The sequence below is a fragment of the Eriocheir sinensis genome, unplaced genomic scaffold (genome assembly GCF_024679095.1).
Source record: "Eriocheir sinensis breed Jianghai 21 unplaced genomic scaffold, ASM2467909v1 Scaffold377, whole genome shotgun sequence".
NCBI classification, from domain to species: Eukaryota; Metazoa; Arthropoda; class Malacostraca; order Decapoda; family Varunidae; genus Eriocheir; species Eriocheir sinensis.
This window is the reverse complement of record NW_026111695.1, coordinates 77,801-149,889: the sequence shown is the minus strand read 5'-3', so window position 1 is coordinate 149,889 and position 72,089 is coordinate 77,801. Positions and strand designations below refer to the sequence as shown.

Genomic DNA, 72,089 nt, shown 5'->3' with positions numbered 1-72,089 from the left:
AACAAATCCTACGAAGAAAGGCTTTCTACCCTTAACATGTTCTCTCTTGAGAAACGTCGCCTCCGAGGAAAACTGATCGAATGTTTTAAAATACTTAATGGTTTCACGAATGTAGACAGATCAACATTGTTTATGATCGACGACACTTTGCGCACGAGGAACAATGGCGTAAAACTCAGATGTAGACAAGTAAATTCAGACTGCACCAAATTTTTCTTCACCAACGTTGTAGTGCGAGAATGGAATAAGCTTCCACCGTCAGTGGTCCAGTGTAACACGATTGACTCCTTCAAAAATAAGCTCGACCGTCACTTCCTTCAACTTAATATCAACTAGAGTAGAAATGCAACGTTTTGGAGTCTTCTGATTAATGTAAAATCACTTAGGTTTAAGGACAGACCACCAAGTCTGGACCATGGGGTCTGTGTGGTCTGATTTTCTATGTAAATCTATGTAAAATCTCTCTCTCTCTCTCTCTCTCTCTCTCTCTCTCTCTCTCTCTCTCTCTCTCTCTCTCTCTCTCTCTCTCTCTCTCTCTCTCTCTCTCTCTCTCTCTCCAAGATGTGACAGACAGCTGGTGAGTGTGTTCGTTTGTTGTTGTTTTCATTTATTTGTTATTCTTTTTTTGTCTATCTATCTATTTATCTATCTATCAATATATCTATATATATATATATATATATATATATATATTCATATATATATATATATATATATATATATATATATATATGTCTATTTATGTATTTATCTATCCATATCTTTTATCTATCTCTTTATCTATCTATCTGTTGACGTTGTGCGCGTGAGGTGAAGCTTGGCTGGAGAGAGAGAGAGAGAGAGAGAGAGAGAGAGAGAGAGAGAGAGAGAGAGAGAGAGAGAGAGAGAGAAAGAGAGCATTCGTCTGTGTGTGTGTGTGTGTGTTGCTCTGAGTGGTATTAGCCTTATGTTCTTCATCTTCTTCTTCTTCTTCTTGTTCTTCTCTTGTTGTTTCTGTTCGTCTTCTCGGTAATGTTTGTGTTCACATTCTTGTTCTTATTCTAATGTTCCTTCTTTCTTTCTTTTATTGATAAGTTTCTTTTTCTTCTTTCTCTCTCTCCTCCATTTCTTCATCTTCTTTTTCTTGTTCTCCTTCTTTTTCCTCCAATGTTCCTCTCTCTCTCTCTCTCTCTCTCTCTCTCTCTCTCTCTCTCTCTCTCTCTCTCTCTCTCTCTCTCTCTCTCTCTCTCTCTCTCTTCCCGCGTGATTGGTGTGCACAAAGGCGGGCTTGTTGTGCGTTCAAGGATCATTAAGTCAGTCTAGGCTTGCATCACAAGGCTGCATCCATTGATGCTTCAGCCTTGAGAGGCGGCACTGCCTCCTTCATGCACTTCCTCATCATTATTAAAAACACATGAACATATCCAACGAAGGTCTCGTCTTAGCCTGTTGAGGTGACGTGGCAGTGCTTGTAGCCACCCCGCGACCCATAAAAACCATGCAAGGAGCCGGGAAGAAACACAGCGGTCTGGAGCTTGAGGGAGAGCTATTGGTGGCAAGGACCAATAGGATGCGTCTATAAGAGTAACTCAGAGACAGGATCAGGGAGTCCCCTCAAAACTGTGTGAATCTTGGAGGAATAATACATGGAGTGGCCCTCAGCGGGCGCCGCTGTGAGGTGGGGTGGGCGGAGCTTAGCAATGCCACTCACAACATTGGCTTTCTCGCTCCCAGATCGTCGGAGAGCTTGTCTGCCATATTTCTTTCACATACCTTAAGTTATTCAACTGGTGCTGTATATGCACAAGGGATGCATGTACAGATTTTCATTGAACAAAAACAGCAGCATTTCTTTGTCTTTATTCCGTAGAAGCTGAGAAGAAATGTTCCACACACCCTCACACTTCATTTTTTCATTGTATATTGAGCCTGACCTCACTTTTAATGTAGAAGCGTGTACAGCCTTCTATGTAGAGCGTCTCAGATGTGACCAAAACTCACTACGAGAAAACAGTATTGGGGCAGGAAGGAGAAAAAATACCCATGCGCAAATAGTAGTCTATATATGGCTCGCCGTCAACCTACACAATGATGATGCATGTCATTGTTAGAGGTATATTAAGCAGTAAATGGAGAAAATGTCTGAGAGGGGCTGGCTACATGTTTTTAGGGAGAGAAATGGCTGTGGCTTGATCGACAGAGATGAAAAAAAGCCTTACAAGAATGGAATAAATAATACAAGATAACTCCGGTAAGAGAGAGAGAGAGAGAGAGAGAGAGAGAGAGAGAGAGAGAGAGAGAGAGATAGTACGAGTAGTTGGAGGAGGTCTTTTTATAATGAATCTGAACCTTTGTATCGCAGGGACAGATCAAGCTGCCTGTCCTTCAATCATCTGTGTACGCGGTCCGCCGTGAGTATCGTAATTGTCATTTTGTATTATTTTCTGCTGGGATTTCTGTGTTTCTTAGTTCCGCGGTGTTTTCTTTTGTTTTTCTTTTGTAATTTGTCTGTTGGTCTGTCTTCCACTTCAGCGGCGGGGGGGTGTCTGTCCCTCCGTGTCTTGCCAGTGGCGCCGAGGCTGTCTTCCTGCTGTTTTCTGCGCGCACACACACACACACACACACACACACACACACCGAGGTCTTCCTGACTCGTGTGTAGCGGAGTCAGTCTTTGGGGCCTGTTATTTTTTTGTTTTGTTTTAGCGGGGCTAGTACGTCTGTCCTTAATTTTCCTATATAGCGGAGGTAATCTCTCTCTCTCTCTCTCTCTCTCTCTCTCTCTCTCTCTCTCTCTCTCTCTCTCTCTCTCTCTCTCTCTCTCTCCGCCACCAGCAGCCTCCCTCCCCTGTCAGTCGCTTGCTGTTGGCTGGCGGCTTCTGGTTGCTCGCCGCCGCCAGCCAATCACGGCCCAGCCAGGCCCCGCTCCGCCAACCTGTGAGACACGTGTTGTGGGAGATGACCAGGAGGAGGAGGAGGAGGAGGAGGAGGAATACATAGGAATACATAGGAAGAACAGACTTCAGAAGACCTATCGGTCTATGACGAGGGTGTCTGTTTACTATCGCTACTACTACACCTTTTCACCCTCAAATTAAAAAAAAGTTGAATTTCAAATTTTAAAAAGTTGAAATTCAAATTAGAAAAGTTGAATTACAAATTTAAAAAGTTGAATTTAAAATTAAAGAAGTTGAATTTAAAATTAAAGAAGCTGAATTTAGAATTAAAAAAGTTGAATTTCAAATTAAAAAAGTTGAAATTCAGATTAAAAAGTTGAATTTCAAATTTAATAAAAAGTTGGATTTCAAATTTAAAAAGTTGAATTTCAAATTTAATAAGTTGAAATTCAAATTTAGAAAGTTGAATTTCAAATTAAAAAAGTTGAAATTCAAATTAAAAAAGTTGAATTTCAAATTAAAAAAGTTGAATTTCAAATTAAAAGAGATGAAGCTCAAATTAATAAATGAAGTGCAAGTCATATAAAGAGATATATGTGCATACATACATTCATAAATTCATACACCCACAAACTTATCGTATATATATATATATATATATATATATATATATATATATATATATATATATATATATATATATATATATATATATATATATATATATATATATATATATATATATATATATATATATATATATATATATATATATATATATATATATATATATATATATATATGTAAAAAATCTGCGTGAGCGTGGATCGAAGTCGCGTCCCCTAAGGTGGAAACCCTAAGCTCTACCACTGAGCCATCGGGCAGTGTGTGTGTGTGTGTGTGTGTGTGTGTGTGTGTGTGTGTGTGTGTGTGTGTGCGGTATACATGTATGTATGTATGTATTTATGTGTGTGGAGTGGGTGTGTGGTATGAGTGCTCGTGGAATGAGTGCGTGTGGAATAAGAATTTGTGGAATGAGTGCTTGTGAAATGAATGTGTGTGGAATAAGTATTTGTGGGATGAGGGTTTGTGGAATGAGTGCGTGTGGAATAAGTATTTTTGGAATGAGTGCTTGTGGAAGTAGTGCATGCAGAATAAGTATTTGTGGGATGAGGGTTTGTGGAATGAGTGCGTGTGGAATAAGTATTTTTGGAATGAGTGCTTGTGGAAGGAGTGCATGCAGAATAAGTATTTGTGGAATGAATGCTTGTGGAATGAGTGCGTGTGGAATAAGTATTTGTGGAATGAAGGTTTGTGGAATGAGTGCGTGTGGAGTGAATATTTGTCGAATGAGTCTTTAAGGAATGAGTGTTTGTGGTATAAGTGAGTGTGGAATGAGCCCTTGTCGAATGAGTGCGTGCGGAGTGAATATTTGTGAAATGAGTGCGTGTGGAATGAGTCTTTGAGGTATGAGTGTTTGTGGAATGAGTGCGTATGAAACGAGTGTTTGTGGAATGAGTGCGTGTGCAATGAGTGTGTGGAATGAGTGTTTGTGGAATGGGGGTTTGTGGAATGAGTGCGTGTGGAATGAGTGTGTGGAATGAGTGTTTGTGGAATGGGGGTTTGTGGAATGAGTGCGTGTGGAATGAGTGTGTGGAATGAGTGTTTGTGGAATGGGGGTTTGTGGAATGAGTGCGTGTGGAATGAGTGTGTGTGGCATGAGTGTTTGTGGAATGAGTGTTAGTGGAATAAATGCGTGTGGAGTGAGGGGGTCTGGAATGAGTCCTTGGAATGAGCGAATGTGGAATGAATGAAACAAAGAAAACAAAATAACTACAGATTTCCCATTCAATTACTATGGTGGAGGCGCCGAGTGCGGGTCATTCTATATAGCGACCGGCGGCCGAACGCTGACGGGGGAGATAACCCCTCCATGTGTATTAGAGCTCAGTGGGAGAGAGGCGCACTATTACGCTATACGTAGCAACTTAAAAATAATGAAACATCGAATACCTTCACATACTACGTAGAATGAATATATATATATATATATATATATATATATATATATATATATATATATATATATATATATATATATATATATATATATATATATTTTGTGGATGTATGCATTTATGTATGTAGGCATGCACATATATCTTTCTATGACTTTCACTTCATCTATCAATTGAGCCTCATTTTTTTTTTTTGGTCTTCAACTTTTTAATTTGAAATTCAACTTTTTTAATTTGAAATTCAACTTTTTAATTTGAATTTCAACTTTTTAGTTTGAAATTCAATTTTTTAAATTTGAAATTCAACTTTTTAATTTGAAATTCAACTTCTTTAATATGAAATTCAACTTTTTTTAATTTGAAATTCAACTTCTTTAATTTGAAATTCAACTTTTTAAATTTCAGATTCAACTTTTGAAATTCAACTTTTTTTAATTTGAAAATTAACCTTTTTTTTTAATTTGAGGGTGAAAGGTGAAGTAATCTACGTGTGGTAGGACTGAACGGCGTATTCTAGGTGTGGTCTTACAAATGCTAAATATAATCTCTTCATAAGTTCGGGTGATTTATAATCAAAGTTTCTTGAGATTAATCCTAACATCATATTGGCTTTTTTACTCGCTGCAGAACATTGATCACTCATTTTAAGAGTGTTACTGATAATGACACCAAGATCTTTTTATTGTTTTACTTCGCTGAGCTCATTTCCTTGAGTCTGATATTTAAAGTTAGGATTTTTTTTCACCTATGTGCATTACTTTACATTTATCTACGTTGAAACACATTTACCATTTTTCGCTCCAGTCGGCAAGTCTTAGTAATCTTCCTTCATCTGTATTTCCTCCTGCTTACGACTTGAACTCCTTCAAGAGAAGGGTATCAGGACACCTCTCCTCCGGAAATTGACCTCTCTTTCGGCCACCTCTTTGGATTATTTTTTAGGAGCAGCGAGCAGCGGGCTTTTTTTATTATTGTTTCCTTTTTTTGTGCCCTTGAGCTGTCTCCTTTGTTGTAAAAAAATGATTATGAGGGGAAATATGAGGAAGGGAAGTCTTGAAAAGGGAAACGAAGGGAAGGGAAGGTAAGGGAAGGGAAGAGAAGGGAAGGGAAGTCTTGAAAAGGGAAAGGAAGGGAAACGAAGTCTTTGGAAGGGAAGGGAAGTCTTGGGAAGGGAAGGGAAGGGAAGTCTTTGGAAGGGAAAGGAAGGGAAGGGAAGACTTTGGAAGGGAAGGGAAGGGAGGGGAAGTCTTGGGAAGGGAAGGGAAGGGAAGTCTTGGGAAGGGAAGGGAAGTCTTGAAAAGGGAAAAGAAGGGAAGGGAAGGGAAGGGAAGTCTTGGGAAGGGAAGGGAAGTCTTGAAAAGGGAAAGGAAGGGAAGGGAAGGGAAGTCTTGGGAAGGGAGGGGAACGGAAGTCTTGGGAAGGGAAGGGAAGGGAAGTCTTGAAAAGGGAAGGGAAGGGCAGGGAAGGGAAAGGGAGGGAGGGAATGGGAGGGAAGGGAAGTCTTGGGAAGGAAAGGGAAGGGAAAGGAAGTCTTGGGAAGGGGAGGGAAGGGAAAGGAAGTCTTGGGAAGGGAAGGGAAAGGAAGTCTTGGGAAGGGAAGGGAAGGGAAGGAAAGGGAAAGGAAGTCTTGGGAAGGGAAGGGAAGTCTTTGGAAGGGAAGGGAAGGGAAGGGCAGGGAAGTCTTGGGAATGGAAGGGAAGGAAAAGGAAGTCTTGGGAAGGGAAGGGAAATCTTGGGAAGGGAAGTCTTTGGAAGGGAAGGGAAGGGAAGGGAAGGGAAGTCTTGGGAAGGAAGGAAGGAAGTCTGGGCAGGGAAGGAAGGAAGGAAGGAAATCTTGGGAAGGGAAGGGAAGGGAAGGGAAGTCTTGGGAAGCGAAAGGAAGGGAAAGGGAGGGAAGGGAAGTCTTGGGAAGGGAAAGGAAGGGAAAGGAAGTCATGGGAAGGGAAGGGAAGGGAAGGGAAAGGAAGTCTTGGGAAGGGAAAGGGAGGGAGGGAAAGGGAGGGGAGGGAAGGGAAGGGAAGGGAAAGGAAGTCTTGGGAAGGGGAGGGAAGGGAAAGGGAGGGAGGGAAGGGAAATCTTGGGAAGGGAAGTCTTTGGAAGGGAAGGGAAGGGAAGGGAAGTCTTTTGAAGGGAAGGGAAGGGAAGTCTGGGAAGGGAAGGGAAGGGAATTCTTGGGAAGGGAAGGGAAGGGAAGGGAAGTCTTGGGAAGCGAAAGGAAGGGAAAGGGAGGGAAGGGAAGTCTTGGAAAGGGAAAGGAAGGGAAAGGAAGTCATAGGAAGGGAAGGTGAGGGGAGGGAAAGGAAGTCTTGGGAAGGGAGAGGGAGGAAGGGAATGGGAGGGGAGGGAAGGGAAGGGAAGGGAAAGGAAGTCTTGGGAAGGGGAGGGAAGGGAAAGGGAGGGAGGGAAGGGAAGTCTTGGGAAGGGAAGGGAAGGGAAAGGAAGTCTTGGGAAAGGGAGGGAAAGGAAAGGGAGGGAGGGAATGGGAGGGAAGGGAAGTCTTGGGACGGGGAGGGAAAGGAAAGGGAGGGAGGGAATGGGAGGGAAAGGAAGGGAAGGGAAAGGGAGGGAGGGAATGGGAGGGAAGGGAAGTCTTGGGAAGGGAAGGGAAGGGAAAGGAAGTTTCGGGAAGGGAAGGGAAAGGGAGGGAAGGGAAAGGAAGGGAAGGGAAAGGGAGGGAAGGGAAAGGAAGGGAAGTCTTGGGAAGGGAATGAAAGGGAAAGGAAATCTTGGGAAGGGAAGGGAAATCTTGGGAAGGGAAATCTTTGGAAGGGAAGGGAAGGGAAGGGAAGGGAAGTCTTGGGAAGGGAAGGGAAGTCATGGGAAGGGAAGAGAAAGGAAGGGAAGGGAAACATGGAAAGATGGAAATGCAGGCAACAGAAAGCCTATTGGCTCATTACGAGGTCGCCCGCTTGGGTGATTTAATCTGCTCGACCGCCACTTGGGGCCTGGGGAGCAGATGACAGCACCTCGATATTGAGGAGCAGATGAAAGCACCTCGATGTTGAGGAGCAGATGACAGCACCTCGATATTGAGGAGCAGATGACAGCACCTCGATATTGAGGAGCAGATGAAAGCACCTCGATATTGAGGAGCAGATGACAGCACCTCGATATTGAGGAGATGAAAGCACCTCGATATTGAGGAGCAGATGACAGCACCTCGATATTGAGGAGCAGATGACAGCACCTCGATATTGAGGAGCAGATGACAGCACCTCGATATTGAGGAGCAGATGAAAGCACCTCGATATTGAGGAGCAGATGAAAGCACTTCGATATTGAGGAGCAGATGACAGCACCTCGATATTGAAGATCAGATGAAAGCACCTCGATATTGAGGAGCAGATGAAAGCACCTCGATATTGAGGAGCAGATGACAGCACCTCGATATTGAGGAGCAGATGAAAGCACCTCGATATTGAGGAGCAGATGACAGCACCTCGATATTGAGGAGCAGATGAAAGCACCTCGATATTGAGGAGCAGATGACAGCACCTCGATATTGAGGAGCAAATGAAAGCACCTCGTTATTCAGTTTACTCCCGACGCAGCGAAGTGACAGTCAATTCTGTATTTGAAGGAGTTAATGGTATTCGCATTTACTGCTTCTGAGGGAAGATTGTTCCAGTGGCGGATGACTCGGTTTGAAAAGAAACTCCTTCCAATGACTGTGCTACATCGACTCGACTGAATGGGTAAACCGTTATTTCTAGTTTTTGCGTTGGTTTGCAGTTCAAAGAATTTGGAGTAATCGACGTTATTGAATTTTTTCAGATACTTGAAGACTTGAATCATATCCTCTCGTAGGCGTTTTTTCTCCAATGTAAAGAGTCTGAGTCGCTTGAGTCGTTTCTCGTATGGTTGAGCCCTTAAGTTTGGAATCATCTTTGTTGCGCGTCGTTGAATCCTTTCCAGTAAAGCAATGTCCTTTCTGTAATTAGGAGACCAGAACTGTACTGCATACTCGAGGTGCGGTCTTACCATGGAATTATACAAGGATAGCATCACGTCTGGTGTTTTACACTCGAAGTTCCTCGCTATGAACCCGAGCATAGTGCTGGCTTTGTTGTAGGCTTTTTAACAGTGATTCACATGTTTCAAGTTACTGCTGATAGTGACTCCAAGATCCTTTTCCTCCTGCATCGCCTGCAGAGGTTTTCCATTCATGATGTATGGGTGGTTACTATTTTGGGACCCAATGTGCATGACTTTTGGGACCCAAGGTAAAGGAAGTCTTGGGAAGGGAAGTCTTGGGAAGGGAAGGTAAGGTAAGGGAAGGGAAGGAAAGTCTTGGAGAGGGAAGGGGAAGGAAAGGAAGCCTTGAGAAGGGAAGGGAGGTGAAGTCTTGAGAAGGGAAGGGAAGGGAAGTCTTGGGAAGGGAAGGGAAGGGAAGGGAAAGGAAGGGAGGGGAAGTCTTCGGAAGGGAAGGGAAGGGAAACACATTCTTTCACTATATTCTATGGCTGTTTATTGTCCTTAAGGGAGATACATGGAGACAATCACGGGGCGTATATGTGATACAACTGTGTAGATAGTCTAAGCAGTGACGTCAGCAGCGGGCAGCCTGGCTCAGCGCTGTGATTGCTCCTAATTTCTCCTTATGCTGAACCATAGGAGACTTGGGAAATATGCCGCCCAGAAGCAGCTCGTAGTACAACTGTGTATACAGGGTAAGCAGTGACGTCAGCAGCGGGCACTGCGTGGCCTGGCCTGGGGCGCTGTGATTCCACCTAATTTATCGCGGAGGCTGGGCTGTGGCGGACTGGCTGAGGACGCGGCCGAGCGTGGTGTTTGCCAGACCAGGCAGGAACCCGGGCCGCTTCTGGAGGAGGGAGAGGAGGGGGCTGTGTTACTATATAGTGTTTATTATTATTATTATTATCATTATTATTATTATTATTATTATTATTATTATTATTATTATTATTATTATTATTATTATTATTATTACTATTATTATTATTATTATTATTATTATTATTATTATTATTATTATTATTATTATTATTATTATTATTATTATTATTATTATTATTATTATTATTATTATTATTATTATTATTATTATTATTATTATTATTATTATTATTATCATTATCATTATTATTACAATAATTATTATTGTTGTTGTTGTTGTTGCTGTTATTACCTCCCCTACCAGCCTATAACCTACTTATCTGTTAACATGAGCACACACACACACACACACACACACACACACACACACACACACACACACACACACACACATACACTTACTTAGACCCTCTTCGAGACGCTGTAGGGTGTGGTATATGTCTCCAATCACCATGGTCAAAACTGTCATCATCTCTGCCACCTCCACTGGAATGGGTGGGCATGTAGTGGCTTCTGGGGTGGGTTGGGGTGTAGTGGGCGGCAGTGGAGTGGGCGGCAGTGGAGTGGGTGGGGTGTAGTGGGCAGGGATGTAGTGGGCAGTGTGGTGGGCGGGGTGTAGTGGGCGGAGGTGTAGTGGGCAGGGGTGAAGTGGGCGGGGGTGTAGTGGGCGGGGGTGTAGTGGGCGGGGGTGTAGTGGGCGGTGGTGTAGTGGGCGGGGGTGTAGTGGGCGGGGGTGTAGTGGGCAGGGGTGTAGTGGGCGGGGTTGTAGTGGGCGGGGGTGTAGTGGGCGGGGGTGTAGTGGGCAGGGGTGCAGTGGCTGGTGTGATGATTGGGAGCGCCGTGCAAGTGGGTGCTCGTGGCGTGGGCAATGAGTGTTTAATTCCTTGATAGGGACAGCCAGGTGGTGGTGTGTCGTGTCTCCATTTAGAGGCGCCGTAACCCACCACTTCCAGACTCTGTAGGTTGTCAATGGTGACCCAAGAGTAACAGCTCTTCCGACTATCACCAAGCTGTACATCGAACAACACACGGTCACTGCCGCGATACACATACACCCCCAACTCCCACCAGGCGGCTTTGGTGACGTCAGGGAACATGTCCTCGGGGAACCACGCAGCCAGGTTCAACGGTCCTGTGGTGGTGTCCACGAGAGCCTGCAAACCCACGCCCCTGAAGCCTTCCTCGGGCCACAGGTACACGGCCTTGTAAAATTTACCATCATGAACCCTTCTTCCAAAGGCCGTGATGCGGGCCTCCCCTTCCCCGAGCACTATGGCAGCCTCGGCGCAGCTCTGATTTTGCGAGGCGTCCACTGCCCAGTTCTGCGCCATCACCAGCAGCAGCAGCAGCAGCAGCAGCAGAAGGGATCGCAGAGTGTTCCCCTGTGCCAGACGTGTCTTCATGGCTGAACGTGTGTGTGTGTGTGGGCGGCGGCGGAGCGTGTGTTGACGCTACGAACGCCAGCGACTCACTGAAAATTGTTTACTAGAACGCGCTTATATATAGTGTGATTCGGATGTGCTCTCTCTCTCTCTCTCTCTCTCTCTCTCTCTCTCTCTCTCTCTCTCTCTCTCTCTCTCTCTCTCTCTCTCTCTCTCTCTCTCTCTCTCTCTCTCTCTCTCTCTCTAGAGAGAGAGAGAGAGAGAGAGAGAGAGAGAGAGAGAGAGAGAGAGAGAGAGAGAGAGAGAGAGAGAGAGAGAGAGAGAGAGAGGCTTAAACAGACTGTTTAAAATCGCCAATGAAGAAAAGTAAAGAAAATAAGTAAATAAATAAATAAATGGATGAAAAAACAGAAAAACAGAGACAAAACTATCGAAAAAACACTTGAAACAAAACACCACGACGAGACTCACCTTTTGTACGCCTGAAACACGCTGGAGACAGACATAGGGAATAAAACACCACGAATAAAACAAGAAAATAACAAAACCAAACACTCACTAAAATAAACCAGCCAAAAACGGAAAAAAAACACCAAATAAAACAGTACCGTCTGTGCCGCTGATGCGTGCAGACGCGTGTCGCCCTGCTGTGTTTGGGTTGTCCATGTCTAAACACGGCTTCAAGCAGAAGAGGAGGCACGTTCTAAGTGAGCACGCGTACTCGTGTATGCTAGGGTCTCCCAACTCTGCCCCAGCCGGCCCTGTGTCCGGAGATGGAGTGCAGCCCAGCGACGACGATCAAGCTGAAAGTGAGCACATGGACGCCATGAAAGGCAAGACACCTCGCCTGGACGGTCCTGAGAACCAAGTATTGGAGCAGTCTCCGACACCTGGCCTGGTTGGTGATTCGTGTCTTTCTGAAGGTGTAGCGTCTCCCCAACGTGATGAACATACTGTGGATATGATAGATGTTGCCTCTTCCTCACCGTCGGGACCGTCGCCATCATCAGCAACCTCGGAGCCAGCTGTTGGCCCTGTTGGAAACACGGACCAAAACACCACAAGCACCTCCGGCGACAACGACACCAGCAGCCGTGGCCGCAGCAACACGACCACCGCCAGCAGCAGCAGCAGCAGTGGGACTCCCACCAACACTACCAGCAGCAGTACTCCAGCCAACACCCACGGTATGAATACCAGTGCCCCTGCCCGCCGCCGGCTCCACTTCCCCCGGGATTCGCCTTTAGATACAGCTGGTAAATTTACCTGGTACATGACTTTTCTACGCCAGTACCCGGAGGCTGAGGTGCTGTTTATGGAAGGCAGGAAATCCCCATTTATAACTCCTACACCGGGTCCACTAGCTGAAAAGCTCATCAGTGAGGGGTTCAACGGGGTCATCTTAGAACCCATGGAGGAGACACAACGTGTGGTGTTGATCCATGACATCCCCACCTACATCAACACAGATCTCTTGGAGTGTCCTGATGGTTTTCTTTGGGTGAAGCGACGCTATGTAGGTCAGACCCCACGTCCGCAGCTCTTCGGCGTGGTGACAGGTGCAGTGGCACAGACTGTGAGGTTTACCGGGTTGTATGGCTACAAACGTGTTGCAGTCTTTCACCCAGAGCCAGATCTTTGCAAGTGGTGCAGTCGTTGGGGGCACCAAGAATGGCGATGCAGGTCTTCCCCTAGATGCCGTTACTGTGGTGAGCGACATGTCTCAGACCAATGCTACCAGAAGATTCAACAGGGAGACAAGTTCCCTCCGAAGTGTTGTAACTGTGGTGGACCACATAACGCACAGTCTGGTCGGTGCCCATACAAGCCACGTCCCCCAGGTCTTTCATCTCGTGATTCTCAACTCAGCAGTCGCACTCTGCGTACCCAGCCACTGTTTCAACCTGCCCCTCCTCCACTCTACAACGCCTGGGACACTGCCGGACCCGCCTCACAACATTTCCCACCACTGCACTCGACTTCACGCTCCCCTGTAATATCCAGTGCGCACCTCTCCACACCCACGCCAGGTATGGCTCCTGCCCACACACCTGGCCGTGACCAGTCTTCTGCGGATACTAACAACCTACTCCAGCATGTCCTAGAGATGGTGTCAACACTTGCAGCTAAGGTTGATGCTTTGGAGGCCCGTTTCACCACTCGTCTCTGCTCTTTGGATGATAAACTGGGCACCACTCCTCCTGGCCCCACCACCAGTGAATCCACCTCTACCCAGGAAACCCCCTTCTGCCAAGCAGCTCTAACTCGGGAGCCTCTGTAGAAAACTCAACCATGGATTGTAGTGTCACACATGACCCACAAGACGAACCACCTCAACGGTCACCCCAGTCTCCAACATGTCCTGCCTCCAGTGCAGCCTCACAGGAAACTCTCCAGGCACTTATGGGTCAGGTACAAGCCCTGACTCAGCGGGTGGAAGCTATGGCGTTGCCGCAGAATGCCCCCGTGGCCGGGCTTCGTCCTCATAATGGAGTGTAGGAACTATTGTCTGTTAACATGGAACATTAATGGCTTACAAGCTAGGTTTACTGATTTGCATTCCTATGTTATTACTAAAAGACCAGATGTTATTGCTCTACAGGAAGTTGACCCACATGTCCCGACCCTACGGGGCTATGAAACTTATGCTCTCGGTTGTGACGATGGCAGTAGCAGGGGCTTAGTGATGTATGTCGAGAGTGGGCTACCTGTCACTTTTAGAGAAAAGGGTTCTCGTCAAGGTGTTGAATTTATCATTGTTACTTTGCACACCCCTACTGATCAAATTTTCTTTACTAATTTATATATTCACTCTGGTGCTTTTCATGTTCAACGTCTCCCTGCCTGTATTTCGGAAGAAAAGACTGTACTCATGGGTGATCTCAATGCTAGATGTAAAGACCTTGGTAGCCATCAGACCTCAAATGTGAATGGTATTAAATGGAAGGTGTTTCTTGAGTCTACTGATGCAATTATGCTTACAGGTGATAGTGTCTCGACTCATGTGCAAGGTGGTAGACTCGATTATGTGGCTCTTATCAACATGCCTCTGCCCTCTGCTAGCACTGTCCTCCTTCATTATCTTCTCAGTGATCATTTCGCTTTGGAGACAACCCTCCCTATTGTCTCGGCTCCTTTTGATCGGAGACGAAGGGTCAGTGTGCCTCATCTTGTCACCTGGGTCAGTGCCTGGTATGCTGGCACAAAGGATGCAGACTCTTTGTATCAGAGACTTGTTAGTACAATTGAGGACTTTATTGGGCACAGCGGGATTCTTTCCAGGTCACCGGTATGTACCCGTAGTAATATCTATGCCAGGGACCCAGTCATAACTTCCTGTCAGCGGACGCTTGCCATATACCAGAGGCGCTGGCACCAAGATCCTGCCAATCTGGATGCTCGCACTGCCATGACTACTGCTGCCCGTCATTTGACTGAACTCCGTCAACAAATGAGGAAAGAGTATTGGGGTGCCTTTTTAAATGATGTACATGCCACAAAATCCATAACAGGAATTTGGCGTCATGTAAATCGGGTGAGAGGACGGGATCGGCTCCTCGCCAGTGATCTTGACCCAGCTGGGAAGGCACGTGAACTGCTAAACACCTGGGCTACAGCCTCAGCACTTGCCAGCTTACCCGCTGCACACAGAGCTGCCCTAGACTGCCACAGGCGACGCAGACTAGCCAGCGTTCAATACAACTTGTCACTTCTTGATGATACCTGTGTGCCCATAACCCGTGACGAACTGCTTTGTGCAGTCAAATCGGGCAAGTCTACAGCTCCTGGTGCAGATGGGCTCCCTTATGATGTTATCAATACCTTACTAGTCATGAAAGATAATCCTATCTTAGATTTGTTTAACATGTCTTACAACTCACAAAGCCTACCTACCATCTGCCTGGAAAACTGCTACAATCATTCCCATCCCTAAGGGTGATGGTAACTTTAGACCTATTTCCTTAACTAGCTGTCTGTCTAAGATGATGGAAAGGATACTTCTTAGGCGCTTACCGTATAAAGTGGGAGATACCATGTCACGGAATCTGTATGGCTTTATGAAGGGATTGTTGACTGCTTTATTCAGTGCTAAAGTTCTACATGTGCGGTTTGTCGTGCTTTCATTGATCTCAAAGGTGCCTTTGACAGAGCCAACAAAGAGATTCTATTGGAACAACTTATTTTAAAGGGCGCTAAAGGGAAATTATTGGGGTGGCTATTTGCATGATAGGAAGGCTAAGGTGTGGTTCCATGGAGCCTCTTCTGCTGAAGGGAGTTTTGAACTGGGCACTCCACAGGGAGGGGTTCTTAGTTATTTTCTCTTTAATATTCTCATGGACAAAATTGCACAATACCCCTTTCCTCAGGGCACAGAAGTTTTTATATATGCTGATGATATACTTCTTCAGTGTAATGCTCCACGGACGCTTACCTTAGCCCTCCACCAGCTTGAAGACTTGTGCACTTCTATGGGTTTAGTTGTTAATGAGACCAAAACTAAATTTCAGTCAATTGTCAGAGTATGTCGGGCGCCACGTATCAATAACGTCAAACTCGATCGTGTCCACTGTTACAAATACTTGGGTGTCTATCTTAGCTTTAAGCAGACCACAGAATGTATCATCTATATCAGGAATCAATGTTTACTACGGTTGGCACCGTTGCGTGTTCTCCCACACAGGGGCCTAGGTGTTGGCGTCCCCGTACATAGAATGTTTTACATTTCTGTTATTCGATCCTTGACTGATTATGCTGCCCCAGTCTTAGTCCGGTTCAGCGAGTCCCATCTAAACCCCCTGGAAATTACTCAAAATGAAGCAATGAGGATAATCCTTGATTGCCCCAAGACAACTAAAATTGAAGTCCTTCGCGCTGAGTTAGTTATCCCTAGTGTTGTGTGCCGGATTCGTGAAATTACATGTAGAACTCTCTGCCGTATGGCTCGACATGGAGAGGTACAGCCTCTACGTGCTCTTGTTGTTCTGTCTGCCAACACCAGGGCCCCTGCCAACAGATATCTACGTCAACTTCTTAAACTGCTTAACAGACTTGATATTGTAAACCAATATTTTAACATTGTCCATGCTCCCATGTCTCCCTCTTGGAGACCTCATAGTGTTGGTGTGGACATAGAACAGCTACAACCTCCAAAATCAGCATGGTTTCCTCATGAACTTAAATCACATTTCATGGAAAAAATAGCAGCCTGGTTCATGCTGTCCATATTTGTTGTGATGGGTCTATTGATGGCAGCAAATCAGGTTGTGGTGTCTTTATCCGCAGTTATGATAGCCCATATGCCTACACTGATATTGAGATCTCCAAGAGGCTTCCAGAGCACCTGTCTTCCACGCGTGCTCTGTGCCATTCTGGAAGGACTACGTGTTGTGGTTCCTTTTGCTAAAGATGTAATCTTCTTTGTTGATAGTCAAGGGACCTTATATGAACTACTGTCCACCGCTCCATGTGACGCCGATATTGTACATCAGTGTCTTCTTGCCATTGACGGATTAGAGAGGGATAATCATCGGGTTCACTTCACTTGGGTGCCATCTCATGCGGGCATCCCTTTTAATGAACGAGCGGATGCTTTGGCTCGGCGTGCCCTTAAAAGGACTCTAGAAGGCACTCCTGCAGAACATACTTATAATTATATCAAGGGCAGACTAAAACTCTACACACAAAGCTCAATCGACTCTGCCATTGCCAACTGCTATGAGAGGGGTAGTCCAAGCTCTATCCACTATGTCCGTGTTTCGCAAGACACCAATGTCACCTACGGTAGAAAGAGTGCCTTATATGATCTTGTTGTAATGCGTCTTAGACTAGGGTATAAATACCAGTGGGAGGTGAGTGGTTCCCCACCCGAGTCTTGTGTTGTGTGCCACACTCTACATCATTATGTCCTTGAGTGTCCCGCCATGGCCTGTTACCGTCCACAGGGTATAAGTGACGTGCCTTCCCTTGTCGCCTGGTTCATTAATCATAACCTTGTACCTGACATAATTAAAGAGTACCCAAAGTTTGCTGCCAGGTGGTAATTCAGGTAAATGCATGTGTACCTACTCAGGAATATTATCAGTATTTACATTTTAATTCCCTTTTCTGTTAACTAACCTCAACATGTGTTTTTATTTTTGTACAATGAAGATTTTTATTTTTTGTAACTAGCCTAGTCAGGGGTTTGTCTGCAAGACAACCCTTTGGTGTATTTTACAACAATAAATATTTCAATTCAATTCAGTTGATGTCAGAGCCTGCCCTTGCGTGATACACTACACTTTTTATTACGGCATTTCTTCCTCATTGGAGACGGTTGTGGACGTTCATTTTGACGTTATAAAAGGGGGTAACACGCTATATGTACGCTAGAAGTGTGGAAATGGCGGAATAGCACGTCCTTGCTGCATGGATCACCGAGGCGGCCATACGATATCCCGCCCTGATATATCGCTTTCACCTTCCTAGATATTGAAAATAGAAGAGAATATCACATTTCACTTATATGTTCCTTTTCATGGACTTATTTTACCCATTATTTATATAAGAAGTTAGAGGACCAGTTCTACACAACCGCGGGAAATACGACAGCATTAAATGTCCTAATACACGCCTCTCCTTATATATTTCGCCCTCTGTTTCCCATTGTATCTATGTAAAAGCGTCTATATAACAGGCCTCGCATCTACAGAGCACAGAGGTGTTCTGCTTGGGCCTGTTACATATAAATCTTCTGTTGTATATATGGGACCTGTTTTTCTGAAGTATCTATATATTTCCCTCCTTATTTCTCATTGTATCTATGTAAAAGCATCTATATAACAGGCCTCGTATTTATGTAACCACCGGAGGTGTATGACGTTACGAGGCTAGAAGAACGATGACATCACGAGTGCACCGGGAGGGGGAGAGAGAGAGAGAGAGAGAGAGAGAGAGAGAGAGAGAGAGAGAGAGAGAGAGAGAGAGAGAGAGAGAGAGAGAGAGTTTATTTTTTTGTTTATTTTTATTTATATATATATTTTTTATCTGTTATATATATATATATATATATATATATATATATATATATATATATATATATATATATATATATATATATATATATATATACTTTTTTACTTATTTTTATTTTTTTTTATTTATTTATTTATTTATTTACATTTCCTATTTTTATTTTTGTTTATTTCTTCATGGGGGAGGTCTTTGGGGGTACGGGAGGGGGGGGGCAAGGGGGAGGGGGGGGCAGGGTTGGAAGAGGTGCAGGGAGTCGCTGGGCAGGCGGAGGGCCCTTAACAACCTTCCATTACTGTTCTGCACGAGGAAGTCAAGGAAAACACAAAGAAAAGGTCCATGTAATTATATACCACTCGCTGATCCCACGCATCTAATAACGCAGTGCCCCCTCGCAGAGACAGTGATGCACCTGTATGACCCAACCCATTGACATATAGTCTATCCCTCCTGGACCTTAACAACCTTCCATTACTATTCTGCACGAGGAAGGCAAGAAAAACACAAAGGTAAAAGCCCATATTCGTTTTTTTATATATACCATTCTGGGATCCCACGCTTCTAACGCAGTGCCCCCTCGCAGAGACAGTGTTGCAGTTCCCCGCGGCGCGCCCCGCCCAAAATAGCCCACGAGTACCCGGCATGAAGGACCAAGTAAACGTTGATATACTACGGTGCACGATGTAGCATTAATGGCAGCTGTGTCCTGTACGAGCGTCCGCAGCCCATGGCTTATCCGTACGCGTCCGTCAGAGCCTCGACAGAAATAGCCCAAAGCGGCGCGGGAAAACAGCGGCGCGGCGTTGGCAACGTTTGATTACATTGCAGGATATAGGCTACGTGCGGGGAAATTAACCTTCCTCCTCGGGGGAGAACGAGGAGGGATTGGGAGGAAAAGAAAGGGGAGAAGGGGAGGGAGGGTAAAGGTGGAAGGCAGGGGAAGGGTTCTTTCATCTTTTCTTCTCTTCTTCGTATTTTTTTCTATTCTTTTCCCTGATTTTCTTTCCTCCTAATTTCGGTAGAGCTACCCACAGCCTCCAACACAAGAAAACACACCAAATAGATACAATAGGAAAAAAAATAATTATACACATGCTCCCCTGCAGAGGTGCCAAATCTTCATCCTCACCACCTTCTATCTTCCATTTTCTGACCCATAACTATTACAAAGAACCATCAACAATTAACAGATAAAATGAGAAATAAAAGTAAATTTTATAAATGGGGTTGAGGGGGTAGTTTTTAGGTGTACACTTGGCATATAAATGTGAAAATCTGTCACGTTGCTTCGGCCTCCTCCTCCTCCTCCTCCTCCTCCCTCCCGTGATCCGAGGCGGACGGCGTTCCACATATCGGCCTTTTTTCTTGGTAAATCAGAATGACACAGACGGCCATGGATGGAAGCAAGGTAGGTAGTCACGTTATCAAGGATTAGGCCGGGCGAGGAGAGTAAATCAAGGCGAGATAAGTGATAAATAGCAAAAAACACGGACAGGGTGGCAGGGAGCGTAATGGTGATAGGAATAATTATTATTTATTATTTCCTAATCTACAGTGCCAGGGAGGGCCATGGCTGGGGGGTGGCGTCTTGGTCAAGGTCTGGGAATCGTTTGGACGGCGAAGTAAGGCTTTAAATGTGGAAAAATATGAAGAAAAAAAAATTTGTGGGCGTGCGGGCGGGGACAGATGCGGCGGTGGAAATGGGTGTGCTGTGGGCGTGAGTCTTGTTTGCTCTTTTGAAGGTTAGTGGAGGCGAGGAGGAGGAGGAGGAGGAGGAGGAGGTGATACATGGGGAACATAAGGTTGTTGCCTTGCAAGTATCTGTAAGTCACCCAGAGAGGCGACCACCCTGTGCTCTGCCACAGTCTTCCTCCTCTTGCTCACCTCTGTACAGTATCCCTGTGTGACCTGTAGTTCCTGGGCGGCAGGGGCGGGGCAGGACAGGGACGAGGGCAGGGGTGTGCAGCAGGAGGTGGCAGGGTGTTATTCTGTTAAGTATTTGTTTGTGTGCTTTTTAGTGATAGTTAGGGGTCAAAAATTACAAGGTTACTGGAGTACAATAACCTGGCAATGCTGCAAGACACTTTGGCTGAAGGAACAATGTATTAACTAACCTAACGCACACTTAAGTAACCTGACCTAACATTACTGCCACAAGACACTTAAGCTGTGCGTGACATCTAGCTTAATGGTATGTTGAGATGGTAGCACATAGTAAGGTATGTTCTCTGGGGCGCCAACAGTGTGTCCGGTTACTGGTTTGGATGACACGGCCAGGACTCCTTCAAAGCTCCAGGAAACTGATAGCAAAGAGTGGAGTGATCCAAACAACTGGAAAAATAGCCACAAATGTGTGTTGGGGGGAGTCAGGAGGTAGTTATAATGTATATGGCTAGGCTTAAAAGAATATATGGCTGGGTTTGTATAAATATATGGCTGGGTTACTTAAAATATATGGCTGGGTTACTTAAATATATGGTTAGGTTACTTAAATATATGGCTGGGTTACTTAAATATATGGCTGGGTTACTTAAATATATGGCTGGGTATGTACCTATAAATATATGGCTGTGTTACTTAAAATATATGGCTGGGTTTGTATAAATATATGGCTGTGTTACTTAAAATATATGGCTGGGTTTGTATAAATATATGGCTGTGTTACTTAAAATATATGGCTGTGTTACTTAAAATATATGGCTGTGTTTCTTAAATATATGGCTGGGTTTGTACCTATAAATATATGGCTGTGTTACTTAAAATATATGGCTGGGTTACTTAAAATATATGGCTGTGTTACTTAAAATATATGGCTGGGTTACTTAAAATATATGGCTGGGTTACTTAAAATATATGGCTGGGTTACTTAAAATATATGGCTGTGTTACCTAAATATATGGCTGGGTTACTTAAAATATATGGCTGGGTTACTTAAAATATATGGCTGGGTTACTTAAAATATATGGCTGGGTTACTTAAAATATATGGCTGGGTTACTTAAAATATTTGGCTGGGTTACTTAAAATATATGGCTGTGTTACTTAAAATATATGGCTGTGTTACTTAAAATATATGGCTGTGTTACTTAAAATATATGGCTGGGTTACTTAAAATATATGGCTGGGTTACTTAAAATATATGGCTGGGTTACTTAAAATCTATGGCTGGGTTACTTAAAATATATGGCTGGGTTACTTAAAATATATGGCTGTGTTTCTTAAATATATGGCTGGGTTTGTATAAATATATGGCTGTGTTACTTAAAATATATGGCTGGGTTTGTATAAATATATGGCTGTGTTACTTAAAATATATGGCTGGGTTACTTAAAATATATGGCTGTGTTTCTTAAATATATGGCTGTGTTTCTTAAATATATGGCTGGGTTTGTACCTATAAATATATGGCTGTGTTACTTAAAATATATGGCTGGGTTACTTAAAATATATGGCTGTGTTACTTAAAATATATGGCTGGGTTACTTAAAATATATGGCTGGGTTACTTAAAATATATGGCTGGGTTACTTAAAATATATGGCTGTGTTACCTAAATATATGGCTGGGTTACTTAAAATATATGGCTGGGTTACTTAAAATATATGGCTGGGTTACTTAAAATATATGGCTGGGTTACTTAAAATATATGGCTGGGTTACTTAAAATATATGGCTGGGTTACCTAAATATATGGCTGGGTTACTTAAAATATATGGCTGTGTTACTTAAAATATATGGCTGGGTTACTTAAAATATATGGCTGTGTTACTTAAAATATATGGCTGGGTTACTTAAAATATATGGCTGTGTTACTTAAAATATATGGCTGGGTTACTTAAAATATATGGCTGTGTTACTTAAAATATATGGCTGGGTTACTTAAATATATGGCTGGGTTACTTAAAATATATGGCTTGGTTACTTAAAATATATGGCTTGGGGACTTAAAATATATGGCTGGGTTACTTAAAATATATGGCTGGGTTACTTAAAATATATGGCTGGGTTACTTAAAATATATGGCTGTGTTACTTAAAATATATGGCTGGGTTACTTAAAATATATGGCTGTGTTACTTAAAATATATGGCTGTGTTACTTAAAATATATGGCTGTGTTACTTAAATATATGGTTGTGTTAGTTTAAATATATGGCTGGGTTACTTAAAATATATGGCTGTGTTACTTAAAATATATGGCTGGGTTACTTAAAATATATGGCTGGGTTACTTAAAATATATGGCTGGGTTACTTAAAATATATGGCTGTGTTACTTAAAATATATGGTTGTGTTAGTTTAAATATATGGCTGGGTTACTTAAAATATATGGCTGGGTTACTTAAAATATATGGCTGGGTTACTTAAAATATATGGCTGGGTTACTTAAAATATATTGCTGGGTTACTTAAAATATATATGGGTTACTTAAAATATATATATATATATATATATATATATATATATATATATATATATATATATATATATATATATATATATATATATATATATATATATATATATATATATATATATATATATATATATATATATATATATATATATATATATATATATATATATATATATATATATATATATATATATATATATATATATATATATATTTCCTTTCTCTTTTGCTGTGTATATATTTCTTTTTTTTTTATGTTTTCTTCACTTCATGTTTCTTTTTTCATTTGAAGTGACTTTTTATTTGTATGTTTTTCTTTTGTTTATATTTCTCATTCATTTCAGGTCCTTGTGAGGTGGGAAGGGTTGTGTTATCAACAGAGGAAGGCTCTCCTCCTCCTCCTCCTCCTCCTCCTCCAGCTGCTCTCCTTCCATTGACCTCCACCTTGGCAGCCCCTGTGAAAGGTGTGTGTTCTGGCCCATCATCATCATCATCAGGCATTAGTAGTTGTTGGAAGCATACCACTCTGATGTTTATCATTTTGACGTCGCTATACACACCAAACCCTGGAAATAATGTACCCCTTATAACAGATTTGGGATATGACGGAGACGGTGAGAGGGACAGAAATTCACGGGGACTGACAGGGAATAGTTTTAAACCACCCGCGCCTGTTAACAGCCACCTCCTCCTCCCTGTATCTGCTGTCCCATCCCTGCCTCAGCCCACCTTGTGGAATATTTTCCTCCTTGTGCTTCACATTCAAATGAAGAATGTATTCACACCACAAGAGTGTCTTGTGCATCAATCCAGGACATAAATGTAATGGGAAACAGCCAAGTGCCTGTGAGTGTTGGTGCTGGCACGGCTTAAGGGTCGCCCGCTAGGCAGGTTAGGTTTGATCAGTTTAAATTCCTTTGTCACGCAGTGCAGGGTGGTGGAAATACACAGTGCATGACGGGTGTCGAGGGGAGAGTTTGGGCAAATATTGTTCTGCTGCAGAGAACATCCATTTGTGAAGTGTTTCATTTCCTGCATGGCGCCAGTCACTTCCATTCTCCCGTACCTGAATGATATTGTGAGCAGTTCAGTAGGCAGGCAGATGGTTGGGAATGGGAATATTGTGAGCAGGGGTGAGTTCAGCAGACAGGCAGATGGTTGGGAATGTTTGGGTTGTTGATGAAGCTGTGTGCCAGAGCCTCCTCCCTGTGTTGTGTTGTCAGTGAGTGTGCTTGCCCTGCCTTCCACATGTGGGGCAGTTAGTAATAATTTTAAGGCTTCAAATATAATGGTTGGTGTGTCCAGAACCTTGGCCTCCTCCTAGTGGCTGGCCCGGTCACTACCACAGAGGAAGGCCTTGAGAAAGAGTTGTAATGAGATGTATAACAATACATTAACCTAAGAACATTTGATTCTTTATCTTTCCAAGGCATGAGTGACCCCCAAACCCTCCTTTCCACAGGACCCGTCAAGCCAGTCAGTCATCCCAGTCTGCAAGATGTCTTGGTCAAGATGGGACACAACCTAACGCGGGAACCCTTCAAGCTGGAGAACCAAGACTGGGTAGGTCAAGAGAGAGAGAGAGAGAGAGAATGAAAATATAACAAGAGAGAGAGAGAGAGAGAGAGAGAGAGAGAGAGAGAGAGAGAGAGATTACCTTACAACTTCCTCTTCCTGCATTGAGCAGTGCCTGAGGTTCCTGTTGTCCCAGTGCCTTCAGCTCTCCTCCTCCTCCTCCTCCTCCTCCTCCTCCTTCTCCTCCTCCTCCTCCTCTCTCCCTCCAGCCGCCAACACTCACTCACTCCGCCAGCTGAGTCTTCTGTACCCCCTCTGTTGTTTACCTGGTCTGAGAATACCCAGCCATGTAATCACTGTCATGGTTTGGGTGTGCAGTGACCCAGGGCGTTGAGGGAAGGCAGACGCTCTCCTATAGGGCTTCAGGCAGATACAACTCCCTCATCACCTGCTTCACTCCAGCCCAGACTTTGCCCCCAACAGCTTCATCTTAAGGTGGGACTGGTTAGGTTACGTTATGTTTAGGGTATCTTAAAACACAGGATAGGCAGGAACTTGGGATATGAATCCATAAAGAATGACCTCACTTTGTTGTATAGAAAGTCTCATTAGTAAGGAAGCATAGATGAGTTTTCTGAGTCAAGTCCTATAGTAACTGTTTGGGGTTTTGTTAGGTTAAGTTTAGGGTATCTCCAAATACATGATAGCTAGCACCTAATGGTATAAATCAATGAAGAATGACCTCACTTTGTTGTAGAGAAAGTCTCATTAGTAAGGAAGCATAGATGAGTTTTCGGAGTCAAGAACTAAAGTAGCTGTTTTGGGTTCTGTTAGGTCAAGTTTAGGAATTCCTCATACACATGATAGCCAGCACCTTATGGAGGAATGACCTCACTTTCTCCTATCCAAACCCAATTCAGTGTTGCAAGGCACCAACTTCTACTGATATAAATTAATTCATTGACATCTTTATTCTTTAATGTGTGTGTCTCAAAACACTGAAGGTAAATCTCAACGTCAATCATAACAAAACTACTTTCTACTCAAGCTTATCCCTATACTGTCCAAATCCCTTACGCAAGAGTTAACCAGCATCTTCACTCTTTCATCCCTATGTTGTCCAAACCCCTTATGCAAGATTTAAGCAGCATCTTCACGCTTTCATCCCTGTGTTGTCCAAATCCCTTATGCAAGAGTTAACCAGCATCTTCACTCTTTCATCCCTGTGTTGTCCAAATCCCTTACGCAAGAGTTAACCAGCATCTTCACTCTTTCATCCCTGTGTTGTCCAAATCCCTTACGCAAGAGTTAACCAGCATCTTTACTCTTTCATCCCTATACTGTCCAAATCCCTTATGCAAGATTTAAGCAGCATCTTCACTCTTTCATCCCTCACGCTGTTGAACTGGAACAATCTTCCTTCGTCTGTATTTCCTCCTGCCTACGACTTGCACTCTTTCAAGAGGAGGGTATCAGGACACCTCTCCTCCCGAAATTGACCTCTCTTTTTTGTTTTTATAGGAGCAGTGCCTGGTGGGCTTTTTTCATTATTGATTCCTTGTTTTACCCTTACCCTTTGACTGAAAAAAAAGGACCCAGCGTACCTTGAAAGAGACAGAGAATTTGGCATTTGATTTTGGTGATAGGGTCATGTGGGTGTATAAACCCACTATAACTGCTACTACTACTACTATTACTACTGGGAGACTGGGAGGAGTTTCTGGTGGAGAAGGGAGGGGAGAAAGGCCAGTGGGGAGAGGAGGAAAGGAATGGGAGGGGAAGGAGAGGAAGGGACAAATGAAAGGTGAAAGCGTGTTACGGGCAACTTGTAAAGACATACAATTTGGCCACACACGCTCTCTCTCTCTCTCTCTCTCTCTCTCTCTCTCTCTCAAACTTGACTGAATAAGAAAAAAAGTAAACAAATTGAATTAAATTAAAAAAATCCTCGTGTCACTTGTGCTTCCTAACAAACCAGCAAACAAACAAACGAACACACACAAAAAAAATACATAAATAAAGTAAATCCATAAAGGAATTTCATGAATTTATTACCATCTCAAGTGTTTAAACAGGAAGAACAGCAACAAGAAGAAGAAGAAGAAGAAGAAGAGGAGGAGGACACAGAGAGAGAAGAGGAAGAAGAGGAAGGACTTGTAATATGGCAGACATCAAACCAGTGGTGAGTGTTAAATAGTTTCTCTTCTTCCTTCCTTCCTTCCTTGCTTGCTTCCTTCCTTCCTTTCTTCCTTCCTTGCTTGCTTTCTTCCTTCCTTGCTTGCTTCCTTGCTTCCTTCCTTGCTTGCTTTCTTCCTTCCTTGCTTCCTTCCTTCCTTGCTTCCTTCCTTCCTTCCTTCCTTGCTTGCTTCCTTCCTTCCTTCCTTCCTTGCTTCCTTCCTTCCTTCCTTCCTTGCTTCCTTCCTTCCTTGCTTCCTTCCTTCCTTGCTTGCTTCCTTCCTTCCTTGCTTCCTTCCTTCCTTCCTTCCTTCCTTCCTTCCTTCCTTGCTTCCTTCCTTCCTTCCTTCCTTGCTTCCTTGCTTCCTTCCTTCCTTCCTTCCTTGCTTCCTTCCTTCCTTGCTTCCTTGCTTCCTTCCTTCCTTCCTTGCTTCCTTCCTTCCTTTCTTCCTTCCTTGCTTGCTTCCTTGCTTGCTTTCTTCCTTCCTTGCTTCCTTCCTTGCTTTGCTTCCTTCCTTCCTTGCTTGCTTGCTTCCTTCCTTGCTTCCTTCCTTCCTTGCTTGCTTCCTTCCTTCCTTCCTTCCTTCCTTCCTTCCTTGCTTCCTTCCTTCCTTCCTTCCTTCCTTCCTTGCTACCTTCCTTCCTTGCTTCCTTCCTTGCTTGCTTCCTTCCTTGCTTGCTTCCTTCCTTCCTTCCTTCCTTGCTACCTTCCTTCCTTGCTTCCTTCCTTGCTTGCTTCCTTCCTTCCTTGCTTGCTTCCTTCCTTCCTTGCTTCCTTCCTTCCTTCCTTCCTTGCTTCCTTCCTTGATATCGAAATTTGCAGATGACACCAAGGTTGGTGGAGAGGCCCTCACAAAGACCGACTGCAAAATCATTCAGAAAGACCTCAATCACATTATCGAATGGTCGGAAAAATGCCAAATGTCCTTTAATGTTGACAAATGCAAAGTCATGCACATTGGGTCCCTAAATAGTAACCACACATACATCATGAATGGGAGACCTCTGCAGGCGATGCAGGAGGAAAAGGATCTTGGAGTCACTATCAGCAGTGACCTGAAACACGCGAATCACTGTAAAAAAGCCTACATCAAAGCCAACACTATGCACGGGTTCATAGCGAGGAACTTTGAGTGTAAAACACCAGACGTGACGCTATCGTTGTATAACGACTCAAGGCTGGAGGCTGCAGAACGCTTAGCCTCAGACCTTACCATTATTTCCGATTGGGGCAAGAGGAACCTGGTGTCCTTCAACGCCTCAAAAACACAGTTTCTCCACCTATCCACTCGACACAATCTTCCAAACAACTATCCCCTATTCTTTGACAACACCCAGCTATCACGTTCCTCAACACTAAACATCCTCAGTCTATCCTTAACTCAAAATCTCAACTGGAAACTTCATATCTCATCTCTTACTAAATCAGCTTTCTCGAGGCTGGGCGTTCTGTACCGTCTCCGCCAGTTCTTCTCCCCCGCACAGTTGCAGTTGGCCCCATATACAGGGGCCTTGTCCGCCCTCGTATGGAGTATGCATCTCATGTGTGGGGGGGCTCCACTCACACAGCTCTTCTGGACAGAGTGGAGGCTAAGGCTCTTCGTCTCATCAGCTCTCCTCCTCATACTGATAGTCTTCTACCTCTTAAATTCCGCCGCAATGTTGCCTCTCTTTCTATCTTCTATCGATATATCCACGCTGACTGCTCTTCTGAACTTGCTAACTGCATGCCTCCCCCCCTCCCGTGGCCCCGCTGCACTCGACTTTCTACTCATGCTCATCCCTATACTGTCCAAACCCCTTATGCAAGAGTTAACCAGCATCTTCACTCTTTCATCCCTCACTCTGGTAAACTCTGGAACAATCTTCCTTCATCTGTATTTCCTTCTGCCTACGACTTGAACTCTTTCAAGAGGAGGGTATCAGGACATCTCTCCCGTATCTGATCCTGCTTTTGGCCACCTCTTTTGTTTCTTTTTTAGGAGCAGCGAGTAGCGGGCTTTTTTTTTTTTTTCTTTTTTTGTGTGCCCTTGAGCTGCCTCCTTTGTTGTAAAAAAACAATAATAATAATAATTCCATGGTAAGACCGCACCTCGAGCATACAGTACAGTTATGGTCTCCTTATTACAGAAAGGACATTGCTTTACTGGAAAGGATTCAACGACGCGCAACAAAGATGATTCCAACCTTAAGGGCTCAATCGTACGAGGAACGACTCAAGCAACTCAATCTCTTTACATTGGAGAAAAGACGCCTACGAGGGGATATGATTCAAGTCTTCAAGTATCTAAAAAAGTTCAATAACGTCGATTACTCCAAATTCTTTGAACTGCAGACCAACTCAAGAACTAGAAATAACGGTTTACCCATTCAGTCGAGTCGATGCAACATAGACATTGGAAGGAGTTTCTTTTCAAACCGAGTCATCCGCCACTGGAACAATCTTCCCTCAGAAGTAGTAAATGCGAATACCATCAACTCCTTCAATTAAAGAATCGACCGTCATTTTGCTGCGCCGGGAGTAAACAGAATAACGAGGGGCTTTCATCTGCTTCTCAATATCGAGGTGCTTTCATCTGCTCATCAAGCCCCAAGTGGCGGTCGAGCAGACTAAATCACCCAAGCGGGCGACCTCGTAATCAGCCAATAGGCTTTTTGTTGCCTGCATTTCCATGTTTCCTTGTTCCCCTGTTCACACCTCAGAAATATTGCTTAGGGGTGTGTGTGTGTGTGTGTGTGTGTGTGTGTGTGTGTGTGTGTGTAGTATAAGAGAGCACCGTCATATAAAATCCACTAAAAGGTCTACCTCTTTTCTTCTCTCCGCACACACGTGTGTTCTGGAGCGGCCTCGTGGCTGAGTCGGTAACGTGCCGGCCGGGAAGGACGATGCCAGGCGTGTCGGGGAGTAATGACCACCAGCAGCAACACGTGACCGACTTAACCAGGAAGGGCGCCTTTTTTTCTTTCTCTTCTTCTCTCTACACAACCCACCTAGCTAGGAACCTTTGTGGCTGAGTGGATATACCGTGCCGGCCGGGAAGGATGCGAGTTGAGTCCCTGCAGTGTCCGGGAGTGGTGAGGTGCCTGGGGCTGTGCGTGTAGCGAGCTGCGTCATGGCCGGTGTTATGTTCTTGGATGTCCCCCTGTTCCTGGCTGTCCTCCCGCGAATTGCGCATGCTCAGAAGCGAATGTTGACAAACAAAGACTTGTTGATAACAGCTGTTCTCACGCATCAGCATGGCTACGCTCACTTCGTTCGTCCCCCCTCCCCCCCTTACCCACCTCATGAACCTATGCTGCCCTCTAGCCCCCAAAATATCTGCCAAAATGACGGTCCTGCATATGCACATGAAGACAGTTTTGTTGTTTTGAAAATAGCAAGATGCTATTTCCCGTAAATTTACTCATGAATCATTGCATGAAGGCTGTTTACTGACCCTTCACCTCACTTTTTTACAAAACAGAGCGTCGTACTGGATTCATGAATGTTTTTCCTCTGAAACAATAAAACAATATTCCCTCCCGTGCTTGAAAACACTGGGGGGACAGCCATGTACACGCGGCCAGCTGCGTACACAGATCGTTTTCATAATGATCGGACCGCCAGGAACAGAGGGTAGCCAGGAACACGACACCGGCACGATGTGTCCGCTGAAGGCTGCCTTTTGTTTTAAACAGTCACGTGCTGGCTATCTCAAACTACCTACCTACCACATCGACTACTACTACTACCACTACTACTACTACTACTACTACTACTATTACTACCACTACTATTACTACCACTACCACTACTACTACTACTACCACTACTACTACTGCTACTACTGCTACTACTACTACTACTACTACTACTACTACAGCAACAGCAGTTGAACACGAAGAGTTAATTGTAGGATTATTTTCTCGTGTTAGCAATATTTCGTTTTCTCAGAAGCACACACGCCTCAAAAAACGTGCCACATGACTCCTCCCGCTGTGCTAAACTGTATCGTGCTGTGTGTGTGTGTGTGTGTGTGTGTGTGTGTGTGTGTGTTGTTGAATGGTCACTGTTCAGTATAGTAACCATCGCCGCCACTTGACGGTGACTCAGATTCACCGGGCGGGGAACAAAGGCACGGCACTGAGTTCTTGCTGTTCCACGTGGTGGTGGTTGTGTTACAATCAAGGGCGGATACAGGGGGGGGGCCCAGGGGGCCTGGGTCCCTCAAAAAATCTCCGCCCCCCCCAGAAAATCTCGAGTGTATGCGAATAGTGGGTACAGAACTGACTCGCTTATAATGTGCTGCAGCTATAATACGGAACGTGTCGTCGGCTGTAGGCATATGCAGGCGCGGATACGGGGGGGGCAGATGGCCCGGGGCCCCCCAAAAAATATTAGGATAACTAAATATTTGAAATACCCATGAATTTAGAAAACATAAAATATATCTAAAAAGCTAGAGAGCTGGGGAGCGAAGCCGGCCGCCGCTAGATAGCTCTGGACGCTGTCCTCCAAACTTTAAAAAAATCCTCCTCTATAGGTTCCTTGGGCTTTACTATGCGGAGGTGGACGGGATGCTCAGGCAAGATTTCAATTCTTTCGGTGTCTGATGTAATTTTTCACTCTCCTGCAGGGCCAGGGCACAACGGGCACGTGCCCAGGGCCCCGCTCTCTTATGGGCCCCGCACTCTTCTAACAATCTATATACTCGTACAGGGCCATAGTACGCCGTACCCGGGGATGTCCACTTTCTGAGAGAGTCAAAACGAAAACTGGTACCTTTCTGTTGCATTTCTGGAGAACTCAGGATTTTCTTTATTTATTTTCAGTATTTAAGTTACGGAATCGTATATTGAATATTATAGAGCAAGATTTAAAGGCCTAGGAAAAATCTTTGTGACCTCATTCTTCACATGCAGCTTGACGCCACCGCTGGGTTCCTCATCGCCATACGTGATCCCCGCTTTCTCGTTGGACTGGTTGTAATGGAGTGTATATTGACGCATACTCTCGAGCCGAGCCGAACTCTTCAGAGAAAAGATGGCGACCTGGTGTTAGCCTATGCCACATTTCGTGGCATGGAGACCATTTTGGCCAAGCTCAGAGCAGATGCGGAGAATTATTCCCACATCGTGTTCATGAAAGCGGAAGAGGTTTTGGCCGAGGTGGGGTCATCGCATGACACCATCCCTGTGCCACGACTCTGTGGACGACAGACCCAGCGATCAAATGTTCCGAGCGAGAATGCTGAGGAGTACTACCGCCGGGCGGTGTACATTCCGTTCGTGGACCACGTCTTGGCCGAGTTGAAGAGTTGGTTCGGTGACGACACAGTGCCTGTCGCACTTCAGCTCAAGCAACTCTTCAAAGACCCCAAAACGGATGTTGCGGCTGTGCTTCAAGCGGCAAAGCTCTACGAGCTCGACATGGAATCCCTGACACTCGTGAAGGCGCTGGGCATTATCTGCTCCGGTCTTCCAAACTATCAAAGAAGCCCAGGCACACGCCAGCACCAGCATGTTCCCCAATCTCGCCATTCTCTTGAAAACTCTATTGACGCTTCCAGTCTCCAACGCGGAAGCCGAGAGGTCTTTCTCAGAATTGAAAAGGCTGAAAACCTATCTGAGGATTAGCCTACCGTCGGCCAAGAGCGCCTGAATGGACTTGCCCTCCACTATGATATCCACATTTCAGTCGAGAGTTCGGCAAATTCGGCGAAAAAAACCGCCGACTACTCTTTGCTAAGTGAGGCACTTGTTGAATACGTGGGAATTTGTAAATATATTTCTTTAAATCAGCCAATCTTTGCAAATGTGTTACCTCAATCCCATGTAAAAGAAGCCCTATAAGAATTCATTTTTATCTTCAGCTGTGTTTACATGTTAACTCTTTTGTAAAGGTTAGGTTTGTAATTTATATATGACCTGCATTATGGCTGGAGTAGGTAGGAAGACACCTACCGAACGGGCGCAAGCCACTCCCAGTGAGGTATATATGGGAGGTAAGAAGGGAGCTGAAGCCCTCCAAAGACCCTTCCCATGTCCTCACTAACCGTTTCCCTATTGTCTCACCAACACCGGAGAGTAGTTCAGCATGCTCTCTAAAGACAGATCCTCTCTTTATCCACAACCCACTACATTCACACAACATATACACCTTTTCCCAAAATTCAAATTTCAAAATGGCGCACCTACAACAAGCCTCGGAGTCCCCGCCTGGGGGGACTCCTGGGACAAACTCCCCCAGGGATGACTCTCCTTCTGGCTGCCGACCCGAGAGGTGTCTTGGTAACTCCTCGAACCTCTTTCTTCTCAATTTCTGCAACATTCGCGGTCTTCGCTCTAATTTTCATTCTGTGGAACATCATCTCTCCTCCTCTAAACCTCACCTTCTCTTCCTTACCGAAACACAGGTTTCTGAGGCTACTGACAGTAATCTCTACTCTGTTCCCTCCTACTATTTCTATCCTAAATTTCAATCCAAAGCTGGATGTTGCGCCTACGTGCGCAACGACATCACTTGCTCTCGTGCCCACAACTTTGACTCTTCTGAATTTTCTACCATCTGGCTAAGACTTCATTGTCATTCTATTACTAAATACATATTTTTTTTTTTTTTTTTTTTTTTTTTTTTTTTTACAACAAAGGAGGCAGCTCAAGGGCACACAAAAAAAGAAAACAATAATAAAAAAAAAGCCCGCTACACGCTGCTCCTAAAAAAGAAACAAAAGTGGTGGCCGAAAGGAAGATCAAATACGGGAGGAGAGGTGTCCTGATACCCTCCTCTTGAAAGAGTTCAAGTCGTAGGCAGGAGGAAATACAGATGAAGGAAGATTGTTCCAGAGTTTACCAGCGTGAGGGATGAAAGAGTGAAGATGCTGGTTAACTCTTGCATAAAGGGTTTGAACAGTATAGGGATGAGCATGAGTAGAAAGTCGAGTGCAGCGGGGCCGCGGGAGGGGGGGAGGCATGTAGTTAGCGAGTTCAGAAGAACAGTCAGCGTGGAAATATCGATAGAAGATAGAAAGAGAGGCAACATTGCGGCGGAATTTAAGAGGTAGAAGACTATCAGTATGAGGAGGAGAGCTGATGAGACGAAGAGCCTTAGCCTCCACTCTGTCCAGAAGAGCTGTGTGAGTGGAGCCCCCCCCACACATGAGATGCATACTCCATACGAGGGCGGACAAGGCCCCTGTATATGGACAGCAACTGTGCAGGAGAGAAGAACTGGCGGAGACGGTACAGAACGCCCAACCTCGAGGAAGCTGATTTAGTAAGAGATGAGATATGAAGTTTCCAGTTGAGATTTTGAGTTAAGGATAGACCGAGGATGTTTAGTGTTGAGGAAGGTGATAGCTGGGTGTTGTCAAAGAATAGGGGATAGTTGTTTGGAAGATTGTGTCGAGTGGATAGGTGGAGAAACTGTGTTTTTGAGGCGTTGAAGGACACCAGGTTCTTCTTGCCCCAATCGGAAATAATAGTAAGGGCTGAGGCTAAGCGTTCTGCAGCCTCCAGTCTTGAGTCGTTAAGTTCCTGAAGGGTGGGTCTTCTATTAAAAGAAGTTGAGTAATGCAGAGTGGAATCATCGGCGTAGGAATGGATAGGACAGTTCGTTTTGGAAAGAAGATCATCAATGAACAACAGAAAAAGAGTGGGAGATAGGACAGAACCCTGTGGGACACCACTGTTAATAGATTTAGGGGAAGATCAGTGACCCTCTACCACGGCAGAAATAGAACGGTCAGAAAGGAAACTGGAGATAAAGGTACAGAGAGAAGGATAGAAATCGTAGGAGGGTAGTTTGGAAAGCAAAGATTTGTGCCAGACCCTATCAAAAGCTTTTGATATGTCCAGCGCAATAGCAAAAGTTTCACCGAAACGGCTAAGAGAGGATGACCAAGAGTCAGTTAAGAAGGCTAGGAGATCACCAGTAGAACGCCCCTTGCGGAACCCATACTGGCGATCAGATAGAAGGTCAGAAGTGGAAAGGTGCTTTTGAATCTTCCGGTTAAGGATTGATTCAAAAGCTTTAGATAGACAAGAAAGTAAAGCTATAGGACGGTAGTTTGAGGGATTGGAGCGGTCACCCTTCTTAGGTACAGGCTGTATGAAGGCATACTTCCAGCAAGAAGGAAAGTTAGATGTTGACAGGCAGAGGCGAAAGAGTTTGACCAGGCAGGGTGACAGCACGGAGGCACAGTTTTTAAGGACAATAGGAGACCTCCATCAGGTCCATAAGCCTTCTGAGGATTGAGGCCAGAGAGGGCATAGAAAACATCATTTTGAAGAATCTTTATAACAGGCATAAAGGAGTCAGAGGGGGATAAGTAGGAGGAATATGCCCAGAATCGTCCAGAGTGGAGTTTTTAGAAAAAGTTTGAGAGAAGAGTTCAGCCTTAGAGATAGATGAGACGGCAGTGTTGCCGTCAGGACTGAGGAGTGGAGGGAAAGATGAAGAAGTGAAGTTGGAGGAGATGTTTTTGGCTAGATGCCAGAAGTCACGGGAAGAGTTAGAGAAAGCAAGGTTTTGACATTTTCTATTAATGAAAGAATTTTTGGTTAGTCGGAGAATAGATTTGGCACGATTTCGGGCAGAAATGTAAAGTTCATAATTAGCATTAGTTTGAAGGCTCTGGTACCTTTTGTGAGCTACCTCTCTATCATTGACAGCACGAGAACAAGCGTGATTAAACCAAGGCTTTTTAGCGTGAGGAGTAGAGAAAGAACAAGGAATGTATGCCTCCATTCCAGAGACAATCACCTCTGTGATGCGCTGAGCACACACAGAGGGGTCTCTATCCTGGAAGCAATAATCATTCCACGGGAAATCGGAAAAGTACATCCTCAGGTCGTCCCACCGAGCTGAAGCAAAAGGCCAGAAGCATCGCCTCTTCGGTGGGTCCAGAGGGTGTAGAGGAGCGATAGGACAGGATACAGAAATAAGATTGTGATCGGAGGAGCCCAACGGAGAGAGCAGTTTGACAGAATATGCAGAAGGGTTTGAGGTAAGGAAGAGGTCTAGAATGTTGGGCCTATCTCCAAGACGGTCGGGAATAGCTACGTGTAGGGTGCTGGACCAACTGCTCTCGGTCGTTGAGGATAGCAAAGTTGTAGGCTTGCTCACCAGGATGGTCAGTGAAAGAGGATGAAAGCCAAAGCTGGTGGTGAACATTGAAATCTCCTAGGATGGAGATTTCAGCGAAGGGAGAGTGGGTCAAGATGTGCTCCACTCTAGAATTCAAATAGTCAAAGAATTTTACATAGTTGGTAGAGTTAGGTGAGAGATAAACAGCACAGATGTATTTAGTAATAGAATGACAATGAAGTCTTAGCCAGATGGTGGAAAATTCAGAAGAGTCAAGGTCGTGGGCACGAGAGCAAGTGATGTCGTTGCGCACGTAGGCACAACATCCAGCTTTGGATTGAAATTTAGGATAGAGATAGTAGGAGGGAACAGAGTAGAGATTCCTGTCGGTAGCCTCAGAAACCTGTGTTTCGGTAAGGAAGAGAAGGTGTGCTGTTTATCTCTCACCTAGCTCTACCAACTATGTAAAATTCTTTGACTATTTGAATTCTAAAGTGGAGCACATCTTGACCCACTCTCCCTCTGCTGAAATCTCCATCCTAGAAGATTTCAATGTTCACCACCAGCATTGGCTTTCATCCTCTTTCACTGACCACCCTGGTGAACAAGCCTACAACTTTGCTATCCTCAACGACCTAGAGCAATTGGTCCAGCACCCTACATGTATTCCCGACCGTCTTGGAGACCGGCCCAACATTCTAGACCTCTTCCTTACCTCAAACCCTTCTGGTTATTCTGTCAAACTGTTCTCTCCGTTGGGCTCCTCCGATCACAATCTTATTTCTGCATCCTGTCCTATCGCTCCTGTACACCCTCTGGACCCATCGAAGAGGCGATGCTTCTGGCATTTTGCTTCAGCTCGGTGGGACGACCTGAGGATGTACTTTTCCGATTTCCCGTGGAATGATTATTGCTTCCAGGATAGAGACCCCTCTGTGTGTGCTCAGCGCATCACAGAGGTGATTGTCTCTGGAATGGAGGCTGCCATTCCTCGGTCTTTCTCTACCTCACGCCTCCTTTGTTGTAAAAAAAAAAAAAAAACTTGCTGCTTACATATCGAAATAAACGTTAGTTATCTTCGAATGCTCGTATGGTGATGATTTCTACCTGTTCAGATCTGCCTTTTCACTGGTCGGATGTACAATTTGAATTGTTTCTTGTTATTGCTTGCCAGCTGAAATATTGATTACATTTCATATATATATATATATATATATATATATATATATATATATATATATATATATATATATATATATATATATATATATATATATATATACAAGAAATAAATATTTGTCACATATACGTAATTGATCGCTCGGGAGCTGCGGATTTTAAACGAAGAACCGCCATCACTATCCATTGGTCTTCACTGTTTTGAGGCTGTCGCTAACATGAAATTTTACCATCGGGCCCCCCCTAAATTGATTTTCTGGATCACCCCTCTCTCTCTCTCTCTCTCTCTCTCTCTCTCTCTCTCTAAGTTTAGATAAATGTATTGGATGTATTTTCATTTTTTTAATTTTGGTCGTGCAAATCCTGCGAGGCTGAAGAGTAATTAAGTTATTGTGGTGCCCGACACGGACACTTATCCTAACATTTCCCTTTTGACCAACACAACAAAAATGGAAGGGAAGCAAAACACAGTGTTGGAAAATCAGAGAAGAATCACTTTATTAATAAGAGAAGATAGCTATATAGGTGCTTAATAACAATGTCAGGAGGCGCCGTTGCAAAGGGCAGTCATCATCATCAGCAGCAGCAGCAGCAGCACCCAAACGTAAACAAACCAACACGTGCTGGACGCCGCCCGCGGAACACCGCCACCCAGCGCCCTTTCTGGATTTGGATAATAATGCGCAGGGCACCAAAGAAGGTGCATAACACGCATATTTGTTGGCTGTTGGGGGGACGGGGAGCCGAGTGAACAAGGGAGGGAAGTGAATCAAGTGTAATTGTTAGTGTTGGTGTGTTGTGGTGACAAGTGAGTGTGTATTTGTTTTTTGAATGTGTCTATTGTACCGCAGTCTGTTGAGGGAGGCTGTTCCAGCGGTGTGTGGTGAGCGGAAAGTATGATTTCTGTGCAGCCAGACTCTTACTCTTCCTCCGCTTCCCAGTTCCTTGAGTGTGTGGAGGAGTAAGCCGTGATCTGCCTTAGGGGGCTTCGTGGTGCAGTGGTTAGCACACTCACCTCACGACCCAGAGAGCGCGGGTTCGATTCCCGGTCGGAGTGGAAAAATTTGGGCGGCTTTTCCGATACCCTTTCGTAGCCCCTGTCCACCCAGCAGTGAATGGGTACCAGGTATTAATCGGGGGTTGTGTCCCGTCTCCTGGGGTCTGTTCCCTTCTCCTATAATTCCTTCCCCTTCTGTCTCTCTCCGACATATGACCACAGATGTTACGCCCACTAAGCAAAACTTTCCCCCGTGTCCAGTGATTTATGGAAGAGAATGGAAAGCGGGTGTGAGAGCTCATTTTTACAATTCCTGAGTAGGGCTGCAGGAATGTTGTCAGGTTCAGAGTTGGGGGACATTTCGGTGATGGCTTCTAGTACGTCTCCTGGACTGAAAGCCTTGTCACTCAGTTGTCCATTGCACCTCATGGAAGAGGGTTTTGGGAGAGTCTTCTCTCTCAGAGGGATGCTGTAGAATGTCATACTGTTCTTTGAGGCAGGAGTTTAAACCAAACGGTATAAACCAATAAGAAAACAGTGGTTTAAACCAACTAATAAAACCATTTTTGTTCTTTTCTTTTGTGTGTATCTTGTTAGTTTCATCAGTATTGTGGTTTTAACTATATGTAAGATTTGAATTATGTACAGCAGGTTTAAACCAGGGCCAGGGGTGTCAAACTCAAAACCCTTGGAGGGCCAATTCTTACTCTGAAGTGCCGTCTTGGGGGCCAACAAGGGTAGAAAATACAGACAAGATTAAAGTTACCGTGATACCGCGGGCCATTTATGACTATCCTGCGGGCCATGAGTTTGACTCCCCTGGTTTAAGAAACATCAATAAAACCAGCTAGTGTTTTTTTGTGTATCTTTGTATCAGGTATTGTGGTTTAATTATATGTGGTTTTAAATTTTTTATTATGCATAGTCATTTTACTAATACCAGCATGAAAACATCAGTTGGTGAACTCAAATCTCTATTCAAATGCACTAACTTCAAAGTAACTCAAAACATGATTTTGGTACATTATATATATATATATATATATATATATATATATATATATATATATATATATATATATATATATATATATATATATATATATATATATATATATTTTTTTTTATTTTTTTTTCGTTGCCTATTGCGCCGGTAGGCATCTTCCAGTGGGGCCTGATGGTCGGCCCAAGGCTTTCTTCAGGTGGGGCCTGATGGTCGGCCCAAGGTTTTCTTCAGGTGGGGCCTGATGGTCGGCCCAAGGCTTTCTTCCAGGTGGGGCCTGATGGTCGGCCCAGCCCGTTCTGGCGCAGGCGAGTGTTTATAGTGGCGCCATCTTGCATTGGCTCATGCTGCCCCCCGGAACTCGTTCTTGATTCGCTTGGACGGCTTCCTCAGAGTCCGGGTTGATGGGTGGTCTTCAGGACAGCATGTGGGTAGTTTTAAGCCACTTGGTGGTGACTGAAAATCCAAGTGGTAGCGTGAGGATTCGAACCCGTCGTCCATCACGCAGTGAATGTGGGTCCAGTATGCTACCAGTTCATACCACCTACCTATCTATATATATATATATATATATATATATATATATATATATATATATATATATATATATATATATATATATATATTATATATATATTTGCCACTTCACACTGTACAGTGTGTATGCTAAGGCGGCCACTGTTGTTCTGACTCACAGGCTTGGACATTTTTTGTGCGTGTGTGTGTGTGTGTGTTATTTTTTTGTTTATTCTTTGTATTTATATGTTAAATAATTTTAAATAATGAATACAAAAGTGATGAAGGGTAAAACAAAACGTGTGAAGTATTATCTGAAGGCTAGACACTTTGTTGTTGATACAGGTTGTTGACTTGTACTGTACAGGAAAGGAACGGGTGAGGCTTGACTACAACACAGTGCTCACTTCTCATCCCCAATAGAGGGCTCATTGTCAACTACAATTTTTTTCACCATTTATCAAAAATAAAAAATCTTGTGCTTTCATGTAGTGACTTCCCTGCAATTGAAGAATGGTGGCTCAAAGGCGTTATTCTGTACACTAATGTTTTCCAGACATGGCATATGGCAAGGAAATATCTCCAGACAGGAAGCGTGCTGGCTGGTCACACTCTGATGAGAAGGGCCTGCTGCTGAGGACTCTTTGGATGAGTTCATAACAGTGACCATCCAGCGTATTGTTGAAGACTCTCAAGCTGTTGATCTTCATGCAGAGGCTCAACATACCTCGGCTGAACTTGAAAATCCTGTGAGTATTGCTGGAATTGTACATTAATTTTACTATTATAGTTGAAAGTTTTTAATTGTACACCGATATATTTACTAAAATTATAATAATCAGAGTTGAACTTACAATATGGATGAATTGTACATTAGAATGTTACTATTATATTTGGAAGCTTTTAATTGTACACTGATATATTTACTAAAAACATACGTAATATTCAAAGTTGAACTTACATTAAGGCTTGGCATCTATTTGTCTTAGGGGGCTTCGTGGTGCAGTGGTTAGCACTCTCGGCTCGCAACCGAGAGAGCCCGGGTTCGATTCCCGGGTGGAGTGGAAAAATTTGGGCGGCTTTTCCGATACCCTACGCCCCTGTCCACCCAGCAGTGAATGGGTACCAAGTATTAATCGGGGGTTGTGTCCCGTCTCCTGGGGTCTGTTCCCTTCTCCTATAATTCCTTCCCCTCCTGTCCCTCTCCGGCACATGACCACAGATGTTGCGCCCACTGAACCAAACTTTCCAACTGTTCCCTTCTCCTATAATTCCTTCCCCTCCTGTCCCTCTCTGGCACATGACCACAGATGTTGCGCCCACTGAACCAAACTTTCCAACTGTTCCCTTCTCCTATAATTCCTTCCCCTCCTGTCCCTCTCTGGCACATGACCACAGATGTTGCGCCCACTAAACCAAACTTTCCAACTTTCTGGGCCGCGACAATCCAGCGACTCGGTGTACACGAGGTCTTGGGTGCGAAATGTTGATGTGAAAGGGTCGCACAGAGAGGTCTAGAAACGATCGGCGGATGCTGATTTGGCACAGTGTGAAGGGGGCCTAAGAGTTGGTGGGTTGTCGTGGCCCAGAGTCAGCACAGTGTGAACAGGGCCTGGGAGGGTAACTAAGGAAGCTGTAAATTAATGACACAAGAGAGATATCTGTATTATTGTATTGTAACTTGTGACAGTCAGCACTTTAGTAAGCAGTTTGGGAGAAGTAACCATTTTGATGTGTTTTCCAGAGTGCTAAAAAGTCTGCTATTGGTCAGCGCATCCTTGGCGTCCTGCCCGGTATGAAGCAGGAAACCCCGGCAGTGGTTGTCTTTGTGGGTTTGTGGCCGACAGTACATGCTGGAGCACATCATGTATGACTTTGACGACCCTCAAGTGGTAAGGCACACTTGATTATAGTTTAACTTCTTGTAAGTGACTGTTCTCTTGTAAATTTCCTCTGCAGTCAGTTGGGGGCTTCGTGGTACAGTGGTTAGCACTTTCGGCTCACAGCCCAGAGAGCCCGGGTTCGATTCCCAGGCGGAGTGGAAAAATTTGGGTGGCTTCTCCGATACCCTACGTAGCCCCTGCCCAGCCAGCAGTTTAGCAGGTATTAATCGGGGGTTGTGTCCTGTCTCCTGGGGTCTGATATCTTGGCGCGCCATCTTTCTTGCAAGGAAAATGGAGAGGTCAGTCTCCCGGTGAGCCAGTCTTCTTTTTCAGCACTTTACGACATCCTGCCGGAACACTCCTTTGCGTCACCATCCTTCGGCTTGGGCCAGTTGTTTACACGTGAATGCGATGTGTCCCTGCCGCTGCCTTGTACCCTGCCCCGGAGGAGGCAACAAGTTGGCACCGTCTCATTTGGCTTCCCAGTGTTCCAAGCTTTTCGTCCTCACTGGTATTTAGTTTGTCACTGATTACCGTCTCAGAGGTTCTCAGGAAGGCTTTGTACTTGGTGGAGTGGACTTGTTGCCTCTGCTTTAGGCGTTGTGCTTTTAAGATTAAAGGCCGTCACAGTAACTTGGGATCTACTACTTCACGTGTGTGTGTGGCGAGGAATTACTACGACCTGCCTGACTGACTGGCTCCAAGTGGTGGTGACCTGGGGTGTTGTCAGCCTCAGCGGGTCATGTCTCCTGGGTAGTAATTACTGGTGCCGGACCTGGACGGAAAACATCGGCATTCACATTGAGTTCTTAACCGCCTCGGGTCAGCGTCGTTAGGCAGAGGGGATGCCGAGGTGAGCACATGTTTCTCTCCTTCCTCCTGGCACTGCCGTCATCACTGTTCTCTCCTTCCTTCCTTCCTTCGTAAAGAGCTCAATGTTACCAGCAGGTCGGACTTACAGCTGTTCTCCCCATTACAATTAGATGACAGTATGGCCGTAACAATTAAATGACACAACCAATTATTACGGGGCCAATGTTCGTCCGTGCACGACCCAGCCGCTGATGCCGCCGCCAACACAACCAGGTCGCTCCTGTCCACTCTGTCCACTTCACTATAGTCGGTTCCTGGCGGCCTGAGCCTTCAGGGTGGACTTGGCACCATTGCTTGGGTGACGGTGCTGGCGCTCACTGGACAATTCTTAACTTGTTCCAACGCGCACAAAATTGACTCTGTATTCCTACCAAAACCCTGTGTGAGCTGTAGGCAACAGATTGCACCAATGAAAACTAATGCAATAATATCTTTATTGATAAGTGTGTGCCTTTTGAACTATTGTAAATAAATACAAAACAACATCCATAACAAAATTAAGTCGGAACTGCACGCAAGCGGACAATGTCCAGCGGCTGAAGCAACTGTTGGTGCCAGACTTTTTTAATTACTTTTCACTGCTACAAATTGCCAGGGTACACAATGTCACTCGTTAAGTAACTCATTCACTGTGAGATTTCTTGGTATATTTTTGGTCCTGTGTAGTGATGCTGCCTAACGTAAACATTGGCAAGAACCTTGTCATTTCTTTCAGTGCTTCCATTACTCCTGAAATATGTTTATAATATTTGTGGGCGATAAATAGCCACAAGGAAGAGCCATTACAAGAATAACTACATTTATATAACAAATGTGTTGACTTTAAGCAGCAGAGACTGTGTCATGGCAGCGATATTGCCGCAGCTCAGACCTAGCAAACAACAGCCAGTGAGCGGCGCAGACACCGCCACTCACGCCAAGTCCGCCCCCGAAGGAAAATCTGCACGACTACAGTTAAGTTATACAAAGCTCTAAGCCCCCTCTCCGCCTCCTCCTCGCCTCCAGCGTCATGAACTTCATTTCCTTCAATCTGTTCTGGTGTGGCAGACAATTCCTTCCCCGGGTACCATTCTGGCCTCTCTAACCTTTCCTTATGTGTGTGTGTGTGTGTGTGTGTGTGTGTGTGTGTGTTACCTGCAATAATGTTTTCTTTCATGTAGTAATTCAATGTCATGTTTCTCAGTAGGTGTTATGGAGGCACTGCCATCTCTGCCTACCACTTTATTGAAAGGATACACACTTTCTGAATTCAGTGTTCCTCAAACAGGCATTAATGTGATACATTCTACAGAATATGCTATATATTGATGGCTCTCTTGTTGACAGGATGGAAGGCAAGACTCCAGAATCAGCACAGTCCGCAGCAGTCCAAGAAGGAGCAGAGGGAGTCAGTCCAGGGCCAGCCAGTCCTGTGATGGACCACACACTTTACTACCAAGGACACTTATACACTTACATACACTTACATACAGTCCAAGAAGGAGCAGAGGGAGTCAGTCCAGGGCCAGCCAGTCCTGTGATGGACCACACACTTTACTACCAAGGACACTTATACACTTACATACACTTACTTACATACAGTCCAAGAAGGAGCAGAGGGAGTCAATCCAGGGCCAGCCAGTCCTGTGATGGACCACACACTTTACTTCTAAAGACACTTATACACTTACATACACTTACATACAGTCCAAGAAGGAGCAGAGGGAGTCAGTCCAGGGCCAGCCAGTCCTGTGATGGACCACACACTTTACTACTAAGGACACTTATACACTTACTTACATACAGTCCAAGAAGGAGCAGAGGGAGTCAGTCCAGGGACAGCCAGTCCTGTGATGGACCACACACTTTACTACCAAGGACACTTATACACTTACATACACTTATAGTTTACAGTCGAGTTTCTTTAGTTAGTTTTTTTTTGTCATTTAGTTCTCAGTTAATTTTGTTACTTATTTCTCCATTTATTTATTACTCTCTCTCTCTCTCTCTCTCTCTCTCAGGTCATAAAGTGACCTGCACATCTTCATTTAAGTTGAAATAATACACACTTGGTAATTACTTTTTTAATGATGGAGCAAAAACAGGAACACTGGGGAAGGGGGGGACTCCTTCATGTGGCTGGGGGGTATGTCAACACCATAAGGGTCCTGTGAGCTGATATATATATATTAGGGTGGTCCACAAGGTAGGGGGTGAAAAAAAAAATTAGGAGTTTCTTTTTTTCCCAGGCAGTTTTAGGTGAATATTATAGAGAAACTTTCGCCTGTTAAGTTTTATCTCTATTTAATAATATTTAGTGGTGGCGCAAGACATGTGAAGTTTATACCCTGGCCGCGTCTGGGTCCCCCCCAGACAAGGTGACACCGTTTGGGTGTTAGCCGCTCCAAGACGGGGGTGTCATGTTTGCGAGGCACTCACTGTAGCAGAGTCGTCAGGGACGCCTTCGAAGCCACCGAGAACCTCTTGCTGTGGTCCGCCACAACACCGAGCAAGGACTGGAGCTGCTCGTCCTTCTTCGTGTGGCTTCGGAGGAGCGGGCCCCTTCTTCAGATGAATCCTCTTGGGGACGTCCTCATCTCCCTCATCCTCATCGTCATTTTCCTCCATCGCCACAGCCATGGCTTGCTTCGTCTCCGCGGGAACCTTGCAGCTGGTCTGAAAGCTGGGTGACCACTGACTACAGCCGCCTGACACACTGCGTCGCTGCGTGTGAGTCAGCCAATCAAGTTGACACACACAGTGACACAGTGTGCCAGGCGGCTGCAGTCAGTCGTGATTGGCTGGTGGCTCACCGATCTGCTACAACCGTATAAGAATAAGTGAAGTGCATGATGCAATCACAATATGATGTCATCATTCCTTCCTGGGACAAAACAGCCGAAAATTCAATCGCCTTGCGCCACCCCTAAATGTTGTCCAATTTTGATGAAATTTTACTGGGAGAGTTTTCTCCCGGAACGATGCCATAAAACGTCCAGGGAGCAAAAGAAATCAATAGTTGATATATATATATATATATATATATATATATATATATATATATATTATATATATATATATATATATATATATATATATATATTGTATGTGTATATCCTGAGTGAATCTGTATGTTGGTATACATCTGTTAGCAGCAGTGACAGTATTCAGCACATTGCGTTCATCATTCTCCAGCCTCAAAAACTCTCGCACCGACACAACCAACGACAAAGTTTGCGTTGAAACTGTTATTTTGTGACGTCCATTTGTGTTCTTTGACGCAGCTGTCCGCCAGAAAATACCAGAGTGCAATGCGCTGAGTACCATGGTTTGTGTGTGTGTGTGTGCAGATTACACTGTGGAACCTTGAAAGCTGTTGTGAAAATATGAACTAATAAAAATTAAAGCAAAAGAAAATATTGTGTTTTTCGTGTTCCTCTCCGTGTGTGTGTGTGTGTGTGTTGTTTCTCTATTCTTTCATTCTTCCTGTTCCTTTTGTTATCTTCTTGTTCTTCCTTCTCTTCTTCTTCTTTGTTCCTCCTCCTCCCCATCAACAGAAATCTGGAAATACAAAATTCATCAATGGGGGACTTGAGAACATAAATAAATGGAAGGAAATGAATGGAAACTATTAAGGGAAGGGAGAGAAGAGGGTGTAGAGGAGAGAGAGAGAGAGAGAGAGAGAGAGAGAGAGAGAGAGAGAGAGAGAGAGAGAGAGAGAGAGAGAGAGAGAGAGAGAGAGAGATGGAAATGAAAGAAGGATGGGAGAAAGGGACTTCAAGGTAAGGCAAGGAAATAATGGAGGCAAGTCTCAGGAGGAGAGAGATTGAGATTCTGGCGTATAATAAAAACAACTGTTAGCTGTAATTACCCCATGCTAAACCCCCCCCCAGGGCTGGGTGACACAGTCATACCTGGCCTTACCAGTGCCTTACTTTACACATGATTTGATTCATGAGCAACAAAAAATCTCAAAAAATGCCGTGGTTTACGAGCGGCCACAGACCCTTGCCGGTGACGGCTCATGGCAGGGAGGGGAGGATGCCGATAGACCGACCATCGGCTGACGACCGCCTGGCCGACCAAGTCAGTCTTTGGACAGGACTGGCGCGTCTCTGTGTACAAGTGAGCGCGGGTTCCCTGTGTTCGCCGCAGGACGAGAGTGCTGAGTGAAAGACAGTGGAAAGAGAGCCTCAGGGCAGCCACCTTGAGCTAAGAAAAGTAAGGAACACAACCTCCACTACAGAACCAATACATATTTTAAGGAACAGCTGGCAACCCTAAAATGTCTCTGGTCCGGCGTGACTGACGGTCCCTGCTGGTGAAGGCAGGAGGGAGGGGGGGACGTTACGACGCGTATTGTACATGTACTGCAGGACGACCCTTGACAAACATAATGTTTATGTACTGGTTTTGTGGTTCACTGGGAAATGCCTTGCTGTTGTGTCACTGTTGTGTCAGTGTTGCGCCCCAGACCATTTTAACGCATCACTGCAGGATAGGCAAGAACTTCCCGGCATGAAAACATCAGCGCCATCGTTAGGAACAAAAAAATTGAAACGATGCCTTTTTTTTTTCCAGCCATTCCTTAACATATTGGTTCTGTACTGAAGGTTGTGTTTTTTCTTTAGATCAAGGTGGCCGCACTGAGGCTCTCTTCCCATTGTTTTCTGCTCCGAGCACTCTGGTCCTGCACCCAACAAAGGGAACCCACGCTCACGCCTTCCAGAGACACACCAGTCCTCCTTGACAGACAGACTGATCGGTTAGGCTGATGTAAGCTGGTAGAGTCAGTCTATCGGCATCCTCCCTTCCCCATCACGGGCCAGCAAGGGTTTGTGCTCCCTCCTTGAAGGGACGTACGCGCTTGACCCTGACGGCCTCCATAGAGCCTGTGTCCCCACCCGGGTGAGGCCACAAATAAAAAAAATAAATAAATAAATAAACTAAAAATAATATATATAAAAAAAAACAGGATGCTCGTCCACCAAGTCAGCGCTAGTAAACCACGGCATTTTGGTGATAATTTTTCTATCATCGTCATGATCATGATTTTTTTCCTCTGATTTCAATTGGTTTAAATCCAAGCAAGCCTCTTGTAGGTCAGCCTTGTAGGTCAGCCTTGTGGGTCAGCCGTCCTCCAGCCACTCCCTGGTACTAGTACGCCTTCTTCATCTTCTCCAAGGCGCTTCTGGGCACCCGAGAACCTGGTAGCAGTCCTTCGGTGGAGCCGGTAGACTGGCGGTGGTGTGGAGCCCTGCCGGTAGAATGTGATTGAGACCGTGGTGGAATTAGTATGGTAGAAAGTGTGACGGTAGAAAGTGTTAGGTTAGTCAGCTACACACACACACACACACACACACACATATGAAGAGAGACTAAAGGAAATGGACTTGCCAACACTAGAACAACGAAGAGAAAGAGGAGACCTAATACAAATATATAGGCTATTGAGTAAAATGGAAGAAGTAGATAATGAGAAATTGCTACTAAGAGAGGAACCTTCCAGCAGGAATACTAGAGGACATAGTAAAAAGTTGAGGAAGGGAAGATGCTCAAGAGACATAAAGAAATATAGCTTCCCACAAAGAAATATAGAGGTTTGGAACAGATTAAGTGAAGAAATAGTATCAGCGAAGAGTGTGCAAAGTTTCAAGGAAAAGTTGGATAATTATAGATACGAAGACGGGACCACACGAGCGTAAGCCCAGGCCCTGTAAAATTACAACTAGGTAAATACAACTAGGTAAATACAACTAGGTAAATACACACACCAGCAGTAGTAACAAAAATCTTCCTGCCCCTAGTAACTCCTGCCACACTGGGTCATGGTGTGAGGGAAGGTCAAGTGCTGCCACACTGGGTCATGGTGTGAGGGAAGGTTAAGTGCTGCCACACTGGGTCATGGTGTGAGGGAAGGTCAACTACTACAACTGGCACTTAGAGTTATGACCACCTGTCCCTCAAGTGGCAGTTAGAAGGCAGCAGTTGACCTTCCCTCACACCATGACCCAGTGTGGCAGCAGTCAGGGGTGTCAGGAAGATTATGCCGGTGTAGTTTCTCATGGTCGTAACACTTCACATTTTTGCACATAACTCAGCCTGTGTAAGTTACAGGTGGTCATAACTCAAGTGGCAGTTAGAGAAGTAGTTGACCTTCCCTCACACCATGACCCAGTGTGGCAGCAGTCACAGCAGGTCAAAGTTAGGGGTGACAGGGAGGAAGTGGCTATTTTGGGTGTGATTCTGTAGCTGTATTGGTATCCGGTCATTTCACCCACATGTCAGTTCACCCACACCAAAAGGTCATTTCGGCCACAGTCAGTTCACCCACACCAAAAGGTCATTTCGGCCACAGTCAGTTCACCCACACCAAAAGGTCATTTCGGCCACAGTCAGTTCACCCACACCAAAAGGTCATTTCGGCCACAGTCAGTTCACCCACACCAAAAGGTCATTTCACCCACACCAAAAGGTCATTTCACCCACACCAAAAGGTCATTTTGGCCACAGTCAGTTCACCCACACCAAAAGGTCATTTCACCCACATGTCAGTTCACCCACACCAAAAGGTCATTTCACCTACATGTCAGTTCACCCACACCAAAAGGTCATTTCACCCACACCAAAAGGTCATTTCACTCACACCAAAAGGTCATTTCACCCACATGTCAGTTCACGCGTCATTTCACACCAAAAGATCATTTCACCCAACTAAAAGGTCATTTCTGCTCACATGTCAGTTCGACCACTCGGTGGAGTCATTTCGCCCACATAAGAACATAAGAACATAAAAACGCAGGAGTCTACAAGAGGCCGGTAGGTCTGTGAGGCCTTGACCCTAAGCTCCCATGTATCTAACCCCACCTAATATCGCTGTCCATGAATTTATCTAGTCTATTTTGAATGTGACAATTGTATTGGCACTCACCACATGACTGCTAAGCCCATTCCACTCATCCATCACCCTGTTAGTAAACCAATTTTTGCCTATGTCCCTGTTGAATCTGAATTTATCCAGTTTAAACCCATTACTTCGTGTCCTACCTGGTTCTCTTACCAGCAAAACCTTATGAATGTCTCCCTTATTAAAGCCCTTCATCCATTTATAAACCTCCACCATGTCTCCACGCACCTTCGCCTTTCTAGAGAATGCAAGTTTAACTGTTTGAGTCTTCCTCGTATGGCAAGTTTCTCAACCCCCTGAATCATCTTAGTCATCCTCCTCTGCACCGATTCTAACATTTTGATATCCATTCTATAGTAAGGTGACTAGAACTGAACCGCATAGTCAGATGAGGTCTAACTAATGCTAAATATAGTTTGAGGAAGACTACGGGCTTCTGTTGCTTACGCTCCTTGAAATAAATCCCAGTACCCTATTATTGATTTCGATTTCTAGCTTGAATGCATTGTGCCCTTGGACGGAGATCAGAGTTACTAAGACCCCTAAATCCTCTTCGCACCCAGACCTACTTATGAGAGTGTCATTTAAGCAATATAGTTATGTGAGGGTTGTTCTACCTACACTCAGAATACTGCACTTCCCTACATTGAACTCCATCTGCCATTTATCCGCCCAGTCATACAATCTGTTGAGTTCACCTTGGAGAATACTAGCGTCCTGATCCGACTCAATTACTCTACCGATCTTGGTATCATATGCAAATTTACTAACATCACTACTAATTCCTGTATCTAAGTCATTGATATAAATAATAAACAAAAGTGGACCTAATACCGAACCTTGTGGGACCCCACTCGTAACACATCCCCAGTCAGATCTTTTACCATTGATTTGCACTCTTTGCTTCCTATTGCTAAGCCACGCCTTGACCCAGTTCACATTAGATATAATTCCTTTACTGTGCAAACCCAAGTTAGATTTGGATTTGGACGGGGCAGCAGAACGGAGCGGGACAGGTAGGCACCGTTGCAGGATGGGTACACACTGTCGCAGGCAGTGGACAGCCAACGAACTTGGTTGACGTGAATGACAGATTTGATTGACGAGATTGGGCAGTCAAAGTTGTGAAAACTGAGCTTTCGTTTTGAGCGTAGCGTGAGCCGTGCCGTGCACAGAGTCACAGCTGTGAAAATCAAGCTTTCATACATGCCGTGAAAACCATGAAAAGAGTCGTGGCCGTGAGAATGAAACTTTCATACGTGTGTGTGCCGTGAGCAGTTCACGGTGGCGTTACCCGGCCTTTGGAGTGCGTGTGGACCGTGACATGTGCAATATACTTTAGTGTGCTTTGGGGGCACACAGGGTGGTGGAAAAGTAGACGGAATATAAGCACCATTTTGGTTACCAACGTGAGACTGGTGTGTGGAGGAAATAGGGCTTACCGGCTCGGGTATTGCTTGGAGAGGAGACATTGGGCGGCAGAGGGTGAATGAGACAGAGATAAGACATCAGGGAGGCTGCTGACACCAGGGCTGACACAGACTCGGGGCTGCTTGACTGTTGACAACTGGAGCCGGATCCAGTGGGCTGACCCAAGCCGGCGGTGTCTTTCGGCCAGGAGAAGGCATCACCTCCAGAAGCCCGGCGGGTAAAGGTGTCACCTCCGGGCGCAGGGAGAAGACGCTCCAGTTCACTAGTGTTTCTGCTGTGGGGAAACCTTCGAAGAAAGTTGCTGATGATGCCAAGTGTGGGGGGGGAGTGTAAAAACTCTACAGGCAACGTACCGGTGTGGCAGAATACATATGGAAGTCACATTAAATACCCTTCTGCAAACAGCCCCACATCCTCTGCCTAGCCCCACAGACAACCCTGGGAACATGCAAGCTTTTCAGCAATTAGCCATGGATGACAAGTCACAGGAGTACTGCACAACAGCACAATAAACACACATTTAGGTTTGTTTCGTCCAGAGACTGCCATGGTGTAGTCCTGCAATATGGCCAAGGACAAAATATCCAGTGGACTACCTCACTCTTGGGACTTATAACATTTTAGGGAAGGTTCACTTAGCTACATTGCAGAACCCTTGTGTCAGCTGCTCAACAAAGATGTACAATGGAGCTGGACGGAAGACTGTCAGAAGTCCTTGGAGAAAGTCAAAACAGAAATATCTTCACCAAATTTCTTGACACATTTCAGAATGCATTTGGCAGACCAACTAGTCTGTGACGCCTCACAGGGACAGGGGAAGTAGTACGTTTTAACTCATGAAATGCCCGAAGGTACAGAAAAACCAACTGCATATGCATCAAAATTGCTTAACAAGGCAGAAAGGAATTACTCCCAAATGGAGAAGGAAGGTCTTGTGTATGGTGTCAAAAAATTCAACATGTACTTCATGGCAGGAAAGAATTCAAACAAGTCACAGATCACAAGCCATTACTAGCTAGTGCTGCTCCCAAGTCAGGTCTGCCAACTTTACTGGTGCAAGACTCAACGCTGGGCTGTCACACTGGCAGCATTAGTCAGGTCTGCCAACTTTACTGGTGCAAGACTCAACGCTGGGCTGTCACACTGGCAGCATTAGTCAGGTCTGCCAACTTTACTGGTGCAAGACTCAACGCTGGGCTGTCACACTTCAGCGTACAACTATACTTTAGATTCATTACTGACAGGTGAAGAATGTAAACCCTATGTGGAAGTGTGGTCACAGCTCAGAGTGGAACAAGACTGCATATTGCGTGGATCAAGGGTAGGTGTTCCTGAACACCTCAGAGAACAGGTTCTTACGGGCCGTCCAGCCCACTCACCCACAAACGGGGTGATGGTGATGAATCCAGCGGAGCACATTTGGCTGAGTCAACCGGTGCCCACAACGGTGAATCTAGCGGCACACACCCGGCAGAAGCGACCGATACTCTCAGTCCACCGCGGAGCCTCCACCCTCGGAAGGTTACCCGGCTCCGCTGCCGCTAAACATAACGGACGACACCTCCGAGCCGCCTGGCGTGGCAGCGGCACCAGAGCCGACACACCCTGCGGGGTCGTCAGCCCTGTGGCTGGGACTGGAGAGTTAACACGCTGGGTCACAACAATGGCAGAGGATGCCGTGAAGCTGTGGCCGAGGGATGAACGTGATCACCAGTCATGACGAGCGACAATACTCATCTGGCCGCCAATGAGGAAACACATTGTGAGCACGAGGAAAACACTTCACGGCGGGGCGGACCACACCACCACGAGGCAGACGGAGGAGATGCAGGGTCCTCCACTGGCGAGGAAATACACATTGGACGTGATCTTGGGCACACTGCACAAAAACAAAAGTCAAGGACTCGGGCCTCGAATGATGAAACTCGCAAGGAAAAGGCCACTTCCCATCAGGGCGGTCAATACACCTCCTTGAGGCAGACGGGGAGGAGGCTGAATCCACAGATGATGACGTAGGCACCGGGCGCACAAGAAAAAGGTTGGGTCTTCTCACCAGGACAGACCATGGGGGTCTACAGACCTGCTGGGCAACAGGTGGAGAGGATACTGGGACCTCAAGTGCTGAGGAAGAAGGCGCGCTAAGAAAAAGAAAAAGGGTAGGCGCCCGCAGACTGGCCGTGCGACCGGCAGGGTAGAAACTGGGTCCTCAACAAGTGATGCCGTTGTACACGTCAGACGCGTCAAGAGAAACAAGTCTCTAGCCCGCCCGACAAGACGAGAAGGGCTGCTGTTAACACCTCTGGTGCCTCCAGTGAAGAAGGAGACAGGCACTCACACCGGGCGGAGGAAGACAAGGGAGAGGACGGGGGAAGTGCCCGGGCATGTCGGAGGGAGTGGAGCACTAACTGAATTGGTAGCCATAGTCCCGGCTCCACGGCGAATGGTGGATTGATGTGGTGGATATATATGTGGGGATTATGTGGATTATGCCGGGACAGGGTTAATGAAGTAGGGATTATATGGATTATGTTGGGATAGTCAAGCGGTGGCGCCAGATGTTCACGGCAGAGACAGCGGTTATACGACACGGGCGAGATGAGTCAAATGGTGACTCTGCCCTCTGGTGTGAGCAGGGAGGGACAGCAGTGAGGTGAGAAGGGAAACACGCCGTTGTTACCAAGACATCTCACGCACCTTGTCCGACCAGAAGGAGCAACACGACTGTGCCCACAAATGCGTATGTAGTATTGGTTATTGCTACCTTAAGCCGCGTCCACACAAGGGGGCACGATTCATGAGTTGACTCGTGCCCCCGGACTCACAAAAACAATAGAAAACGGAGGGGCATGAGTCCGCCGCCGGAGAGTCTGTCAAAAGGCATTTTGGGGCAGGAGTCATCAGTCGTGGACTTGCCTCAGACGGGGAACATCAGCCGTGTCTGAAGACTTTGAGGACAGCGTGGAGTGGGGAACACTCTCGTGAAGCAGCCTCTGGCAGGTAAAAAATAAACAATGAAAGGATAAAAATGACTTGTGAGGCGACTCGTGCCCCGCCTCACAGTGTGGACAAGGTGAGGCGGGGCATGAGTCGCCTCATGAGTCGTGAGGCCGAGTGTGGACGCGGCTTTACTGTTCACTGTATCAGACGACACGGGGGAGATGCTGCCGGCCCCTCCGGTGCACAGCTTCTAAGGCAGGAAATTTTGCCGGCTTTTACAACACTTGATATAATTATGTGCTTCTACGGCATTAAATACTATAATTTTTTTAATACTAATAAAGACAGCCACCGTTCCTAAACTCAGCAAAAACATATAAATACCAAATGACATGAATGTGTACATATGATGACTTGTGTTGGTAGTCACAGCATTTGTACACAATAAATAATTCATTATATTCCTTCCTTCCTCCCCTCACCCCCCTCTCTAGTAAGCAGTAGTAGTAGTAGTAGTAGTAGTAGTAGTAGTAATAGCAGTACTAATAGTAGTAGTAGTAGTAGTAGTAATAACCATAGCTGGGCGTTATCGCGATACTTTATCGCTGATAACAAAATCGGGTTATCGGTCATCCACTACTTATTTAAATATATATCGGTATCTTCGTTACTTTTGTAACCAAACTAGCGATAACCGATACTTTTTTCCACCTCTCAAAAAAAAGTGTTGTCTCCCCCATACACGTGCCCGGGCGCCCGGTGTTGTATGAAAAAACTTTGGGGTATGAAATATTTTCGGTGAAGAGATTTCATACTTAGATCATCAACATTAAAACACTAGCTTATTTTTTATGTTACTCAAAAATCACTATATCAAAGAGAAAAATAATTTAACTTTGCCCAAAAAATGATTATTCACTGCCTCAAATTTGATATTCCATATTCCTTTGTGAGCATGCCATGGTATTGAAGGCACCCGGTGTTGTGTTATTTGGTGTCCCATCGTCAACACTCTCTCAGTGAACTGCGCATGTTCAGACCAATAGTAGCCCTGTACAGTCTCACAAAGCTTTATAACATTAGTTGCTGGAAGGCTGAATCAGACAAAAAGTACCACCATCCTCGCTGTTTCTACAACGACACTCTGTACATATAAATACAGCTCGAACAGAGTGTCGTTCTAGAAACAGCGGGGATGGTGGTAGTGGTACTATATGTCTGATTCAACCTTCCAGCAACTCTTAATTACGGTTAAAAAGCTTTGTGAGACTGTACACGTCTACACTTGCTGGTCTGAACAGTTCACGAGAGACCAGTGTTTGTAAACAAAACCATTGATGGTGGGGACGCCAAATAACACAACACGGTTCAGGCGTTTATATTATTACCGTCCATAGGTACGTGTCAACGTGTGGTTTTCAGGTTTTGTAAGTTTTATAAAATATAGATAACGAAAATTTGAATTCATCTATGTTTTTCATTTGAAATATCAATATAGTATTGTTTTCGCCTGTCGGACTTATCGCTGGCTAGTATCAGAATTGTGGATTACTATCGGGTATCGGTTATCGGTTATCGCCTATATTTGTGTTTCCAGTTAACGAATATCGGTTATCACCAATAAGGTTTTCCATTACCAGTTATCGGTTATGGGGAATAAGGTTTTCTGTTATCGTGCCCAGCTATGGTAGCGGGTCAGCAGCAAGAACAAACACATGTTATCTAATAGGAGTGGCCATGCCGGACGCGGGTAGCGGGTTCCCTCCAAGCTTACCCTCCCAGCTACGTGAACCCACACGTCGGATAAAATCGCTCAGTGGCTTGCGGGACGCCACCAGCTCAGACGTGAGCAGTCAAGAAATAATAGGTGCTATTTTTCTTTTTGATAGTTATTTTTGAGGTGTTATTCAGCAGTACTGTTACATTGCACTAACAGGTTTGTTTACTTTCTTTGATGAATTTGATGCACAGTACGCCTGTATATGAGTGGCTGTGATTTACTTCAAACATTTCCTAGCCTCAGTGTTGTGACCAGTCTCTGTTCGGCACTAACTCATTTCCTGCAGATGGTTATCATTTTGGTCAGCCGCACTTCCAGAGTATTCAGCAAACAGTCCAATGTTCCGGGAGTCATTAAAAAAACTTATCGTCGTACATGCCAGCCGGACAGCACACATTGTGGAGTTCACCGCGTCTTTCTCGCTGCTTGTTAGAATCCAGCAAGACCTGCCGACACCCAGGTCATCTATTTTCAGGGGCAGTCTCACTTAAAAAGGAATTTTCTTGAGAATTTTGACAATGACATTGCACCGAGTGGGCGTCACCAAAACCTAAACAACGCGATTTTCCCTCTTCCGATGTGGACACGGCATCGCTTGCCTCCACCCGCTACCCTCTGCCCTCCCAGCGTGCAGTGTGGCCGCACCCTTAGAGTTATATCATTCAGTAAGTCTCTTCATAAAAATTTAGTATCAGACAAAGACAGCCCATCACTAGCGAATACTTTAGTCAAAACGGAGGAATCATTTAAAAAGTGCATTTTTACAAGCTTACAAACAACACTGGACCCAAAGAGAGGTTAATTTCGGGTGGAGAGGTGTTTTGATACACGCTTCTTAAAGGAGGTCAAGTCATATATAGGCAGGACCCCACAAAATACTGGGCAGAAATCCTCCTCCTCCCCCCTCTCTCCCTTTTCCTGCCTCCTTCCCTTCTCCCTCCCTTTCTCTTCTTCCTCTCTCCTTCTTCCTTCCTCTCTCCCTCCCTGCCTTCTTCTCTCTCTCCCTTCGTAGTGTCCTTTACTCTCTTCCCTCCCTCTTCTTTCCTTGCCTCCTTCTGTCCCTCTCGAAAGTGTCCCGTCCTTCCCAGCCTCTTTCAGTCTCCTATTTCTCTCCCTGTTTCCTCTTGTCTGTCCATTCTTAAATATTCCTGCTCCTCCTCTTCTCTTCCTAAACTGTTCTCCTCTTATTCTCTCGCAGAAACAGATTGAATGGAAGAGATGCTGAGGGAAGGACAACAAGGCCTTCATGCTTGCCTCCTGCTATGCCCGCGGGTAAATACTAAGACACTGCCAAAGTCAGTTACAAAAAAGTGGAGGTTCAACAGTGGTGAGGTAATTGGTGATGCAAACGGCCCTGGTGATGGCTGTGATGACGTCAAGTGTCGTGGAGTTCATACAAAACCTTTGTTATCATCCTAAAAATGAAACAATCTTAAAACTATATGACCTTATTGGGTTATCCAGTTAATTAATTAAATTCATTTAACGGTAGTAAATAGCTGACATATGAGAGGGAGCGAGAGGTGTTGAGTGTGTGGCAGGGTGCGGGCCACTGCCCTACCCGCCAGTTTCTCGTGGAAATACTATATAGTCGGCAAGCCTTCCCGCCCCACGGCCGCCCTCAACACTCTCTCCCGGGTCACCTGACACATCACCCCGCCGTGACCTGGACGTTACAAGTGACCTGACAACTGCCACTGAACCATGTCCGCAACCTGACCTGCCTCATGACCCAGAACGGCCGGAAAATTTTGCCCGAACACAAACAATGGAAGAGAAAGATTAGGAGGAGGAGGACTAGGAAATGCAATGTACGGTTACTATACGCTTCAGAAACAAGACAATAGAATTACAGAGATAAATATTTGAGGCTACAAATAATTACATGATGATTTTGATATAATGGTTTTAGTAGTAGTAGTAGTACCTAGTAGTAGTAGTAGTAATGGTACTAGTGGTAGTAGTAGTAGTAGTAATATCATTATTATTATTATTATTATTATTATTATTATTAGTACTAGTAGTAGTAGTAGTAGTAGCAGCAACACCGGTAGTAGAGCTAATAATAATAATAAAAATAATAGCCATACATATACCACCACCACCATCACCACCACCAACAACAACAACAATAATAATAATCACCAGAAACATTATAACAAAATCAAGACACAAAATAAAGAGAATTATTGGAGAGTGAGAGAGAGAGAGAGAGAGAGAGAGAGAGAGAGAGAGAGAGAGAGAGAGAGAGAGAGAGAGAGAGAGAGAGAGAGAGAGAGAGAGAGAGAGAGAGAGAGAGTAACAATAATAATGATAATAATAACAATAAAAAACAGTTTGACACATACCATAACCAGATGTAGCAGTAGTAGTAGCAGAAGCAGTAGTAATCCAGTCACTTTCTCACTTTATTCTGTATCTCACTTTCTCTCTCTCTTTCTTTTTTTCAGTAGTACTATGTAGTAAATATTTAATTCAGTCTTTTTCATCACTATCTTTCATTTTCTCTCATTTTCTCTTATTTTTCATTGATATTTTTTTCTCACTAATTATTTATCCTCCTCCTCCTCCTCCTCTCCTTCTTCTTCCTACTCCTCCTCAATGTCCTTGTATGCTGAAAAATAAATAAATAAATAAATAAATAAATAAAAAATACTAATAATACCATCTATGTCGGATGTCGTATCTATTACTACAAGCCATGAAGTTGTTGAATAAGCCATGTAACAATCTATGTATCTATCAGTCTATTGTATGAAGGTTCACTACAGCTGATAATTGCAATGTGTTAAATCTATTGCCAAGTTTGGGTTCTTCATTATAATCTATTCTACAGAAGGCACTGCAGCTGTCAATTCTTCTATTTCTCGTCCAAACACAGCTCTGACTGTCAAAGACTAATAAGGTACTGGCTGTACCAGAAACTTGTCCTCACAAAACACTCACTACAGGTCTTGTTGCCTCAGAAAACTCATACGTATATGCTGCCTTACTGAAGAGACTTTCTATGCAACACAGTGAGGTCATTCTGTGTTGATTTATACCATGAGGGGCTGGCTATCATGTGTCTCAAGATGGCCTAGACTCAGGGATGTTTCTTGTTATGTGCAAACAGTTGCATAGGGCCCCCCAAGCTGCCATTCTTATTAATTTTATTATTATTATTACTAAAATGTGTGTTGTGTATCAACAGATCTACTTAATTTTTTTTTATTAATTCAGAAATTCATATACTTTCAAGTATTTTGCCATATTCTCCTGAAATTTGGATCAGGCCTCCAGAACGTACATGTAGTGCTTTGCCTCCAACAAGCTGTACGCAGCGTCACCGTGTCAGGCTCAGCGTGGAGTGAGGAGTGGCGGCGACATGGCGTGGAAAAGGACAATACACCCTTCTGGTGCCCAGCAAAGAAAAAAGAAGAAAGCTGAAGAAGATAAACGCTCACAGAGCAAAGTGTTGATTTCCTGCGAATGGGGAAAAGAGAAAGTGGACTTGGCTAACCTACTGAGAAAAAACATGTATTTTGCTGCAAGCTATTCTCAAGAAAGGACTTTAAATTAATGACAGGGGGACTTTCTTACTGGACAAACACAGGCACACTTCTGAAAAGTCACGAAGGCACTCCAGAACACAGCCACATGACAACATGGAAGGATTTGGAACTGCCTCTACACAACCATAGATCAAGGCCAAAGGACAGAGGCAGAGAAGAGGCACTGGAGGGATGCCCTGACCTGCCTGATCTCTACCGTACAATCTCTAGCTGAGAGAAATCTTGCATTGTCTACTAACACACTGTACCAACAACACAATGGAAATGTCTTAAAAGAGGCGGAGCTGCTCGCCAAATTTGATCCTGCCATGAAGCAGCATGGTGGGCAGTCCAGTCATTCCGGCTACCTTGGAAATGTGATACAAAATGGGCTGACTGCTTCAATCACTAGGAAAATGTTGGACTCCGTGGTGGCTGAGATTAAACGGTCCAAGTATTGTTGAGTCATGGTACTCCTGACGCAAGCCAGATGTTGGTTGTCACAAGGACTGTCAACACTGATGAAGCGCTGGAACTCAAGGAACACTTTCTAGCATTTCTTGTGGCTTCCCAAACAACACAGGTCTTTGTTTATCATCTTTGATTCAGAACAGGCCTGAGTATTCCTTCTGACAACTGCAGAGGACAGTCGTATGACAATGGGGCCAAGCAAGGAGCAGGCTCCTGCCACAAGGCAGCTTGATGTAGCACTTGACCTCCTCATGAAGGCAACAACCTCAGTGAGAAGATACAGAGCTTTGCTGCTGTATGTGACCAGATGAATGCTGTGCTTAAGAGGCACAGAGAAACACTTTGCCTATGAAGCCCCAGGCTATCAAGAGGTTACCAACTGAATTCTTTAACATGGTTGTGGACACCACCTTTGACTCATTAAAGGAAAGCTTTCAAACACTGGCAGAAATCAGAGACAAATTTGGAGTGCTGCTGTTCAACTTTATAAGACTGGCTGGTGAGGCATTGTCCAAGCAATGCCACGAGCAGCTCTGTACCACTCTAAGCACTGGGAATAAAAACCACATTGATGGAAAGGCACGGGCTCTTGAAATCAACAACTTGTCGCCCGTGCCTTCAGATGACTTGACTGCATTGGGGTTTCTCTCCAACATCCACAAAAATCAGCTGAAAGAACTTTACGGCAATCTGTGGATTGCTCTACAGACTGCCGGCACTCTCCCAGTGACTGTGGTCTCAACAGAGAGGAGCTTTTCAGAGCTAGGGCTCATAAAGTCCTGCCACCCATGGGACAAGATGGCCTCAGTGGACTTGCAATAATCAGCATCAATCAGGAGATTGGCAAACAGCTGCCATCACACGACCATGTCATCGACGGCTTTGCTTCTAAAAAAGCCAGAAGGCAGGAGTTTTGAAGGCAGTGACGCTGTGACCATGAGGGATCACCTCACACACACACACACACACACACACACACACACATGAAGGGGCTCACTGTGTTACCAGAGGTCCACATTCACCGCACCAACAACAACAACTGTCTTACTGGTTTCTCTTTTTATACGTTGCTCTTTTGTAGGGATGCAATGAATGGCCTAATGTATCCTATGTTCTTTACTGCAATGCCTAACACATGTTTTTATAAGTTGCTCTTTTGTAGGGATGCAATGAATGGCCTAATGCATCCTATGTTCTTTACTGCAATGCCTAACACATGTTTTTATAAGTTGCTCTTTTGTAGGGATGCAATGAATGGCCTAATGTATCCTATGTTCTTTACTGCAATGCCTAACACATGTTTTTATAAGTTGCTCTTTTGTAGGGATGCAATGAATGGCCTAATGCATCCTATGCTCTTTACTGCAATGCCTAACACATGTTCATCTTGTGCAGCGGCCTAGCTTTTGGGGAGGCATATTTTTATATGTTTGGTTTCATTCCTATATTATATTCATATAATATCATTTGTACCAGTACATTCCTCAATGAGTGTAACATTTCCTAACATTTATAGTAAACAAAGGAAAGGCACCACTTGGGAGATGGCACGATGCAGGGCTGGTAAGTCCTGGAGGGAAGGAGGAGGCAGAGGAGGAAGAGAAAGAGAGGAGGAGGAGAAGGAGGAAGGGTGGTCAATGGGGGTGTAGTAGTAGTAGTGGTGGTGTTCAAATGGTTTATGTTAGAGATCGTGACGAAAAAATTTGGTGGGATTTTAGTTTTTTTGAGTGATATATGTTGACCTTTTTGCTGCTTCTGCTAAAACTATACAATTAAGGAGACTATAACTTGGTGTGGTGTTAGGACAAGGGTGTGGCCAGGTGTGGGTACAAGGGGTTACTGGCGGTGGAGTAGCAGTTGAGTTATAGTTGAAAAAGTAGCAGTTGTATGAGAAAAAAAGAATATCCTCATTTGAATTTTCCTAGTAATATATGTCTACTTTTTTGCTTCTCCTGCCAAATGTCTACAAGTTAGGAGACTATAACTTGGTGTGGTGTTAGGACAAGGGTGTGGCCAGGTGTGGGTAAAAGGGGGTTACTCTAAGTGGAGTAGCCGTTGAGTTATAGTTGAAAAAGTAGCAGTTGTATGAGAAAAAAGAAGATCCTAATTTGAATTTTCCTAGTAGTGGTAGTAGTAGTAGTAGTAGTAGGAGGAGGAGGAGGAGGAGGAGTAATAGTTGAGAGAGAGAGAGAGAGAGAGAGAGAGAGAGAGAGAGAGAGAGAGAGAGAGAGAGAGAGAGAGAGAGAGAGAGAGAGAGAGAGAATTACATAGAAAATCAGACCACACAGACCCCATGGTCCAGACTAGGTGATCTGTCCTTAAACGTAAGTGATTCTACATTAATCAGATGGCTCCAAAACGTCGCTTTTCTCCTCAAGTTGATATTAAGTTCAAGGAAGCTTGTTTTTAAAGGAGTCAATCGTGTTACACTGGGCCACTGACGGTGAGAGCTTATTCCATTCTCGCACTACAACGTTGGTGAAGAAAAATTTGGTGCAGTCTGAATTTACTTGTCTACATTTGAGTTTTATGCCATTGTTCCTCGTTCGCAAAGTGTCATCAATCATAAACAATTTTGTTCTGTCTAAATTCGTGAAACCATTAAGTATTTTAAAACATTCGATCAGTTTTCCTCGCAGGTGACGTTTCTCAAGAGAGAACATGTTAAGGGTGGAAAGCCTTTCTTCGTAGGATTTGTTGCGCAAGGAAGGGATCATTTTCGTTGCCCGATGCTGAACACCTAGTTTAGCAATGTCCTTTGCATGATGGGGAGACCAAAACTGTACGGCATATTCTAAGGCTAAACTACTGTAGGGCGGAAGTATTACATCTTTATTCTTGAAAAAAAAGTTTCTTTTAATGAAGCCCAACATTCTGTTCGCTTTATTTGCTGCATCGATGCATTGATGTGAGAATTTGAGGTTTGACGCGATTTTGACCCCCAGGTCCTTAACGCATTGAACGCTTGTGAGTTTTACGCCGCGCATTTCATAATCAAACTTCTTATTTTTTGTTCCAACTTGAAGTACCTGGCACTTTCCTACGTTAAAGGGCATCTCCCATCTATCCGACCAAGCTGAAATTTTGTGCAAATCCTCTTGGAGGCTTTGCCTGTCTTCGTCAGTGAGAGCCGAGTTATCAATCTTTGTGTCGTCTGCAAATTTACTAATGCGATTATTGAGTCCAACATCCACGTCATTGATGTAAATAATGAAGAGCACTGGGCCAAGAACCGAGCCCTGAGGGACGCCACCAGTGACCGGCGCCCACTCTGAGTTAAATCCGTCAATCACAACTCTTTGTTGTCTGTTGCTCAACCAATTCGCGATCCATTGGTTTACTTGACCGTCAATGCCTATTTGCTTTAATTTATAAAGTAATTTATGATGTGGGACTTTATCAAACGCTTTCTGGAAATCAAGATAGACTACGTCCAGTGATTTGGTTACGTCATAAACTGAGAAGAGGTCGTTATAAAAGGTCAATAGGTTTGACAGGCAGGATCTTTTGTTACGAAAGCCATGTTGTGAATCCCCAATTAATGAGTGGCTTTCGAGGTAACTCACAATTTTGTCTCTAATTATGCTCTCGAGTAGCTTACCTACAATTGAAGTTAGACTAATGGGTCGGTAGTTACCTGGTATTTTTTTGTCTCCTTTCTTAAAAATCGGTGTCACGATGCCTTGTCGCAAGGACATATTGAATACGGTAGTGAGGGAGGAGAGTATTTCGCTCTTTGTTTCTTTAAGCAGTATAGGATATACTTTGTCGGGTCCAGGACTTTTATTTGTTTTAAGTGAATGGAGAGCTTTAAGGACTTCATCGGTTGTTATTTCAAAATTAGGCCATGCATGCTCGAGATTTACAATAGTACTGGTGTTGTTGGTAGCGAGAGGAAGACTGTTAGTATTAAACACCGAGGAAAAGTAATTGTTTAAGAGGTTTGCAATGTGTTGGCTGTCAGTCACTAGTGCACCGTCGCTGTTTGTTAAAGGTCCAATACCACTTTTGATCGCCTTTCTGTTGTTTATGTAACCGAAGAAAAATTTCGGATTATTTTTACAGTTGGCTGCAATATTTTCTTCATATCTACGCTTTGCCTGACCTACTAGTCTTGTTACTCGTCGCCTGGCATCATTATAAAGTCCAATATTTTCGGGCGTGCTTTGTTCTTCTTTAACCTGTAAAACAATTTTCACTCATTGACTGATTGTTTAATTTCGCTATTAAACCACGGTGGGCTTTTATTAGTGTTAATTCGCTTCTCACACAAGGGGACGATAAGTTCTGCTGAGTGAGTAAGTGATTTTTAAAGCTTAGCCAGGCTTCCTCTACATTGCCGTCATCTGATAGTTGTATTTCTGTTAGTTTTTGTCGGGTTTCTACGAAGTTAGCTCTTTTGAAATTGGGCACCTTTACTTTATTTTCAGTCACTGATGATTGAGCTTTAATGTCGACGCGCACTAATTTATGATCGCAAGAACCGAGGTGTTCTCCTACCGTGACATTACTGACTAGGTTATCATGGGTCGTTATAACAAGGTCGAGTATATTATTTTGTCAAGTTGGTTCAGAAACCATTTGGTTTAGATAATTTTCTTCAAGAAATTCGATCACTCTATGTTACTTGCCTTCTGTACCTGACAGTGTTGCCCAGTCGATATGGGGGAGGTTAGAGTCTCCTAATATCAGTGAGTCATTGTTATTAAGTGACTGCCTTAAGACGCTGTACATTTCAAGGTCGTTGAGTGATTGCCCGTGAGGTCTGTAGGAGACAGATATATTTAAATTGACTTTTGCAATGTTTACTCGCACTCACAAATGTTCAACGTTACTGTTTCTTGGTGTTTTGTCAGTGGGTTGCAAATAGTTTTTGACAAAAAGGGCGACGCCACCGCCTCTACGGTTTACACGATCTTTGTCGAAGAGTCTGTAGCCATCTATGTTGTATTCGGAACTTAAATCAATATTTGTGGTGTCGATAAATGTTTCGGTTATAGCAATCATGTCAAAATTTTCTGTTAGAGCAAGACATCTCAGTTCATCGAATTTGTTTCTTAGGCTACGCGCATTGAAACTAAGGATTTTTAAGTTATCAAGAAGCTTGGTAATAGAGGTGGAGGTACTTGCGAGATCACGGTTACGGGTTTGTTGCGATGCATGGCGTCTATTTACACGGGCGGGGTGGAGGGACGTGGCTGAGGGTTGTTTTTTGATCGGGTGTCATGTCCTGCGTCGTTGAGGAGCCTTCCAAATCTGGCTGTCCCGATGGGAGACAGGTGTAATCCATCCCTGTGGAAGAGCTCAGTTTGTCCATAGAAATTGTCCCATGCGTTGAAGAACTCCACGTCAAGCTCTCTGCAAAGAGTCCGTAAGCGGTTGTTTAGGCTGAAGGCCTTACTGAAGAAGTCGCTCTCCGCCCAAGTCCGTGGTAGAACTCCTGAAATCAAAATGTTAGGGAATTTAGACTTATACTGCTGGATGAGCCTACGGTACTTGTCCAGCAGTTCCTCAGACCAGGTCGTGGTGACGTCGTTCGTACCTGTGTGAATAAGAATAAGAGAGAGAGAGAGAGTCTTTAGTCACTCCTTTAGAAACACACACACACACACACACACACACACACACACACACACACACACACAGACACACACACACACACACTTACTTGGCCAGACTTGAAGGCAGGAGGAGGAGGTCTGTCAAAGTTCCATGGTGTAGAGTCACTCCTTCTTGCCTCCTGGAACACTTGCCGATGGGTGGTGGGTCCAGCGGCTGTAATGAAGTGTTTTGTATCTTATAACAGCATGAAGGGCTTTAGTAAGGGGGATATTAATAAGATTATTATGGTTAGAGAACTATGCAGGACATGTAGTAATGGGTTTAAACTGGATATATTCAGATTCAACAAGGACACAGGCAAGAATTGGTTTACTAACAGAGTGGTGGATGAGTGGAACAGGCCTGGCAGTCATGTGGTGAGTGAGTGCCAATACTAACAGATTGGTTAATGAATGGAACAGGCCTGGCAGTCATGTGGCAAGTGAGTGCCAATACTAACAGAGTGGTGGATGAGTGGAATGGACAGTGATGTTGGGAGGGGTTAGTTGACAGGAGCTGCCTTGACAAGACCTACCATAGGCCTATTGCAGACTTCCTGTGCTCTCAGCTGGTGCATGGCCAGGCAGACATGACATGGCCAGACTTGAACCACCTGGGTGTTGTGTGTGTGTGTGTTTGTGTGTGTGTGTGTGTGTGTGTGTGTGTGTGTGTGTGTGTGTGTGTGTTAGTTTGATTCATTTCAATGTGTTTGTTTGTTTATTAATTAACTAAATCAGCATTGGTATTCCATCCCTTCTACCTCCACTCTTTCCTCCCCTTCCCTTCCCTCTACTTTTTCTCTTCCTTTCACATTTTGGTTGTTCACTCCTTTTTTTTCCTTCCATTTCCTTTCCTTCACTTTTTGCTTGTTCCTTCTTTTCCTTCCCTTCCTTTCCTCTTCCTCTATCCCTTCTCTTCACTTTTTAGTCGTTCGCTCCTTCCCTTCCTCTTTCCCTTCCCTTCCCTTCCCATGAACAGTAGTGTCTCTGTAATCCATCACAGTAATATCAATCCCTTCAACCTTCCTGTGTGTGTAATCCATTTTATTTATCTCCATCTTGAGGCCTCTAAGAGTGGTGTATTACCCCAGCCACTGCCAACCCACTCATTTATAACAGTGATAGAACACTCACTCACCTCAACCTCCACGTTACTTGTCAACACCTTGGCGCAGCACAGTAAGCCACTGGGACACTCACACAGCGTTGGTCTCCCTGGCACCATTCCTGAAATCAGAGAGAAGCAACAATAATTTGAGCAAGTTGCAGGCTTCTGGGTCCACTGTGTTCCAAACAGCTTGAAGCAACACACTACATGTAACACTAGGAAACAACACACCACTGACACAGCTATGTCACAAAATCATCACAACTTGCTAATACATAAGATGCAGTAAAACCCTGGATATAACAGACCTGCTTACAACAGTTCCGGCCATAACGGACAAGGTCAGAGGGTCAGAAATCCACGGGGATCCACCAAGAATAATTTCTGGACGAACCGGTAAGTACAACTGCTAGCCAGCTTGCTCTCCTCTGCTGACCAATCCTTGGGTTACTGTAGTCTTTCCAGCCCACCCATGAAATATTTCCCTGCTTGTGGTTCACATTCAAATGGAGAACGTATTCACACCACAAAAAATGTCACGCATCAATCCAGGACGTAAATGAAATGGGAAATTGCCAAGCGTTTGTGAGTGTCGGTGCTGACACAGCTTGTGGGGGTCGCTGGGAGCCAAGTTAGTTTGGTTAGTTTGAATTCATTGGCTTTGGCGTGGTGGAAATAAGCAGCAAACATGGCAGGGTACCAGAAATACCTCCTGTAAGTCACTCTGCTGTTCAGTACAAGCACTGTTCAGTATATATCACTAAATGGGCTGTAGCTCTTGATCTAATCATAATTATAAGTTGACTGCATAGGATGCACTATCCAGCTCTTTCAGCAGTATTTGTTTTTGTCTATGTAATTATGTACTGAGACCATCAGCAGAGTGCGGCTTCCCCTCCTCACCATGGGGACTGTGGGGTTGGGAAGCCCACCAGGGGAGTAAACCAGGTGAGCATGCACACCTGGGGAATACACAGCAGGAAAAAAATTGCTTGATTTTGTTCTATCTTGTCCACTTTTGTTCTTTGTGAGCACTGAGTGAAATGTAGAAACAGTAAGCAAGCTGAACCTGTTTTGTGGCTGCGGCAGCACGGCAGGCATTGAAAGTCATCAATCCTTTATGTGATAAAAAACAGTTAGCAGGTTATTTCACAACACAAACTAACTAACGGTTTGGTCTTCCAGTGGTGCACTTGTAAAATTTTATCCATATCCGTAACAATACGGCCCACTGCCAACCTGGCAGCCTCAGTGCCTCGCCAAGTGTGCTGTGCAGCTATACAGACAATGTGCTGACAACACACACAGTAATATAAACTATATGCCTACATTTAGTAGGTTATAAGTATTTTAAAATAACCGCGACTCATAACGGACTCTCGGCAATAATGAACCAAGTTCCCCCCAATTTGTCCGTCTCATCGAGGGTTTACTGTGCTGCCAGACAGTCTCCTTGATAGAGTCAGTCATACCTCGGTTTATGAGCTTAAATCCTTCTGGAATTTTGCTTGCAAACCATATAAAATGAATGCACATTGTAGTAGTGCTGAAAACACAAAGATTTCACGTAGGGGCACCAACACAACCAGGCACTGCCTCTGTGAGTCTACCACAACGCAGTGTGAGCGCCCTCACCTTGCAGCGAACAAAGGCTTGTGTCCTCAACGTGTACAGACAGGGTGCTCCTACACCGTCACCGATCATAAACCAAGGCATTTTTAGTGATTTTTTTTGCTTGTGAATCAAAACACTGGTAAAGTAAGGCACTCGTAAACCCAGGCATTACTGTAGCGACACTGAAAACAAACAAAAGTCTCCACAGGTCAGCGTGACGTAGTACTTACAAGTTTGGTTCCACTGGAGCAGTGTCAGTGTTACAGGTCTCCAACCTGCTGTGGCGGCCAGAGGACTGCTTCACTCATGTCTGCCATCCACTGATGACCTGTAACAAGGCACAAATTAAACTTAACTTGCCAGAAATATTTGTCAAGAGTGATTTTAAAAAACATACCAAGAGCTAACAAATATAAGAACTAATAAAAAAAAATTGTTTTGTCACCAGAATTTGAGGAAAGATAGGGAGAGAAAGGGAGGAATGAGATAGGGAGAGAACATTGGAGGAGATGAAGAGAAAGGGAGGAGTGAGATAGGGAGAGAACATTGGAGGAGATGAAGAGAAAGGGAGGAGTGAGATAGGGAGAGAACATTGGAGGAGATGAAGAGAAAGGGAGGAGTGAGATAGGGAGAGAACATTGGAGGAGATGAAGAGAAAGGGAGTGAATAGGAGAGAACATTGGAGGAGATGAAGAGAAAGGAGGGGAGTGAGATAGGGAGAGAACATGGAGATGAAGAGAAAGGGAGGAGTGAGATAGGGAGAGAGAACATTGGAGGAGATGAAGAAGAAACATTGGAGGAAATAAATAGAACATTGGAGGAAATAAATAGGAGAGAACATTGAGGAGGAAGAGAAAGGAGGAGGAGATAGGAGAGAGGAAATAAATAGGAGAAGTTGAGGGGAGGAGTGAGATAAAGGAGAGAGAGATCATTGGAGAAATAAATAGGGAGAGAACACTGGAGGAGATGAAGAGAAAGGGAGGAGTGAGATAGGGAGAGAACATTGGAGGAGGTGAAGAGAAAGGGAGGGATCATTGGAGGAAATAAATAGGGAGAGAACACTGGAGGAGATGAAGAGAAAGGGAGGAGTGAGATAGGGAGAGAACATTGGAGGAGGTGAAGAGAAAGGGAGGAGTGAGAAAGGGAGGGATCATTGGAGGAAATAAATAGGGAGAGAACACTGGAGGAGATGAAGAGAAAGGGAGGAGTGAGATAGGGAGAGAACATTGGAGGAAATAAATAGGGAGAGAACATTGGAGGAGATGAAGAGAAAGGGAGAGAACATTGGAGGAAAGAGTAAGGAAAAAGGGAGAGAAAGAATTGGAGGTAAATTTTAAAGGCATCAGAATCTAGCACAAGATGGTGCCTGCTTACTTCTGGACAAACTATACTGTTGATGTTATTACGGAGACACTATTTTGTTCAGGAAATGATCAACTTCCGCTTCATCCGTAAACAAATTGCAATTTCCCACCCACCAAATTTTAAATTTAAATTAACCCAACCCTTCTGTCTTCCAAAACTCCCTTGTTGCTGCACTGCATTCAGGGACCAAAACAGAATTCATATTGTAGGTATTAACTTGGCTGGCTGCCCTCGCTTCAATATTATAAAAAAAAAAGAATTAAAGAAATCACGGGCCGGGGCCAGCCAAAAATTTAGCAGGCAGAGTATGGGGCCACCTAGTCCTCATTAAAATTAACAATATATAGTAATAATTAACATAGAGCCATCACCTTCAGGCAAGCTCCAGAAGTACACCCACAAGTAACAACAGAGCAGTGCTACAGCCTGACCTAACCAACCAGTAAATGTTTAATGGTAAAAAGTGCTCAAAATAACGGAAAAGGTCAATAAAAAAGACCAATTAATCTAAGCTAACCACATCTGAATTCTGGAATAACACCTAGCCTAAGTAGTTAAGGAGGATAAATGTCAAGATTCTTGGGCTAGCCTTTCTTCAATGATGAACTGGTGGAGTGGATATGGCAGCTGCTAACCACATTCATTGTCTCATAGCTCAACTAAAAATAAGTCCACTACAGTCTATCGATTCTAACTTGAGCGCGACGCAGGGATTCCCCACCAGACGACGCTGGTGCCACGTCACTCTCCTCAGAGAGGGTCACTACCTCTTTCTCTCTCTTTTGCATGGCTGTGTGAGAGTGAAATCTGCTTGAGTTGTCCATGGCGGCGTAACGTTGAATGGTGCGGCCTGTTGCCAAGGTCTGTCATGATAACTTTGAGAAGCTGTCAACATAAAATGCTTCTCTTGAGGCTGGGGCCAGGGAGGATTTTATGTTTGGCTTTTTTAAAACTTCTCATATATAAAAATATATATCTATATTAAATAAATATATAAACTGTAATGTAATGTTATCGGAAATTATGTTTTCAACTACCAATAAAGGGTTAGTGGACTAAAAAATGGTTAGCGGACTTCATTAGTGGACTAAAAAAAATTATTAGCGTTAGCATTAGCGGATTTGCGATAGCTGACTGGCGAAGCAGGAAAATTTGCAGATTAGTGATTAGCGGACAAGGATGGGTGAATACAAGAACTGTGTATTCGAATACAAATACTTCATATTTATACGAATACTCTTAAATACTGATAATTTCAATACAAATATGAATACTTCACAAGAGTATTCGTGAATGCATTCTTGAATACTTTTTGTTGAAGATAACTTTTTTCATGTAGGTAGGTTGGCAATGAGCCTAGTATGGTGCAAGAGCACATCAATCAGCGGACCGGACGAAAGTGCAGCAGAAGATCCCTCCCCACAAGAGCCCCAGCAGGTGGAGGCAGGAACCTGCTGGCCGCCAGTCTGTCCCATGAAGGGCCACGAATCTTTAACAGCCTGCCTAAGGAAGTCCCAAACCTAACAGGTTGCCCGGTAAACAGGTTAAAGAATGGGCTGGACAAGCTGCTACAAACAGTCCCAGTGCCGGGCTACACCTCAAGATGTAGGACTACCAACACCATACCGGACCAAATCGCCCTGTTGAGCAGGACCGGGAGCAGCAGCAGCCACGACTGTGAGGCCTCTAAACAACACAACCAAGTAAGTAAGTAAGCAAGCAAGATGGAGGCGTGGAGTGCAGTGGAGGGGTGTGGGTGTGTGCGAGGTCATGCATGGGCGGGGTTTGGAGGGCAGGATCTACTTCAGGGGCAGTGATGGGCCAGCAGCCTGGAGGGCACGTCACCAGTGGGAGGGAAAGGGCGCTGGGTGGCGGGGTCCCGTGGGCGGCGTCCAGCACGAGTGTCAGGCTTGGTTTGTTTACGTTTGGCTGCTGCTGCTGATGATGATGATGGCTGCCCTTTGCAACGGCGCCTCCTGTCATTGTTACGCACCTATATAGCTGTCTTCTCTTATTAATAAAGTGATTCTTCTCTGATTTTCCAACACTCGCACACTGTGTTTTGCTTCCCTTCCATTTCTGTTGTGTTGGTCAAAAGGGAAGTGTTATGATAAGTGCGTCAGTCCGTGTCGGGCACCACAATAACTCAATTACTGTTCAGCCTCGCATGATTTGCACGACGAAAATTACAAAACTGAAAATAATTGTAAGGAAAATACATTTATCTATCCTTCTACCTAGTAGCTAGAGAGAGAGAGAGAGAGAGAGATAAATGATGGGTTCATAAAACTGTGTGTAGAGTACCGCGATGTCAAGCTGTCAACTGGCGGACGGGTGTTTGTAGCGGGAGACAGGAAGAAGAGGCATACGAGATTGGGATGGCTCTGGCAGAGAGAGAGAGCACGAAAGTCGTAAGTGTCCCTTCTCTTCTTCTTGCCTCTCATATTTACTTGATTTTAGGTGTAAGGTGCAGTCAAAGTGATTGGAGCACTATATACTGTAGAGGCACCAAGTGAACTTGTCTGGTGACAGTGGTGAGTATGTAATGATTCTGTATTATGACGGGGAGAGTGGCAGGCGACGCGTATGGCACCTGTGAGGTCGACCTTTGCCGCTATATTACCACCTTTAATGACCGTTTTGTGCTTGACAGTGTAGAGTGGCCGAGTAACTATTGTACGTTCAGCACCTGAACACTGGAGCTGCTGAGTTGAATAAGAGCAGGTGATCTATTTTGAGAAACATTCATTGATGACGTAGGCTCACGTGCCCGTAGCCTATTCATGTTATCCGTATAATATTTTCTGACCACAAATTCCAAATTTCTGAAAATTATAATTGATAGACTTCACTTTCTGTTTATGCAGTACTTTTTTTTCTATAGTGTGTGTCATTTCTTGAATTCACGCAGGGTTGGGCTTTGTGGCTTTCCATTCTTTACATATTTCCTCCTTGGTCACAAAACGCCAGAAAACGCTTCACGTACGCACTCTATCTGGTGTAAGAAAGTCACCACTGACTCGGCTGATGCCCCGGATAATTCAGTTAATCAGGTAGGTAAATAATGAAATAATGATTAAGAATAATTACTGCAAAACACGTTAGGTGAAGAATCAGCAGCCAAGCCTAATCTAAAGCAATAAGTGACCCAGGTTTTCTCATGATTTTGGAAGTGCTCACTTCAGTTCTAAGTGTCACTAAACCCTTGACAGAAAAGCCGCAGGGGTCACAACAAGAACTGATGGGTGCTCTTGGAAGTGTACAGAGCTGCATAGATGCATTTCAGTCCTATCGTGATGGAAATAAGTTCAACCAACTTTTTGCCCAAGCTGAGGAAAGGTACGGAAGCCAGAACCCTTGAACAATCAGTGGTCATCAGGAACATAATTAAGGCTAACCCTCCAATAGCAACTCCATAAGAGTACTATCGAAGAGCTATTTTTCTCTCATTTTCGGACACTGCTATAGCCCAACTCAGGGAAAGGTTTGCATCTAAACACATTAGGAGTTTTTTGTTGGGAAATCTTATTCCCTTTCTTTCAGTTGATACTGATTTTAGTGAACTGAAAGAGGCAGTTGAATTTTATGGAAAATTTCTTGA

General features: G+C 44.5%; 2 long non-coding RNA genes and 1 other non-coding gene across 10 annotated transcripts; 2 read left to right on the top strand and 1 right to left on the bottom strand.

Annotated features, from left to right (window-relative positions):
* Positions 1 to 19,447: 19,447 nt before the first annotated feature.
* LOC126991973 (uncharacterized) lies at positions 19,448 to 43,771 on the top strand. 8 transcript variants are annotated; one of them, XR_007746004.1, is made up of 8 exons: positions 19,609 to 19,886; positions 22,900 to 23,019; positions 24,018 to 24,118; positions 24,449 to 24,565; positions 26,146 to 26,252; positions 40,752 to 40,899; positions 42,591 to 42,716; positions 43,090 to 43,771. It is a non-coding gene; the product is annotated as an uncharacterized LOC126991973 (long non-coding RNA). The 8 variants fall into 8 exon arrangements; XR_007746001.1 differs by lacking the exons at positions 19,609 to 19,886; positions 24,449 to 24,565 and adding an exon at positions 19,448 to 19,552; XR_007746008.1 differs by lacking the exons at positions 19,609 to 19,886; positions 22,900 to 23,019 and adding an exon at positions 19,458 to 19,552.
* Trnaa-cgc (transfer RNA alanine (anticodon CGC)) lies at positions 40,000 to 40,071 on the top strand. The gene has a single exon. It is a non-coding gene; the product is annotated as a tRNA-Ala (tRNA).
* A 1,641-nt stretch (positions 43,772 to 45,412) lies between the features above and the next one.
* LOC126991972 (uncharacterized) lies at positions 45,413 to 70,431 on the bottom strand. Its single transcript, XR_007746000.1, has 7 exons — positions 70,292 to 70,431; positions 67,354 to 67,451; positions 65,540 to 65,628; positions 64,470 to 64,576; positions 58,087 to 58,192; positions 57,146 to 57,411; positions 45,413 to 46,999 (listed from the first exon to the last, which is right to left on the bottom strand). It is a non-coding gene; the product is annotated as an uncharacterized LOC126991972 (long non-coding RNA).
* Between the last annotated feature and the right edge of the window lie 1,658 nt (positions 70,432 to 72,089).